The sequence below is a fragment of the Petromyzon marinus genome (assembly GCF_048934315.1).
Source record: "Petromyzon marinus isolate PM22_M1 ecotype Great Lakes invasive population chromosome 68 unlocalized genomic scaffold, UKy_Petmar_22M1.pri1.0 chr68_unloc.1, whole genome shotgun sequence".
Taxonomy (NCBI): domain Eukaryota; kingdom Metazoa; phylum Chordata; class Hyperoartia; order Petromyzontiformes; family Petromyzontidae; genus Petromyzon; species Petromyzon marinus.
Genome location: NW_027422597.1, coordinates 5936977 through 6009065, shown reverse-complemented (window position 1 = coordinate 6009065; position 72089 = coordinate 5936977). Strand labels below are relative to the sequence as shown.

Genomic DNA, 72089 nt, shown 5'->3' with positions numbered 1-72089 from the left:
ACCGGTAAGTGTCTCGGTGTGACAGCAAAGTTTAGACCTTTAGCTAAAACGGATTTCAGACCATCAGAAATGGAACTGTTACTGCGATTAATTACGACTTTGTTGACATCTATCTTTTCGGTGTGTGGATCCGATTTTTTGCTGGAGAGGTGATTGAATTTGTAAATCAAATTGTCCCTACATTTGGTCGACATATTGGCAGCCGAAGAGGTAGTCATATTGTCTACATGTTCCCAATCCGATGTAGACATTGTTTCTGTAAATTTTAAGTGTGATTTGTAGAGTGTCTTGTCTAACTGATCGAGTTCGGTGCGTGTAAGTCTGATTTTTTCGAGATAAGAGCAAAGCTAGTTCTAGCTAGAATTCGTTTTGCATTGAGAGAAGTTGCAACAGCAGAGGTTAGTGTAAATGCGGTTGGTATTACCTTAGAGTCGCGGCATCTCTTCAGAAAGGTGAGAGACTCGATTAGTTGAGCCTTCTTATCCCGGAGTCTGTTGAATGATCTTAAGGATGTGTGGAATCGGATCCAAACACCGAAAAGATAGACGTCAACAAAGTCGTAATTAATCGCAGTAACAGTTCCATTTCTGATGGTCTGAAATCCGTTTTAGCTAAAGGTCTAAACTTTGCTGTCACACCGAGACACTTACCAGTTAATGATATCATTGCCCATGTCGACGTTGCACTCAAGGGCTTGAGTCACATTTCTGCAGACGTAGCAAGATCTGACATCGCTACAACCCTCAAAAACGCTAAGTTGCCACCCAGCAACATCAGCAAAGACGAACGTTTTGAATTATCTCAATTAAAAAAGAGGGATGATAGTGTCATCCTCTCAGCCGACAAGGGCAATGCCACTGTCATCATGGACAAAACAGAATATAACAACAAAATTCAAGAACTACTCAACGATGGCAGCTATACAAAAATAAAAAGAGATCCCACCAACAGCCTGGTCACCAAAACGAACAAAATCATCTCTGATTCAACAGCATTAATTGATGAGATCAAACAGTTCTCGTTGAAACCCTCTGCTGCCAGACCACCAAGATTATATGGCCTTCCAAAGATACACAAAGAAGATACACCCCTTCGTCCCATCGTCTCTACTATCAACTCCCCCACGTACAAACTGGCACGTTTTCTTGCTGATATACTGCGACCTTTCACTGGAAAAGCCACCTCTGCGGTACTAAATTCTACTCACCTGGTATCGACAATCAAAGGCATTTCCCTGTCCCCAGACGACCTGCTTGTCAGTTTTGATGTGGTGTCCTTGTTCACCAAAGTCCCGGTACCTGACACCATCGCTATCATTGAAGACCTGGTTCATCAAGGACTGCATACTGATGTACCCCCCTGGTGAGACATTGCTTAACCAACACATACTTCACCTGGAATGGAACTTTCTACAAACAAACTGAGGGCACCCCAATGGGCTCCCCCCTATCTCCAGTTGTAGCCAACGTATTCATGGAAAATTTTGAAACTGACGCCATCCAGACTGCCACTCTACGCCCGACCTTATGGAAGAGGTACGTTGATGACACCTTTGTCATCTGGCCACATGGCCAGCCTGCTCTAGACCAATTCCGCGACCACATCAATTCCATACACCCAGCCATCAGATTTACCATGGAGGTCGTAAAAGATGGCAAACTACCCTTTTTGGATGTCTTAATTAAAAGGAGACATGATGGTTCAATGAGCCACTCTGTCTACAGGAAAGCTACCCATACAGATGCTTACTTGAAACCAGATTCCCACCACCATCCATCCCAGAAGAACTCCCTCATCAAGACTCTATACCATAGAGCCCAATGCATTTCCGACCAGGAACACATTACCAGCGAACTCAAGCACGTACACCAGGCTCTCAGGGCTAATTGTTACTCCGACTACACAATCCGCAAAGCCATCACTCCAGTCATGAAGAAGGATCCTCTTGTGGAGCCACTCAAAACCATCACCTTACCCTACATTGCAGGGGTCACTAAAAAGATCTCCAAAATCCTGAATAAACACAAGATCCAGGTGCGATTCAACACAGTACATAAAATCCGTGATTTAGTTCCATCTGTAAAAGATGCTGTTCCAGACATACAGTACCCGGGCGTTTACAAACTAAAGTGCCTCTGTGGTAGTAGCTACATTGGAGAAACCAAACTACATATCTCGGACCGCATCCGCGAACATAAAGCAGACTTGAAACACGGTAGGACGAACTCCTCTGCCGTGGCAGATCACTGTTATAATTCAGTGGGCTCACATGACATTGACTTCTCCAAGACGGAGGTTCTTTGCAAACCAACCAGCTACCATGAGAGATTCGTTCATGAGGCCATTCACATATACAAGCACAGAGACAATTTCAACCGAGAAGATGGATTCTGGCTTAGTAACCACTGGAAAGATGTTTTAAACCATTTCTGTTCTTAATTAATTGTATTTTACGATGACCTTCAGACCGCAGCTCTTTCGCCAGCATTGACTCTTAATACCTCTCACACCACGGTTAATGGTATGGTTTACAACATGGAGTATAATAGCGCCTCGCAGCTGTCTCTCTCCCCCTCCTCTGTTCCGACCATGGATGAACTCATCCGTCTGAACGGGGCCCGTAGCTATCCGTGGTGCTAAAGTTGAGGGTAAGAATCCACCCATTTTTTCGCCATATAGCATTGTGATATATAACGACTTATTCTTGGTAGCTTGGCTGATTGGAGAATATAGAGTTTATTGATAACATTAAGGTAATTTATATTTTAGTTTTTTATTGGTTCACTATATAGTACTGTGAATAGCTCAGATGTGTAGGCCTTGACTTCAACATAGTCATTTCTGTGACCAGTCACTAGCTAATCACTCAGTTATTTCAATTCTAAATTCGCCTAGTTATTTCAATGCTAAATTCTCCTGTTTGAATTGTACTAAGTGCCTCGGTGAATGTGTATGCTCTGACTTTAACGTAGCTATTTCTGTGACCAGTTACAAGCTAATCACTCAGCTATTTCAATGCTAAATTCTATGCTAATTCTATTGTCAAGGGGTGCCTCTGCGGATGTGTATGCTTTAACTTAGCTATTTCAATGCTAAATGCTATGCTAATTCCTTTATCAAGGGGTGTCTCTGCGGATGTGTATGCTTTAACTTTTAACATAGCTATTTCTGTGACCAGTCACAAGCTAATCACTCAGCCATTTCAATGCTAAAATATATGCTAATTCCTTTGTTAAGGCGCTTTGTTTCCTCTCACACAGCTTAAAGGTCGTGATCTGAACGTGGCTCTTTCACTCCAGCGCTGTCCTACCAGACAGTCTCGTCCCTTCACCTGATGAAGGCCGCTTGTGTTGTGGCCGAAACGTCGTGAGAAAATTATTGTGTTATTTTATTTTATCAATTTATTATTTTATTCTCATTCTACGTGACTTTACCAAAAGAACCAAAGAAGAGTTGGTGGCTCTCGATATTTTGGGACCTTTTCCTACTACACCACGTGGTAATAAGTACCTTCTAGTAGGGTTTTTTTACGCAGTGGCCTATGGCCTGGGCCCTCCCCAACCAGCAATCATTATTTCTCATTTTACCAATTGCAGTCACTGACTGTACTGTTTTGTTTTTAAATAACTTTGAGATAATTTTTTTTCAAGAAAAGAAAAAAATAGTGAAATACACTTTAAAGTGGGGAGTCATCACGACCAGAGTGAGTGTCACGCCAAGGAAAGTGTCCCGATTATTTTTTACTTCAAAGAAAACCCACGGCGTCTCAAATATTTAGTAAAACATTTTATTAATCTTTTTTTTTACATTTCATAACAATTTCCCACTATTGTTCTCACACTGCAAAACTTTTTTTTAATGAACAAAAATAATCAAGATCCCTGAAAAAATATTTTTATACTAGGGAATTTGGAACCTCCATTGAGGATTTGCTTTGGCCAACTGCTACGAAGAGGCCCCAACACCTCCAATCAGTTACCAGGGTCGATGTTTGTTATCCATCCTTGAGTCTGAGCCCATGTTGCAACCGATTTCAAATGCGGTTATACTGGTTGGAACCTCCTGGTTACACCAGCCCACACGGGACTTTTTTCTGTCCGTCTGTTCATTATTTTGCATCAATTTTCATAACACCCACATATACAACAGAAGGGTGGGGAGGGGCTGCGTGGGGAGGGAGGGGCTGGGTGGGGAGGGGAGGGTGGGGAGGGGCTGGGTGGGGAGAGGAGGGTGGGGAGGGGCTGGGTGGGGCTGGATGGGGGTGGGATGGGTGTGGCTGGGTGGGGAGGGGCTGGGTGGGGAGAGGAGGGTGGGGAGGGGCTGGGTGGGCAGGGTGGGGCTGAGTGGGGAGGGGAGGGTGGGGAGGGGCTGGGTAGGGAGGGTGGGTGGGGCTGGATGGGGGTGGGATGGGTGTGGCTGGGTGGGGAGGGGCTGGTCACCCCGTACTCAACGTTTAATATCTGACTTCTACCCATGAATTGAAAGAAAAAACAGGATTGCTAGTAGACAAGGTGCTTGTCCTTGCATTCAAATCCATCCACTGAACAGATGGCAGGTAAGACCCACTGAGCTTTGTAGCTCTTTTTCATAAGTGACCTTGCTATCAAAAACATATTTTAAAATACTTTTTTTAAAAACACGCTTTAATGAAATGTACTGTCCGAGCTGCCCCTCCCCCTGCCCCCTTCCGCCTTCGCCCCTCCCCCTTCCCCCCTTCCGCCTTCGCCCCTCCCCTCCTTCCAAATCCCCTGCCCCTCGGCGTGGCTCCCCGAGGCTTGCCATAACGTAAGGGACTGTGGTGATTTATAGCCAACGTCAGTTGAGCGTGGACAATTAGTGCAGTAAAAAGGTTGTTTTAAAATATATATTTAAAATTTTTAATGATAGAATATAGTATTGCTATCAGTATGACATACCTATGCCAAGTTTGCCGTCGATACGATATTGGGAATACGGTTGAAATTGAGCTACAAGATTATAGGATACAACACACAGTAAGTTAAATAAAAGCGTGTAAAATGTTACAAAATATGTTTTGGATTTTTAATGATAGAATATAGTCTTGTCATCAGTATGATATAGGTATTTCAAGTTTGCAGTCGATAGCACATTGGGAAGTGGGTAAAAATAGAGTTGGAAGATACTTTTTGGGGGGATACAACAGACAGAGTGAGTTAAATAAAAGCGTGTAATAATAATAAAAATTATAGCTCAACGATCGGTTAATAAAGTGGAAATTTATATCAGTAAACAAATACTGTAAATGCATGGTTTTAAATGTGGAGGGAAAAACCGGAGGACCCAAATAAATATCCACCTGACCATGGCGAGATTATGCAACTCCAAATATACAGGCGTCAGGTTTGGGATTGAACCCATGACCTTGTGTATGCTCGGCGAGGTAGTTAACATTTTGACACCATGTGAGGGAAACCAATTTGTGTGTGTAGTCTGGTTTGGGCCATAAGAAACCAGAATGAGTCTCATCTGCATTTTAAACTGGCGCAGGAGTCTGCCCGTAGCAGGCGATGACTACAGCTGCTGTGTGCAGTCACAATTGAGATAACATCTCGCTGTGGTTGTAGCCATTTTGCTTCTGAAAAAGAGCTACATAGTTCAGTGAGCCTTACCTTGTAAATAAAAAAAAATAGTTCGTACAGTTGCAGATATCTCATCATGTCCTGTAATTCCATTTCCGGTTAATTCCCCCAATGCAACAACTTTCTTAAATGTCATCGTGGCATCTGAGATGGAATTTGTCTGCAGACCTTACCAAGTTAATTAAAAATCGTAAAAATTTGTGGTGTCATTTTTGGAATTTGGAAAATGACACTCGCGCACAATGGGGTATATTCTTGGGAATGATGTCCAAGGATGGTGACCGTCGACTGTGCAATAGACAGCACCCGCAGTCGTGGAACCTCTGAAACAAAGTGGCAAGCACTGTCGCAAGGCCACCTCGCTGCCCCAACACGTGAGTCAATCGATCTTTATTCTACGTGCCAATATCGCCCTCACTAAAGTAGGCATAGGTGCACGTTACACCATGACAGAGATGGTACTGGGCGCATATAAAAACAAGAATTGAAAAAAAACCCATCACGACCTCAGCGGCTATCACCGAATGAGCAAAATAAAGTGAAACCAAACGCAATGAATATATAGCGTGAAAAACATACACTTCGTAAAAAATAGAGAAACCGTTTAGAAAATACAATTGGGTGCAATTGGAGGGCGATTTGTCTTTGTTATAACGACATTTGCTCCCATCATGTAACTTTGTTCTCCTTAATGGGTGTAATTTGATTTGGCACAAGCTGAGCCGACTTGTATTTGTCCCCTATGCAAGTTAACCACGCATTGCACGACCACCGTTTCCAAAGCAGTGAGGGTGGCCCGTGGTAAAAAAATATTCAAAAATCTTACCTGGGAAATGCCCTCCTAGATGGAACCTCTCATTAGCTAAAGGGTGTTGAGGGTGCCGATTGACGCGTGGAAAAAAAAATGAGCATCATGGAGAATACAAAATAAAAAATGCCTTCAAAATGCAACCCATTAACCTGATTGCAAAAAAACACCCCCATACAGAAACAGGTCTCGCCGGTTCTGCCACTCGTACAATCCATGCACAACGCATTCCACACGCTGTTGCCTGAGCGCAAGACTGATCAGGTTCGGTCAGGAAACCACTGGAGCTATGGTACTTTAAAAACATCACAATTTACGAACTAATATCTTTAGAACTGCTTCTGCGTTGTGTTTAATTTGTTGTCCTTCCCCTGCACCTCCAATTAGCGCAGTTGGCTACGTACGATGTGAAAAAAGTTTCAAATAGATGTCTCATTCATATACATTGTGGCAGCAACTCAGGAAATATAGTTTTTTTACCGAATTCGAAAAAGAAAATGGCTCTTGTTATTTTGAACTTGATTTGAAGCTTTCGTGACTGCAGGAATTACTCTTTGGTTATTTTGGTAAAGTCACATATAAAGAAAATAAATAAATAATAGAGTACGACGTTTCGTTTGGATAGTGTGCTGCGCTGCCCCATCAGCCTGGGCACGTTCATCTGCCCCTCCACGCTGAGCTGCGGACACTCGTTCTGCTCCCAGTGTGTGCGTTCCTGTGCCCATGTCATGGTTTTATTTTGATAAATTTTGCCCCCCCCCCCTCGATATCCCCTCAGCTGGAGCTGGGGATGCGAGTTGGGAGTGGAAAGTCCCAGAGAAAAGGAACATGACGGAAATTTGAATCCAACAGAAACTGCCCTTCATAACCCATTGTTTTTTCTTAAGATTGAAATGTTTAGCTTTTTTTTGGGTAGCGTTCTATGTTTAGAACCCTCCCCCTGTAATCTGCACGTGAAAGTATTACGTACCAAGTGTGTATGTAGGTGTTATTTCACGCGGACAACTTTTTTTCTCCCGTGTCACTTTTATTCGAACAGAACTCCTCGCGTTCAACACCACGTGACTCCGTCGCAACTCTCCCGCCTGCGCTGCTCGCCTGCTTCACTCCTCTTGGTTCGCTCACTCCGTGCTCTCTCTCCCAGCCTCTCCACTGCTAGCCTGCTCTCTCTCCCAGCCTCTCCACTGCTAGCCTGCTCTCTCTCCTAGTCGCTCCACTGCTAGCCCACTCTCTCACTCTCCTAGCCTCTCCACTGCTAGCCCACTCTCACCTCTGCTAGCCTCTCCACTGCTAGCCTTGTCTGCCACGCTCCACTTGCACCGCTCTCTATCTCACTCTGCTAGCCTATCACTACACACTCATTGTTTTTTTCGGTAAAGTCACGTATGTAGAAATACAATAAAATTATGTTAAAACAAAAAAACAATCACGACGTTTCGATCACAACGCAAGCGATCTTCATCAGGTGTCAAGAACAAATCACGGAGGTAAATACAACAAAAAGATGAGAGACGAGAATTCAACAAACCTGAAAAAACATTATGTGAAGCACATCCAACCAGGCCAACAACACAGTTAGACACTTCCTGGCGGACCACAAATTTCAGAAGAGTGTTAAATTTCGTGTTCAACCTTTGGATTGCACATACCAGCATAGATAGAATGAAAAATGCGAGGTACACGGTCAGTAGAAATACATATACAAGTCCACCAAGAGGTAAGGAGGGAGGAAAGACGGACAGGGAAGGCAGAGAGAGAGAGGGGGGGGGGGGGCGGAGGCATGAACAGAAGCTTAAATGGGAAATACGGTTGGAGGGGGGGGGGCAGAGCAAGAGCGGCAGCTCAAACACGCACATCTTACATGTACAAAACGGCAGCTCAAAAAAGAACCACCTCTTGTAAATACAAAACGGCAGCTCAAAAAATGACCACCTCTTGTAAATACAAAACGGCAGCTCAAAAAAGGGCACATCTTACATGAAACGTCGTGATTGTTTTTTGTTTTAATATAATTTAATTGTATTTCTACATACGTGACTTGACCGAAAAAACCAATGAGTAATGTTATGCAGTCACGAAAGCTTTAATACTTTATTATCACACTTCTACGGGAAAGTTACCGTTGTAATTATGTGTAAGATGTGCCCTTTTTTGAGCTGCCGTTTTGTATTTACAAGAGGTGGTCATTTTTTGAGCTGCCGTTTTGTATTTACAAGAGGTGGTCCTTTTTTGAGCTGCCGTTTTGTATGTGTAAGATGTGCGTGTTTGAGCTGCCGCTCTCGCTCTGGCCCCTCCCCCCCCACCAACCGTATTCCTATTTAATCTTCTGTTCATCCCCCCGCCCCCCCCCCCTCTCTCTCTCTGCCTCCCTGTTAATCTTTCCTCCCTCCTTACCTCTTGGTGGACTTGTATATGTATTTCTACTGACCGTGTACCTCGTATTTTTCATTCTATCTATGCTGGTATGTGCAATCCAAAGTTTGAACACGACATTTAACACTCTTCTGAAATTCGTGGTCCGCCAGGAAGTGTCTAACTGTGTTGTTGGCCTGACTGGATGTGCTTCACATAATGTTTTTTCACGTTTGTTGAATTCTCTTCTCTCATCTTTTTGTTGTATTTACCTCCGTGATTTGTTCTTGACACCTGATGAAGATTGCTTGCGTTGTGATCGAAACGTCGTGATTGTTTTTTGTTTTAATATAATTTTATTGTATTTCTACATACGTGACTTTACCGAAAAAACCAATGAGTAATTTTATGCAGTCACGAAAGCTTTAATACTTTATTATCACTACACACTCTGGTAGCTTTCCACCGTACACTCTGCTAGCCTATCCCTATACACTCTGCTAGCTTCACTACTAGCCTATCACTATATATTCCACTAGCCTCTCGACTGCTAGTCGTCTACCCTTGCTTCTCCAACCTCGCCCTTGCCTTCAGTGGGGGATCAGCCATCACTGCTGGAGAGGACGAGGTGTGGAGAGCGGGGTCCCGGACTTCTCTTGTCTTCACCCTTCTCTTCGCTCCAACCAACCCAACCCTCTGCCTCGCACGTTTCCTTATGTATCCTCCTCCTCATTAAGTGGCCCCAGATGGCCCTCATTAACCAGCCGCTCAGTCGGCGTCTCCGCCACGCTTATCGCCTCCATCTGCAGACTCCTAGAGCCTACACCTTGTCGTGAATTTGCAGCCAGCCAATCACTACTATGCATCTCAATTGGTCGCCTTTCTCTGGTTGCTCTCATTTTCCGCACCTGTTTGCCCTGACGTGACTTCACTGTCCGCCACTCACACATGCGTGCACACTGTTTGCAAAATCCTGCACGCGTTATTCCACTACATTTAAATGTAACGTGCTTTGGGGACGTCCATAAATGACGTCACGCGATTTTGGGCGATGTATTTACCCCCCCCCCTCGTCACACGGCGTCACAAAAAGTCAGACTTCAAATATGGCGTCACAAAGCTCTGCCCCACTCCCCCAAAACCATATTTACATTTTGAAAAAAAAAAGTGCTTCAAATCACGGTAAACTGTTGTCATTAATCTTGAATTGAAGCTTCCGTGACTGCAGGAATCCATACACTTTGGTTCTTTCGGTAAAGTCACGTAGTTAGAAATAAAATAAAAGAAACCAAGACGTTTCGATTGCAACACAAGCAGTGGTCATCAGGCAAAGGAGTCAGCCTCTAAAGGCAAACTATTTATAAAGGTTTGGGGATGGGCGTAGCCCAAGTGTACCAACAGCACTGGTAGCATGGGCGGTGCACGAGTGCCAATGCAGCAACAATGCCAAAGTAGCAGCAATGGAATGGTACTTTCTACACACGAAATTGAAGTACCCCCATGGGTTTCCCCTTATCACCAGTGATAGCGAATGTTTTCATGGAGAAATGTGAAACATGCCATCCAGACATCCACCCTACGTCTTTCCTTGTGGAAGAGATATTTAGATGACACTTTCGTCATTTGGCCACATGGCCTGCCAGCATTGAACCAATTTCTCAACCACATCAATCCCATCCACCCATCCATCAAATTCACCATGGAAGTGGAGAAGGATGGTGATCTACCATTCCTGGATGCTTTGTTTGAAAAGAGACCTGACGGCTCGTTGGGACACTCTGTCTGCAGGAAAGCCACCCACACAGATTCCTATCTGAAATCTGATTCCCACCACCATCCGGCACAGAAGAATTCCCTCATCAAATCACTACACCATAGAACCCACTGCATTTACGACCAACACCACCTAGCCAGTGAACTGGAACATGTACACCAGGCCCTCAAAATGAATGGGTACTCGGACCGCATTATTCACAAAGCTGTTTCTCCAGCCATGGAGAAACAACCCCCTGAGAAGCCGATCAAAACCATCACGTTACCATACATAGCAGGTGTTACCAAAAATATTTCCAAAATCTAAAACAAACACAAGATCCAGGTCCGATTCAATAAAGTACACAAAATCCGTGATCGAATCCAATCTGTGAAGGATGTCATTCCTGACATGCAATGTCCTGGAGTCTACAAACTGAGTTGTACTTGCGGTAGCAGTTACATTGGGGAAACGAAACGACATGTCTCAGACCGTGTTCACGAACACAAGGCAGATCTTAAACACGGCAAAACCAATACCTCTGCCGTGGCTGACAATTGGCATAATGCTGTGGGTTATCATGATATTGTTTTCTCCGATACCAAGGTACAATGCAAGCCATCTGGATACCACCAAAGATTTGTCCTTGAAGTCATACAGATATACAAACATAGATATAACTTCAACCGAGAAGATGGATTCAAATTGAGCAATCATTGGAAAGATGTGGTTAACCATGTTAAACCTTAACCGATATTCTCCCCCGCTCCGCGTACCCCCCCCCCCCCCCCATCCATGGCTCCGATGTTTTCTAACAGGAGCTTCACCTTCCTGGCTCCACCCATACCCCCCCATGCTGCGCCCATCCTCCCTGGCTCCTTCTCCTCCTCCTCTTACCCTATCATCACAAATAGCTCTCTCTACAGTTATTTTGCTGTGCCTTTTTTACACCTGATGAAGGAAGCTTGTGTTGCCTCCGAAACGTCGTGATTTAATTTAGTTCTTTTCATTTATTTTTATTTTATTTTTACCTACGTGACTTTACCGAAAAAAACAAAGAGTATGAACTCTGATAATGTATGCAGTGTCCTTGAAATTTATTGATCCACACCCGAGACGGCTTTTCTTAGAGCCTAGTCTCACATGGTGTTGGACCAGATGACGCCAAAAGGCGCAGATGACGCCAAAAGGCGTCAATTCTTGTTTTTATATATTCATATGCAAGGAATATATAGCGTGAAATATATATATACTTCGTAAATAAAATAAATAAGTAATGTTAAAAAATACGTTTTTAAAAACACGATTTAATGAAATGTACCGTACTGGTAATGGCAGAACTCCATGACTCCAGGAAGTGGCCCAGAGGCTTGCCACAACGTAAGGGACCGTGGTGATTTACAGCCAACGTCAGTTGAGCGTGGACAATTAGACCCAAGCTGAAACATAACCTTTAAAAAAGATGGTTAAATTTTTTTAACGATAGAATATAGTATTGTCATCAGTATGACATAAGTATTCCAAGTGTTGAGTCGATACCACATTGGGAAGTGGGTTAAAATTGAGTTACAATATTTGAGGACACGACAAGAACAGACAGTGAGTTAATAGAAAGTGTTAAAAGATTTTTTTAACATATATTTTACAAATTTTTATTTAAAGCTTTCGTGACTGCAGTAATTCATATTCTTAGTTTTTTCGGTAAAGTCACGTTAAAGAGAAACAACAAAATAATAAAATATATATAAAACAATAAAAAATTCTCACGACGTTTCGACCATAACTTATGCGAACCAACACACCTGAAGACGACCGTTTGAGTTATGGTCGAAACGTCGTGAGAATTTTTTATTGTTTTATATATATTTTATTATTTTGTTGTTTCTCTTCAACGTGACTTTACCGAAAAAACTAAGAATATATATTTTTCAATTTAAAGCTTTCGTGACTGCAAGGATTCATCTGCTTTGGTTCTTTCGGTAAAGTCACGGAGAATGTGAATAAAATAATAAATTGATAAAATAAAATAACACAATAAAACAATAAAATTCTCACGACGTTTCAGTCACAACACAAGTGGCCTTCATCAGGTGAAGGGACGAGACTGTCTAAAGGACAGCGCTGGAGCGAAAAAGCCATGCTCAGATCGCGACCTTTAAGCTGTGTGAGAAGAAACAAAGCGCCTTGACAAAGGAATTAGCATAGAATTTAGCATTGAAATAGCTGAGTGATTAGCTTGTGACTGGTCACAGAAATGGCTATGCTAAAGTTAAAGCATACACATCCGCAGAGGTACCCCTTGACAAAGGAATTAGCATAGATTTTAGCATTGAAAGAGCTGAGTGATTAGCTTGTGACTGGTCACAGAAATAGCTATGTTAAAGTCAGAGCATACACATTCACAGAGGCACCTAGTACAAATCAAACAGGAGAATTTAGCATTGAAATAACTAGGAGAATTTAGCATTGAAATAACTGAGTGATTAGCTTGTGACTGGTCACAGAAATGGCTATGTTGAAGTAAAAGCCTACACATCTGAGCTATTCACAGTAACCGGTATATACTACAATATATAATGAATACTACATAGTGAACCAATAAAAAACTAAAATATAAATTACCTCAATGTTATCAATAAACTATATATATATTCTCCTATCAGCTAAGCTACCAACAATAAGTCGTTATATATCACAATGCTATATGGCGAAAAAATGGGTGGATTCTTACCCTCAACTTTAGCAACACGGATAGCTACGGGCCCCGTTCAGACGGACGAGTTCATCCATGGTCGGAACAGAGGAGGGGGAGAGAGACAGCTGCGAGGCGCTGTTATACTCCATGTTGTAAACCATACCATTAACCGTGGTGTGAGAGGTATTAAGAGTCAATGCCAGCGAAAGAGCTGCGGTCTGAAGGTCATCGTAAAATACAATTAATTAAGAACGGAAATGGTTTAAAACATCTTTCCAATGGTTACTAAGTCAGAATCCATCTTCTCGGTTGAAATTGTCTCTGTGCTTGTATATGTGAATGGCCTCATGAACGAATCTCTCATGGTAGCCGGTTGGTATGCAAAGAACCTCCGTCTTGGAGAAGTCAATGTCATGTGAGCCCACTGAATTATAACAGTGATCTGCCACGGCAGAGGAGTTCGTTCTACCGTGTTTCAAGTCTGCTTTATGTTTGCGGATGCGGTCCGAGATATGTCGTTTGGTTTCTCCAATGTAGCTACTACCACAGAGGCACTTTAGTTTGTAAACGCCCGGGTACTGTATGTCCGGAACAGCATCTTTTACAGATGGAACTAGATCACGGATTTTATGTACTGTGTTGAATCGGACCTGGATCTTGTGTTTATTCAAGATTTTGGAGATATTTTTAGTGACCCCTGCAATGTAGGGTAAGGTGATGGTTTTGAGTGGCTCCACAAGAGGATCCTTCTTCATGACTGGAGTGATGGCTTTGCGGATTGTGTAGTCGGAGTAACCATTAGCCCTGAGAGCCTGGTGTACGTGCTTGAGTTCACTGGTAATGTGTTCCTGGTCAGAAATGCATTGGGCTCTATGGTATAGAGTCTTGATGAGGGAGTTCTTCTGGGATGGATGGTGGTGGAAATCTGGTTTCAAGTAAGCATCTGTATAGGTAGCTTTCCTGTAGACAGAGTGGCTCATTGAACCATCATGTCTCCTTTTAATTAAGACATCCAAAAAGGGTAGTTTGCCATCTTTTTCGACCTCCATGGTAAATCTGATGGCTGGGTGTATGGAATTGATGTGGTCGCGGAATTGTTCTAGAGCAGGTTGGCCATGTGGCCAGATGACAAAGGTGTCATCCACTTACCTCTTCCATAAGGTCGGGCGTAGAGTGGCAGTCTGGATGGCGTCAGTTTCAAATTTTTCCATGAATACGTTGGCTACAACCAGAGATAGGGGGGAGCCCATTGGGGTGCCCTCAGTTTGTTTGTAGAAAGTTCCATTCCAGGTGAAGTATGTGTTGGTTAAGCAATGTCTCACCAGGGGGGGTACATCAGTATGCAGTCCTTGATGAACCAGGTCTTCAATGATAGCGATGGTGTCAGGTACCGGGACTTTGGTGAACAAGGACACCACATCAAAACTGACAAGCAGGTCGTCTGGGGACAGGGAAATGCCTTTGATTGTCGATACCAGGTGAGTACAATTTAGTACCGCAGAGGTGGTTTTTCCAGTGAAAGGTCGCAGTATATCAGCAAGAAAACGTGCCAGTTTATAGGTGAGGGAGTTGATAGTAGAGACGATGGGACGAAGCGGTGTATCTTCTTTGTGTATCTTTGGAAGGCCATATAATCTTGGTGGTCTGGCAGCAGAGGGTTTCAACGAGAACTGTTTGGTCTGATCAATTAATACCCGGTTACTGTGAATAGCTCAGATGTGTAGGCTTTGACTTCAACATAGCCATTTCTGTGACCAGTCACAAGCTAATCACTCAGTTATTTCAATGATAAATTCTCCTAGTTATTTCAATGCTAAATTCTCCTGTTTGATTTGTACTAGGTGCCTCTGTGAATGTGTATGCTCTGACTTTAACATAGCTATTTCTGTGACCAGTCACAAGCTAATCACTCAGCTATTTCAATGCTAAATTATATGCTAATTCCTTTGTCAAGGCGCTTTGTTTCTTCTCACACAGCTTAAAGGTCGCGATCTGAGCGTGGCTTTTTCGTTCCAGCGCTGTCCTTTAGACAGTCTCGTCTCTTCACCTGATGAAGGCCGCTTGTGTTGTGGCCAAAACATCGTGATAATTTTATTGTTTTATTGTGTTATTTTAATTTATCAATTTATTATTTTATTCTCATTCTCCGTGACTTTACCGAAAGAACCAAAGAAGATATATTTTTCATTTTTTTTACAATATAGTATTGTCATCAGAAAGATGTAACTACAAGAAGTTTGCAGTCGATACCACTTTGGGAAGTGGGTGAAAAGTGAGTTACAAGATTTGAGGATACAACAACAGACAGTGAGTTAAATGAAAGCGTGTAAAAAAGAGAAACCCTTTAGAAAATACAATTGGGTGCGATTGGTGGGCGATTTCTCTTTGTTACAACGACATTTGCTCCCATCATGTAACTTTATGCTCCTTAATGGATGTAATTTTACTTGGCACAAGCTGAGCCAACGTGTTTTTGGCCCCTTTGCAAGTTAACCACGCATTGCACGACCACCGTTTCCAAAGCAGTGAGGGTGGCCCGTGGGAAAAATAATATTCAAATTCTTCACCTGGGAAATGTCCCCCCAGATGGGACCCCTCATTAGCTAAAGGGTGTTCAGGGTGCCGATTGACGCGTGGAATTTATGTAAATGCCTTAAAAATGCAACCCTTTAACCTGATTGCAATAAAACAACCCCCATACAGAAATAGAGATCTCGCCGGTTCTGCAACTCGTACAATCCATGTACAACGCATTCCACACGCTGTTGCCTGAGCGTAAGACTGATCAGGTTTGGTCACGAAGCCACTGGAGCTATGGTACTTTTCAATCATGAAAATTTACAAACGAGTTTCTTTAGAACTGCTTCTGTGTTGTGTTTAATTTGTTGTCTTTCCCCTGCACCGCCAATTAGTGCGGTTGGCTACGTACGATGTGAATGAAGTTCCAAATATTTGTCTCATATTCACAAGCATTGTGGTAGCCACTCTGGAAATATTTTAGTTTTTTTTACCAAATTCGAAAAACAATGGCTCTTGTTATTGTTTTACTTGATTTGAAGCTTTCATGACTGGAGGAGATTCTCTGGTTCTTTCGGTAAAGTGACATATGAAGAAAATACATTAAATAATAAGTACGACGTTTGGATTTCAACACAAGCAACGTCATCAGGTAGAACTAAATTTGTTATTTTGGTCTGCGACCCTTGACCTCAGTAGAGGCACCGCCCGGGTCTCTCGTGGCAAGCAGAGAGTTGGCGAGGGCCTCCAACGACAAAACTTGCCCACAACTGCCAGACGGGTCGCCCTTGAGAAAGAGCTTCCTTAGTTCAATGGGCTCTAGTCAGGGAAGTAAACTTCTATTTATTATTATGAAGTGTGTGTGAGAGAGTGGGCCAGTGGGAGGATGGCTGAATGAGTGAGTGGGTGTGATACGTGGGTGAATGGGTTCGTGTTTGGACAAGTGAGTGTATGAGTGCGAGAGAGTATGATTGGGCCAGTGAGTACGTGTGTACTTATGGAACGCTTTGATGATGTCTCCTGGCAAAGTCACCCTTGAAAAAATAGTTTCTTATCTCAAAGGGCTCTACTCCGGGAAGAAAACTTCTATACTCTTTGGTTCTTTCGGTAAAGTCACGTAGGTATAAAATAAATCACGATATTTCGGGTGCAACACAAGCATCTGTCATCATCACCTGATAACGGACGCTTGTGTTGCGCCTGAAAAGTGATTTATTGTATTCCTACGTGACTTTACCGAAATAATCAAAGAGTATGGATTCCTGCAGTCACGAAAGCTTCAAATAAAGAAAACTTCTAGTTGTTGAGGAGAGGCCGTCAGGCTTTTTTAGCTGCCACGACGCCTGTGCATCACACCACGCTGTGACTCAACACGCCCGAGGAGCAGCGTGGTGTGATGAGCAAAGACTGGAGCACTTGGGGAGGAGAGGGGCTGTGGAAAGATGGATGGAGGACGCGTGTGAATGTGAAACAACGCAGATAAAATACGCAATGGATGCGGCTGCGAACGATTGTAACAGGGATCTGCAGTCTCGGACAAGGTGAAAATGAGAGACAGTGTCATCGCCAGCAGTGGGTGATGGAGGCAGGTAAAGTTGGTGATAGATTCTCACTGCTTGCAAAAGGCTCAAGATTCCAGGATGGGTCACGGGAGGCTACAGATAAATTCCATCTCAGATGCCACAATGCCATTCAAAAACTCGTCACATTGCGGTAATTACCCGAAGATGGAATTACAGGACATCATGAGATATCTACGACACGAACTCTTTAATTTTACCAGGTAAGGCTCACTGTGCTATGTGGCTCTTTGTCAGAAGCGACCTGGCTGTTACAAATGTGAGTGCAATGAAGCGGCATATGTGGAAGTTGACTTCAGCCAAAAACTCTAAACGCGTGATGTTGATTCTAAATGTAGAGGGGATAATCGGAGGACCCAGATACAAATTCACGCTATCAAGGGGAGACAGAGAGACACAAGCTCTAAATATAAAGCAGCCATAAGGCGAGGGAGATAACATCTCCTAGAGACCGTGGCATGTAATCCATTGCTCTGGCTTACCATAGACATCAACTTGTGCGCTAAGCTTTGCAAAGATTACTTTATCTCTCGATACTCATTACATGAATCAGCCATCGCAGCTGAACCTCTACGACTTATATGAACAACTCATTTCTTTTTTTTTTAAAGAGTAAGTTCCGTTGATACATTTTGTTCATATAGCGGTATGTACAGTAGCCGTGTTCACCTTGAGACTGCTGTTTGTGCACCTAGGGGCACGGGTTCACATTCCTGGCAGTGTCTCGTGATGTCAGTGACGACAATGAAAATATTTTAAGTATTTTACTTCCTTCTTCACCGTTGCTATAAGAGAGAGGTCCTGGTCCAGCGTCTCTCTGAGCCACACAACGAGCGACCCCAGCAACGCCATGGGTCATGGCGAGCGGGACTCCCAGTGAGAGTGTGGATAGTGAGCTGTGCTGCTCCATCTGCCTGGACACATTCGTCTGCCCCTCCACGCTGAGCTGCGGACACTCGTTCTGCCTGCGGTGCCTGGAGGCCGCCTGGGAGACAGCGAGCAGCTTCAGCTGCCCACAGTGCCGAGCGACCTTCCCTGTGCGACCCCAGCTGAGGAGGAACGTGGCCCTCGCCAACCTGGCGGAGCAGCTCAGAGTTGGAGACGGGATGGCCGCGGCCGTCGTGTGTGACATCTGTGGTGATGGCCAGACTCCTGCAGTGAAGACCTGCCTGAGATGCGAGATGTCCTACTGTTTTTCTCACCTTAGGCCTCACGTGGAGAATCCCAGGTTGAGCGACCATGCTGTGGTGGATCCCACTGCGAGCTTGGATGAGCGAAGATGCCCTGAACACAAAAGAGAGCTGGAATTCTACTGCACAGTAGACAGCAGCCTGGTCTGCTCATCGTGCACCATCGCAGGTGAACACAAAGGACATGATGTCACCACGCTGAAGGACGAGCACGAGACACGGAAGGTGAGGCCCTCAGAGTGAGACACCACAACACGATCTGACTAATTCTGTAACTGGGCTTTACAACATCTGATGAAAAAACGTAATTGTGTGTTCATTCTTAATTTCAAGCTTTCGTGAGTGCAGGAATCCATACTCTTTGGTTCTTCCGTTAAAGTCACGTAGGTAGACAAAAATAAAAGATCACGACGTTTCGAAACAAACACAGCAGTCCTGCTGTGTTTGTTTCACACCTGATGACGGTTGCTTGTGTTGCGATTGAAACGTCGTGATCTATTATTTTTTCTACCTACGTGACTTTACCTAAAGAACCAAACAGTATGTTCATTCTCTCTCTTTTAAATCTGTCTCTGTCTGTGTTGACATCTCCTGCTTGGCTCACAGGGCTATACCAAAATAAACTGAAATGAACTGAAGGATACAGCCTCAAGGATGTATTTCATGCCAGGCTCTCACTAAACAAAATTCCCGTGTAAAGGAATTAAGTGAATAGAGATGTGAGACTGATATCACAGCCACCACAATCATATTAAATTCATTTTTTTAACTAGACAGCTGTGGGAACATGGGCTCTTGGGTCTGAGTCGGTATGGACACCAAGCCAGCACGGCTCCCACCGGCTGCTGCTACAACGAGGCATCCGCTTGAGGAGATGAGGGCCTTCACTGTGAAGGAGTCGGTGTGAAGGGAAGGGCGGTGTGAGGGGTGGCTCAGGGGGCTGGAGTCTCCCCCTGGTGACGTCTCGTCTCTCACTTCAGACGCACGTTGGGGAGGAGACGCGAACGGTGGAGAAGAAGAGGAAGGAGGCGGAGGAGTCCATGAAGCGGATGGAGGCCGCTCGCAAGGAGGCGCAGGTACCGTGTCCGGGTCTGGCTCTTTGACTCCTGTGAAATCCACTCAGTGTGGAAGTCGTGGAGGTCAAAATTCATCAAGCGAACTTCGTGCAGCTTCATATTTTTTATGCCTCTTACTATAATTATATTAAATTTCAAACTCAACATTAACTACAAGTGGATTGCTCATTTACCAGATTCGATGACCGCATCGGCGAGTCTGCTGCAAGGTCGGGTTACTTGGCTTGACGTCTTCCACCCGTCCGGCAAAAAAAAATGTAGAGAGAGCCACGGATTGTCGGGGTGGAGCTGTGGTGCAGCTGTTACACTGCACTGGAGGTCGTGCACTGGCACGGACGCAGAGCCACAGACACCACTCAGCTGCACCTCACGCCATCCCTAATCACATCCCCTGAGTTTATTGAAACTACAACTATTTTTATTTTACCAGGTAAGGCCCCACTGAGCTGTGTAGATTTTTTCAGAAGTGACCCTGGCTGTCACAAATAATAGCAGCTCATCAAAGTGGCTGACATCATCACGTGAATATATATAGCAGCAGACACATAGAGATACATAGAGACCGCTCGAGATACATAGGGACCCCTAGAGATACATAGGGACACATAGAGATACATAGAGACCCATAGATTAAACTATTTTTTTATTTCACCAGGTAAGGCCCCACTGAGCCATGTAGCTCTTTTGCAGAAGGAACCTGAATATCACAAAGATAGCTCATTAAAATGTCTACTCTAAATACTGCACTCTAAACGCTTGCTTGAACCCGGAGACACTCTTGGGCTCTGCGGGTTGTTCACAGCAGATAATCAATGCCTTTGACTATAAACCCGAGTCGGACTCGTGGGATATAGATACCAGATCCATAGATATATCAAAGACACACATAGAGATACATAGACACCCATATAAATACCAGACCCATATATATATATCAAAGACACACATAGAGATACATAGACACCCATATAGATACCAGACCCATAGAGATATCAAAAACACACATAGAGATACATAGACACCCATATAGATACCAGACCCATAGATATATCAAAGACACACATAGAGATACATATGTAGTGATGGTAGCATCACTACTGTGTACACACGCACAAGCGTGACGTCACTATGCGGGGGAGCGTCATGACCACGCTGGTCTACACACACGCATGACGTCATCCCGGCTGGAGGCGGGAATGACGTCAGGGCCGGTTCTGGGCTCGGGAGGCCACGAGGGTGGTGTGAGGCCGTGGACACGTGACTGGACCCCACTGGGGGCCGGGGGCCTAGGGGGCACCTCGGAGGGCACGTGGACAGCAGGGGGGCTTCGAGAGGGTTCTCGAAGGGAGGCGTGGCCGGGGCGGGGCCCGGGCACGCCGAGGCCCATATAAGCAGCCTCCTCGCGAGGTTCGAGGCTGCCCGTATCAAGAACGAAGATGCATCGTGAAGACGCCAAGAAGAGTCAAGCCTCCAGTCAGCGGACCTGGCAGTAGTCCACCTGGCTGGGTCACGCTAGAGTATTTGAGAAGTATGTGTTAGCTAGAGTAGGTCGGTGGTCACCACCTTATGTGCAGTGTTATATTACTCACCGTTCTAATAAATCAGCGTTGCCTCCCAAGGAGTCGTGTGTGCACCTAATTCGAACCCACTACATTTGGTGTCAGAAATTGCGGAAAAATAAATAACGTTAGGTGTTATCCTAGTCAGTATAATATGTGCACGATTACTACAACTTACCTGCTCGCTTTCACACGACGAGGAGGCGAGACGATCATCTTCGGGGCAGCCCCGGGGTTCTGCAGCCTCGGTGAAGGAGGGCCATGGCGCTGCAGGCGGGGCAGCAGCACGCACATCACGTCGCTGCTTCGCCGCCATCGAGAGAGAGAGCGACGGAGCTGGAGGAGAGAGGACGCCGCCGCTGCTGCTGCTGCGGGTGCCTGGGCGGGAAATTCACGCGCGCATGGTGCACGCGCGGCCGCCATCTTGGCGGGCGGTCGGGACGCGGTTCCCGCCAAAACGCCGTTCCCGCCATTCTCAACGCCTGTGGAGGGAGATCTTGGGCCGTCTTGGTGGCATCCTGTGCTCACCATCCAAGAGTCTTCAAGTTCCACAGTGCAGCCTCCGTTCCTCACAGCCTCTCAGGCGAGTCGTGACACAATGCACCCGGCCCTAAAAACACACTTCACCCATCTTGCGTGCGCCGGGTTGCGATTAGGTGTTTTTTTTACTCGCTGGGTTGCGAAGCGTGTTAGTTGGGTTGGGTGCGTGGCAGATTGACGCGGCGCCCGTGCGTGTGTCTGCTTTGTAACAGTGTTGTTAAGTACGGCGTCGGGATTGTTATCTTAAGGAGCCAGTTAATGATGAATTCGGCTATGTGGGGGGTCTCGGGCTCCGTTAAGATCCAGTGAATTGCCGGGTTAATGATTTGTTGACACTTTGTTTGATTGCCGTTGCGGAGTCGCGATTGTTTTTGGGTATACAGTATGGAGCTTCGCTCGTGAATGTTGTCAATGTGTGACTGTGCGAAACTTTGCTTGTGAGTGTTAACAATGTATGCTTTGTATGGAGCTTTGTTCGTGATTGTTGATATATAGCTTGTGCCACATTTGTTAACGAAGTGTTGATTGTATGGGATTTTTCTCGAGATCACGATGTGTGGACTGTGTACTGTATAGACTGTCTCTCTGCACTGATACGGGTTGTGACATACATTGTTGTGATCCTTGGTACGGATCGTTAAATTGTGATGGTGACATATGGTGCCAGTGATTTGGATTGTGCTGCTGGCTGTGGCTAGTCTTGGCCAAAGATCCTGACCAGAATGCCCCTGTCATTGTTGCGTGTTGACACGAGTGTGGTCCCGTCATGGTGTGGCTGATGGCTTGACCTGGCGGCCCGGAGATCAAGACACTCCGAGGCGCGTCCGAGACAGTGAGCCAGAGGCTCAGGGAGCTTGTGGTGAGTTGCTCTCTCAGCTCGGTTGGTACAGCTAAATGCTGCAATGCGAGGCTTGGAGAGAGGGGTTGGTGTGTCCTCTCAACCCAGTTGGGACAGCTGATTGCTGCAATGCGAGTCCTGGAGAGGGGTGTTCTTGTGTCTTCTCAGCTCGGTCGGAACAGCTATATGCTGCGATGCGAGTCTTGGAGAGAGACTGGGTTATAATTCCCCCGATACGGCCGACACGTGCGCGTCGGAAAGGCGGGGGGTGCTACCGAGTGGCATGAGATGTCTGGGTTGGCCTTCAAGGGAGGGCTTCTGAGTTGTGCGAGCGCGGAAAACGCACGTGGGGCCGCCATTTTGTGTGAGCGCGGGAAACTGCAGGGGATGCGGGTCGTGCATGCGGCCGCCATTTTGTACGTGCATGGGTATTTGTGTGAACCATTTCTGGGCAAGACCAGGCATTTTTTTGAGTCACATCGATTTAACATTTTTTTACAAAAAATGTAGATACTGAGGCAACGCTGAAGTGCGACTTCTTTGCCCAGTACATGGGTCAACCTGGAAGCATGACTTCCTTGACCCGGGATGTTGTACAACATCCAACGGTTGTACCTTTTGGTTGCAGCATACTGGCTCGACCTTGAAGAGTGACTTCCTTGAGCCAGTACATGGGTCGACCCTGAAGTGCGACTTCTTGACCTGGAACGTAGGAGACGTCCGGAATGTTAAGTGGTGTTTGTAGGTGGGTGTTAGACTTTCGGTCTTCGCCCTATTGCCACCTGTGGGGTGGAACGGTAACAGGGCGGTGTGAGACCCTGCCATCTATGGGGTGGTTGTGTGGTTTTGGTTTGATTTACCGGTGTTGGTTGTGCATCCAACGCGTCGGAATCTATGTATTTTTGTTTTTATTTCTTCCGCCGGGCGGAATACGATCATCTCCACTTCCCTGGGCCGGGTGGCTGTCGTGTCCGACGAGCTGAGGCGTGGGCTTGTGGTTCTGTGCCTCAGGAGGTGGTTTCTTCTTGTCACAGGATTCCTGCACCTGCCGCCCTTGGAGTCGCCGGTTGTGCTGACCGGATGTGGACTTGAAGGGGAGAGTGGAGCGCCCGTACGTCACTCCTGCTCATCCTGTTGCCCAACTCCTGGGGAGGGGCCGTGCCCTTTTTGGGCCTTTTTCAAGTTCCCCCAGGACCTCCAGGGAGAGCGTGCTCGCCTCCCCTGGAGGCTCGGCCACGCGAATTCGTTTGAAGACTGGCTGCTGTCCATGACTCTCACACCTTGTTGATTGCTTACACCGTTGTCAAGCAGCCACATTCATATGTCGGTGCATGCGTACAAATTCACACGGATGGGCTGTGCTGAGGGATAAGTGGGTTGACCAGTTCTTTTGGTGTACATGTGGTTGTTGGTTCCCCTCATTCCATACATTCTTCCCTTCCCCCCTCTCGGTGTGTGTACATATGTTTCTCGGGGTGATTATTGTCGGTCGCCGGTTGTTTGTTGACGTTGTTGGAGGCACACTGTTTTTTTTCTGTATTGTCACAGCCGAGATGGCTGTTTTTTTTTTTACATGGGGGAGGGTGATGTAGTGATGGTAGCATCACTACTGTGTACACACGCACAAGCGTGACGTCACTATGCGGGGGAGCGTCATGACCACGCGGGTCTACACACACGCATGACGTCATCCCGGCTGGAGGCGGGAATGACGTCAGGGCCGGTTCTGGGATCGGGAGGCCACGAGGGTGGTGTGAGGCCGTGGCACTCTCTGTGACCCCGGCTGGACACGTGACTGGACCCCAGTGGGGGCCGGGGGCCTAGGGGGCACCTCAGAGGGCACGTGGACAGCAGGGGGGCTTCGAGAGGGTTCTCGAAGGGAGGCGTGGCCGGGGCGGGGCCCGGGCACGCCGAGGCCCATATAAGCAGCCTCCTCACGAGGTTCGAGGCTGCCCGTATCAAGAACGAAGATGCATCGTGAAGACGCCAAGAAGAGTCAAGCCTCCAGTCAGCGGACCTGGCAGTAGCCCACCTGGCTGGGTCACGCTAGAGTATTTGAGAAGTATGTGTTAGCTAGAGTAGGTCGGTGGTCACCACCTTATGTGCTGTGTTTTATTACTTACCATTCTAATAAATCAGCGTTGCCTCCCAAGGAGTCGTGTGTGCACCTAATTCGAACCCACTACACATAGACACCCATTTAGATACCAGACCCATAGATATATCAAAGACACACATAGAGATACATAGACACCCATATAAATACCAGACCCATATATATATCAAAGACACACATAGAGATACATAGACACCCATATAGATACCAGACCCATAGAGATATCAAAAACACACATAGAGATATATAGACACCCATATAGATACCAGACCCATAGATATATCAAAGACACACATAGAGATACATAGACACCCATATAAATACCAGACCCATATATATATCAAAGACACACATAGAGATACATAGGCACCCATATAGATACCAGACCCATAGAGATATCAAAAACACACAGAGATACATAGACACCATAGAGATACATAGACACCCATATAGATACTAGACCACATAGAGATACATAGACACCATAGAGATACAGAGAGACCCCGAGAGAGACCTACATAGAGATATTAGGCCCATAGAGACTCATAGACAGCCATAGAGACCTATAGACTAAACTATTTTTTTTTATTTTACCAGGAAAGGTTCGGGGCCATCCATAAATGACGTCATGCACCTAAGGGAGGAGGGGGGTCAGGCATTTGTGACGATGTGTGACGAAGGGGGAGGGGGGGGGGGTTGGAGAAATGACGTCACATCAAAATTCGCAACTTTAAAATAGAATATGAATTAAATCTCATTGTTAAAACAACACTAATTATTATTAATCTTCATTATTAACTATTGATTATTTAAATTAACTAAGGTCACCTTTTATTTATTCCATGAAGGAGCATTTTGCTTCTCCATGGGAGAATGGAGAAGCATACATTTTGTAAAAATTTTGAATAATTGTTTTTAAACATTTTGATTAAACCAGAGTTTTTCATTCTGTGAAATGAATATGTGACTGTTATAATTGTACTCTCCATTTTGCTTCGTTCTACTACAAAGTTTCACAGAGGTGTTGTTTCTCTGTGTGCCTATGTGTGTGTCTCTCTCTCTGTGTCTCTCTCTGTGTCTCTCTCTCTGATTGTGTGTCTGTCTGTGTCTCTCTCTGTGTCTCTCTGTGTGTCTCTCTCTTTGCTTGTGTGTATGTCTGTGTGTCTCTGTGTGTCTCTCTCTGTGTGTCTCTGTGTGTGTCTCTCTCTGGCTGTGTGTCTGTGTCTCCGTGTCTGTGTTTTGTCTCGCTCTCAAATTTAGCACTCTTTGGAAGAATTAATCAGCCAGTTAGGGTGGTGAATGTTATGTTAGCCGACTCTCTGTGTTGTATTGCATTATACTTCTTAGTTTACGAGGTTTGTTTTTCTCATTCATTCGTACCTGATGATGATTGCTTGTGTTGTAATCGAAACGTCGTATGCTATTATTAAATTTATTTTCTTTCTATGTGACTTAACCGAAAGAACAAACAAGTTTTTTTTGTAGTTATAATTACTTTTGAAATTTTATAATTATAAGAGAATTTCAATATAATATTCTGAACATCTGCAGTTTTAGTAAGACGTTGACTATTTTCAAGTTAATTTTATGCTAAATTCCAGCTTTCCAAAGCCTCCTTTTTAATACATGTTTTCTGGTACAACATCAGAGTGCAGCACCACATTAGATACGCACTACAGTGACAATCGTTTTAGTTTAAAGTGATTTGAAACATGTTTTATTTTCAAAATGGAAATATGGTTTTGGGCGGGGCAGAGCTTTTTGACGTCATATTTGAGGGGGGTCTGACTTTTTGTGACGCCATGGGGGGAGGGAGGGGGTTAAAAATCGGCCAAAATCGCGTGACGTCATTTATGGATGACCCCTTATTTGTCAGAAGCGACATGGCTATTATAAATGATAACTCAACAAAGTGGATGTAATGTTGAAATTGCTAGCAGCCAAATACTCTGAACGCGTAATGTCGATGCTAATTGTGGAGGCAAAAACCGGAGGACCCAGAGAAAAATCCATACGACTACAGAGAGAACAAACTCCAACTAAATGGGCGTCAAGGTCGGGATCGAACCACGACCTGCTGAATACCAGGCGAGGGAGTCAACATCTCCTAGCCACCACGGCGCCCACACGCACACACGGAGTGGCTCATGGCTCAGGGGGGCAACCGTGGTCCTTGCGTCTCCGCAGGAATCAGTGGCCGGGATCAGGGGTCACATCACGGGCAAGTTCGCCCGTCTAAAGAAGGCTCTGGACGAGGACGAGAAGGAGGCTCTCCAACGCGTGGCCGTGAAGGAGCGCGAGCTGCTGTCCCGGATAGACGAGGACATCGCTCGTCACAAGCGGGAGATCGGGGAGCTCCAGGTGGCGGCCGCTCGTCTACGCACCCTGCAGCACGAGAGGGACTCGCTCGCCTTCCTGCAGGTGGGGAGCACCTCTGTGGAGACGCCGTTTGGGTGTCCAGAACAACAGAGTGGGCAGTGGCAGGGGGCTCGTGGTGCAAGGTTAGAGACGTCACTCATGATCCCTGTCTTTCTTTTCCACAGGGGCACCTGGAGGAGACGCGCAGGTACAGATCCTCAATGTCTCACTGTTAAAAACTCACAACACAGTAGATGTGTGTGTTAGACACACGGGCTCTGTGTGTTAGACACACAGGCTTTGTGTTTTAGACACACGGGCTGTATATGTTAGACACAGGGTGTGTTTGTTTGTGTGTTAGACATGCTAGCTGTGAGTGAGACACAGGCTGTGTGTCAGACACGGGCTGTGTGTGAGACACGGGCTGTGTGTGAGACACTGGCTGTGTGTGAGACACGGGCTATGTGTGAGACACGTGCTGTATGTGCTGTGGTTGCTGAGTTTTCCGATGCTGTGGCTAAACGAGGCTGTGTGTGATGCTGTTGGTGGTTGTCCCAGGAGAGAGATCCCAAAGGAATCTGCACCCCCACCTCCCACTTCACTGGACTCCACCACGATCCGCTCCCTTGAAAGGGCCATGCGCAGACTCCTGCCTCTCGTCTGTGAGTCCCTCAGTCTTGCACCCGCGTGCCCCACTCTGTTGCACTGCACTTCTGTGCTCCCCACCTTCATCAACTTTTATTTTACCAGGTAAAGAACTCACTTAACCTTGTCGCTCTTTTGTCGCAAGCGACCAATCACAAATGACAGCTCTTCGAAATAGCTCATCACGTGGATATTTATATCAGCAGCCAAATCCTCTGAATGCAAATTGATTCTAAACGTGGAGGGGAAAACGCGAATACTAACGAATATTAGTATGTGTACACTAATACTAACTAATATTAGTATGTGTACACTAATACTAAATAATATTAGTATGTGTACACTAATACAAACTAATATTATTGTGTGTATACTAATACTAACTAATATTAGTGTGTGTACACTAATACTAACTAATATTAGTGTGTGTACACTAATACTAACTAATATTAGTGTGTGTACACTAATACTAACTAATATTAGTGTGTCTACACGAATACTAACAAATATTAGTATGTGTACACTAATACTAACTAATATTAGTGTTAGTACACTAATACAAACTAATACTAGTATGTGTACACTAATACTAGCTAATATTAGTGTGCGTACACTAATACTAACGAATATTCGTTTGTATACACTAATACTAACGAATATTCGTGTGTGAACACTAATACTAACTAATATTAGTGAGTATACACTCATACTAACTAATTTTAGTGTGTGTACACTAATACTAACTAATATAAGTTTGTGTACACTTACACTAAATAATATTAGCGTGCGTACACTAATACTAACTAGTATCAGTGTGTGTATAATAATACTAACTAATATTATTGTGTGTATACTAATACTAACAAATATTAGTGTGAGTACACTACTTCTAACTATTATTAGTGTGTGGACACTATAGTGTACACTAATACTAACTAATACTATTGTGTGTATTCTAATAGTAACTAATATTAGTGCGTATACACTAATACTAACTAATATTAGTGTGTGTACACTAATACTAACGAATATTAGTTTGTATACACTAACACTAACTAATATTCGTGTGTGTACACTAATACTAACTAATATTATTGCGTACACTAATACCAACTAATATTAGTATGTGTACACTAATATAAACGAATATTAGTTTGTATACACTAATACTAACTAATATTGGTGTGTGTACACTAATACTAACTAATATAAGTTTGTGTACACTAACACTAAATCATATTAGTGTGTGTACACTAATACTAACTAATATTAGTATGTGTACACTAATAAAAACGAATATTAGTATGTGTACACTAATACTAACTAATATTAGTGTGTGTACACTACTACTAACTAATATTAGTGTGTGTAAACCAATGTTAACTAATATTAGCATGTGTACAAAAATACTAACTAATATTAGTATGTGTACAAAAATACTAACTAATATTAGTATGTGTACACTTATACTAACTAATTTTAGTGTGTGTACACTAATACTAACTAATATTAGTGTGTGTACACTAATACTAACTAATATTCGTGTGTGTACACTAATACAAATGAATATTAGTTTGTGTACCCTCATACTAACTAATATTAGTGTGTGGACACAAATACTAATGAATATTACTTTGTATACACTGACACTAACTAATATTAGCGTGTGAACACTAATACTAACTAATATTAGTGTGCACTAATACTAACTAATACTATTGTGTGTATTCTAATAGTAACTAATATTAGTGTGTATACACGAGTACTAACTAATATTAGTGTGTGTACACTAATACTAACGAATATTAGTTTGTATACACTAATACTAACTAATATTCGTGTGTGTACACTAATACTAACTAATATTAGTGTGTACACTAATACAAACTAATATTAGTATGTGTACACTAATACAAACGAATATTAGTTTGTATACACTAATACTAACTAATATTAGTGTGTGTACACTAATACTAACTAATATAAGTTTGTGTACACTAACACTAAATCATATTACTGTGTGTACACTAATACTAACTAATATTTGTATGTGTACACTAATAAAAACTAATTTTATTATGTGTACACTAATACTAACTAATATTAGTGTGTGTACACTACTACTAACTAATATTAGTGTGTGTAAACTAATGCTAACTAATATTAGTATGTGTAGAATAATACTAACTAATATTAGTATGTGTACACTTATACTAACTAATATTGGTGTGTGTACATTAATACTAACTAATATTAATGTGTGTACACTAATATTAACTAATATTAGTGTGTATAAACTAATACAAACGAATATTAGTGTGTGGACACGAATACTAATGAACATTATTTTGTATACACTTACACTAAATAATATAAGTATGTATACACTAATACTAACTAATATTAGTGTGAGTACACTAATACTAACTAATATTTGTTTTTGTACACTAATACTAACTAATATTAGTACGTGTACACTAATACTGAATAATATTAGTATGTGTACACTAATACTAACTAATATTAATATGTGTACACTAATACTAACCAATATTAGTATGTGTACACTAATAAAAACTAATATTAGTATGTGAACACTAATATTAACTACAATTAGTATGTGTACACTAATACTAACTAATATTAGTATGTGGACACTAATATTAACAAATATGAGGATGTGTACACTAACACTAACTAATATTAGTATGTGTAAACTAATACTAAATAATATTAGTACGTGTACACTAACACTAACTAATATTAGTGTGTACACAGATTCTAACTAATATTAGTGTGTGTACAGTAATACTAACTAATGTTAGTTTGTGTACACTAATACTAACTAATATGAGTGTGTACACTAATACTAACTAATATTAGTATGTGTACACTAATACTAACTAATATTAGTATGTGTACACTTATATTAACTAATATTAGTGTGTGTACACTAATACTAAATAATAGTTTTGTGTATACACTAATACTAACTAATATTAGTGTGTGACACTGCTACTAACTAATATTAGTGTGTGTACACTAATACTAACTAATATAAGTGTGTGTACACTAATACAAATGAATATTAGTTTGTATACACTAACACTAACTAATTTTTGCGTGTGTACACTAATACTAACTAATATTAGTGTACACTAATACTAACTAATATAAGTGTGTGTACACTAATACAAATGAATATTAGTTTGTATACACTAACACTAACTAATTTTTGCGTGTGTACACTAATACTAACGAATATTAGTTTGTAAACACTAATACTAACTAATATTCGTGTGTATACACTAATACTAACTAATATTAGTGTTTACACTAATACAAACTAATATTAGTATGTGTACACTAATACAAACGAATATTAGTTTGTATACACTAATACTATCTAATATTAGTGTGTGTACACTAATACTAACTAATATAAGTTTGTGTACACCAACACTAAATCATATTAGTGTGTGTACACTAATACTAACTAATAGTAGTGTGTATACACTAATACTAACTAATATTAGTGTGTGTACACTACTACTAACTAATATTAGTGTGTGTAAACTAATGATAACTAATATTAGTATGTTTACAATAATACTAACTAATATTAGTATGTGTACAATTATACTAACTAATATTGGTGTGTGTACATTAATACTAACTAATATTAATACTAACTAATATTGGTATGTGGAAACTTATATTAATAAATATGAGTATGTGTACACTAACACTAAATCATATAGTGTGTTTACACTAATAGTAACTAATAGTAGTGTGTATACACTAATAATAATTAATATTAGTGTGTATACTAATACTAACTAAACAAGTATGTGTACACTAATACTAACTAATATTAGTATGTGTTCACTAATACTAACTAATATTAGTATGTGTACACTAATATCAACTATTATTAGTGTGTGTACACTAATAACTAATTTTTGTGTGTGTACACTCATACTTACTAATATTAGTGTCTGGACACTAATTCTAACGAATAATTAGTTTGTATACACTAATACTAACTAATAATAGTGTGTGTACAGTAAAACTAACTAATATTAGTGTTTGTACACTAATACAAACTAATATTATTGTGTGTATACTATTACTAACTAATATTAGTGTGTGTACACTAATACTAACTAATATTAGTGTGTTTACACTAATACTAACTAAGATTAGTATGTGTACACTAATAACAACTCATATTATTATGTATACACTAATACTAACTAATATTGTTGTGTGTACATTAATACTAACTAATATTAGTGTGTGCACACTAATAATAACTAATATTAGTGTGTGTACACTAATACTAACTAATGTAAGTTTGTGTACACTAACTCTAAATAATATAATTGTGTGTACACTAATAATAACTAATATTATTAACTAATATTAGTATGTGTACACTAATAATAACTAACATTAGTATGTGTACTCTAACACTAACTAATATTAGTATGTGTATACTAATACTAACTAATATTAGTGTTTGTACACAAATAATAACTAATATTAGTAAGTGTACACTAATACTAACTAATATTCGTGTGTGTACATAAATACTAACTAATATTAGTGTGTGCACACTAATACTTAATAATATTAGTATGTGTACACTCATACCAACTAATAGTAGTGTGTGGACACTAATGCTAACGAATATTAGTTTGTATACACTAATACTAACTAAAATTAGTTCTTTGTACACTAATACTAACTAATATACGTTTGTGTACACTAACACTAAATCATATTAGTGTGTGTACACTAATACTAACATAGTAGTGTGTATACACTAATACTAACTAATATTAGTGTGTGTACACTAATACTAACTAATATTACTATGTGTACACTAATAAAAACTAATATTAGTATGTGTACACTAACACTAACTAATATTAGTATGTGTACACTAATACTAACTAATATTAGTATGTGTAAACTAATACTAAATAATATTAGTATGTGTACACTCACACTAACTAATATTAGTGTGTACACTGATCCTAACTAATATTAGTGTGTACATTAATACTAACTAATGTTAGTTTGTGTACACTAATAATAACTAATATTAGTGTGTGTACCTTATAATAATAACTAATATTAGTGTGTGTACACTAATACTATCTAATACTATTGTGTGTATACTAATACTAACTAATATTAGTGTGTGTACACTATTCCTAACTAATATTATTATGTGTACAATAATTTTAACTAATATTAGTATGTGTACACTAATTCGAACTAATTTTAGTGTGTGCACACTAATACTTAATAATATTAGTATGTGTACACTCATACTAACTAATATTTAGTGTGTGAACACTAATACTAACGAATATTAGTTTGTGTACACTAATACTAACTAATATTCGTGTGTGTACACTAATACTAACTAATATTAGTGTGTACACTAATACAAACTAATATTAGTATGTGTACACTAATACAAACGAATATTAGTTTGTATACACTAATACTAACTAATATTAGTGTGTACACTAATACTAACTAATATAAGTTTGTGTACACTAACACTAAATCATATTACTGTGTGTACACTAATACTAACTAATATTTGTATGTGTACACTAATAAAAACTAATTTTATTATGTGTACACTAATACTAACTAATATTAGTGTGTGTACACTACTACTAACTAATATTAGTGTGTGTAAACTAATGCTAACTAATATTAGTATGTGTAGAATAATACTAACTAATATTAGTATGTGTACACTTATACTAACTAATATTGGCGTGTGTACATTAATACTAACTAATATTAATGTGTGTACACTAATATTAACTAATATTAGTGTGTATAAACTAATACAAACGAATATTAGTTTGTGTACACTCAAACTAACTAATATTAGTGTGTGGACACGAATACTAATGAACATTATTTTGTATACACTTACACTAAATAATATAAGTATGTATACACTAATACTAACTAATATTAGTGTGAGTACACTAATACTAACTAATATTTGTTTTTGTACACTAATACTAACTAATATTAGTACGTGTACACTAATACTGAATAATATTAGTATGTGTACACTAATACTAACTAATATTAATGTGTACACTAATACTAACTAATATTAGTATGTGTACACTAATAAAAACTAATATTAGTATTAGTACTAATATTAGTGTGTGGACACGAATACTAATGAACATTATTTTGTATACACTTACACTAAATAATATAAGTATGTATACACTAATACTAACTAATATTAGTGTGAGTACACTAATACTAACTAATATTTGTTTTTGTACACTAATACTAACTAATATTAGTACGTGTACACTAATACTGAATAATATTAGTATGTGTACACTAATACTAACTAATATTAATGTGTACACTAATACTAACTAATATTAGTATGTGTACACTAATAAAAACTAATATTAGTATGTGAACACTAATTTTAACTACAATTAGTATGTGTACACTAATACTAACTAATATTAGTATGTGGACACTAATATTAACAAATATGAGGATGTGTACACTAACACTAACTAATATTAGTATGTGTAAACTAATACTAAATAATATTAGTATGTGTACACTAACACTAACTAATATTAGTGTGTACACAGATTCTAACTAATATTAGTGTGTGTACAGTAATACTAACTAATGTTAGTTTGTGTACACTAATACTAACTAATATGAGTGTGTACACTAATACTAACTAATATTAGTATGTGTACACTAATACTAACTAATATTAGTATGTGTACACTTATATTAACTAATATTAGTGTGTGTACACTAATACTAAATAATAGTTTTGTGTATACACTAATACTAACTAATATTAGTGTGTGACACTGCTACTAACTAATATTAGTGTGTGTAAACTTATGCTAACTAATATTAGTATGTGTACAAACTATACTAACTAATATTAGTATGTGTACACTTATTCTAACTAATTTTAGTGTGTGTACACTAATACTAACTAATATTAGTGTGTAGACACTAATACTAACTAATATAAGTGTGTGTACACTAATACAAATGAATATTAGTTTGTATACACTAACACTAACTAATTTTTGCGTGTGTACACTAATACTAACTAATATTAGTGTACACTAATACTAACTAATATAAGTGTGTGTACACTAATACAAATGAATATTAGTTTGTATACACTAACACTAACTAATTTTTGCGTGTGTACACTAATACTAACGAATATTAGTTTGTAAACACTAATACTAACTAATATTCGTGTGTATACACTAATACTAACTAATATTAGTGTTTACACTAATACAAACTAATATTAGTATGTGTACACTAATACAAACGAATATTAGTTTGTATACACTAATACTAACTAATATTAGTGTGTGTACACTAATACTAACTAATATTAGTTTGTGTACACCAACACTAAATCATATTAGTGTGTGTACACTAATACTAACTAATAGTAGTGTGTATACACTAATACTAACTAATATTAGTGTGTGTACACTACTACTAACTAATATTAGTGTGTGTAAACTAATGATAACTAATATTAGTATGTTTACAATAATACTAACTAATATTAGTATGTGTACACTTATACTAACTAATATTGGTGTGTGTACATTAATACTAACTAATATTAATACTAACTAATATTGGTATGTGGAAATTTATATTAATAAATATGAGTATGTGTACACTAACACTAATATTAGTATGTGTAAACTAATACTAAATAATATTAGTAAGTGTACACTAACTAATATTAGTGTGTACACTGATCCTAACTAATATTAGTGTGTGTACAGTAATACTAACTAATGTTAGATTGTGTACACTAATACTAACTAATCTTAGTGTGTGTACAGTAATAATAACTAATATTATTGTATGTACACTAATACTCTCTAATACTATCGTGTGTATACTAATACTAACTAATATTAGTGTGTGTACACTAATACTAACTAATATTATTATGCGTACAATAATACTAACTAATATTATTATGTGTACACTAATACTAGCTAATATTAGTATGTGTACACTAACACTAAATCATATAGTGTGTTTACACTAATAGTAACTAATAGTAGTGTGTATACACTAATAATAATTAATATTAGTGTGTATACTAATACTAACTAAACAAGTATGTGTACACTAATACTAACTAATATTAGTATGTGTTCACTAATACTAACTAATATTAGTATGTGTACACTAATATCAACTATTATTAGTGTGTGTACACTAATAACTAATTTTTGTGTGTGTACACTCATACTTACTAATATTAGTGTCTGGACACTAATTCTAACGAATAATTAGTTTGTATACACTAATACTAACTAATAATAGTGTGTGTACAGTAAAACTAACTAATATTAGTGTTTGTACACTAATACAAACTAATATTATTGTGTGTATACTATTACTAACTAATATTAGTGTGTGTACACTAATACTAACTAATATTAGTGTGTTTACACTAATACTAACTAATATTAGTATGTGTACACTAATAACAACTAATATTATTATGTATACACTAATACTAACTAATATTGTTGTGTGTACATTAATACTAACTAATATTAGTGTGTGCACACTAATAATAACTAATATTAGTGTGTGTACACTAATACTAACTAATGTAAGTTTGTGTACACTAACTCTAAATAATATAATTGTGTGTACACTAATAATAACTAATATTATTAACTAATATTAGTATGTGTACACTAATAATAACTAACATTAGTATGTGTACTCTAACACTAACTAATATTAGTATGTGTATACTAATACTAACTAATATTAGTGTTTGTACACAAATAATAACTAATATTAGTAAGTGTACACTAATACTAACTAATATTCGTGTGTGTACATAAATACTAACTAATATTAGTGTGTGCACACTAATACTTAATAATATTAGTATGTGTACACTCATACCAACTAATAGTAGTGTGTGGACACTAATGCTAACGAATATTAGTTTGTATACACTAATACTAACTAAAATTAGTTCTTTGTACACTAATACTAACTAATATACGTTTGTGTACACTAACACTAAATCATATTAGTGTGTGTACACTAATACTAACATAGTAGTGTCAGTTTAACAGTTACAGGCTTAGTGCGGCCTGGAAGCGTATTATTAAATAATACACATTACATTTTGATTTAAAGAATTACTAATCTACAACTCATTAATAATCATAACCAATGACTGATTACTAATCGATTATATAATTGCAATACCCCCCCCCTCCGCCTCTAATCACTGCACCAGATATGAGTTAAGTGATGACGTCACCCTGCTGCTCTATATAAGACCGGGAGCAAGCGAGGGCTTTACCATTCTGGCGAATTGCCCGATGATGCTGGATGTATTTACCAGCGAAACGTCGTACTCAAACTGTAAATGTGGATTCACTCTTCAACACACCGGTGGGCTAAAGTAGTGAATTATTTGTCTTTTGTCAACCTGACACTTTTTTTTTGCTGATTGGCCGTGTCGGGTGGTGGAGGGTTACGACACATTTATAAATAACGCGATCTAACCCAAAAACCTTTATTATGAATTATAGTAGTGTGTATACACTAATACTAACTAATATTAGTGTGTGTACACTAATACTAACTAATATTAGTGTGTGTACACTAATCTAACTAATATGAGTTTGTGTACACTAATACTAACTAATATTAGAGTGTGTACACTCATACTAACTAATATTAGTGTGTGTACACTAATACTAACTAATATTAGTGTGTCTACACGAATAATATCTAATATTAGTATGTGTACACTCATACTAACTAATATTAGTGTTTGTACACTAATACAAACTAATACTAGTATGTGTACACTAATACTAGCTAATATGAGTGTGTGTAAACTAATACTAAGGAATATTAGTTTGTATACACTAATACTAACGAATATTCGTGTGTCTACACTAATACTAACTAATATTAGTATGTGTACACTAATACAAACTAATTTTAGTGTGTGTACACTAATACTAACTAATATAAGTTTGTGTACACTAACACTAAATAAAATTAACGTGCGTACACATACTAACTAATATCAGTGTGTGTATAATAATACTAACTAATGCTATTGTATGTATACTAATACTAACTAATATTGGTGTGTGTACACTACTTCTAACTAATATTAGTTGTGTGTACACTAGCGCTAAATAATATTAGTATGTGTACAATAATACTAACTAAAATTAGTGTGTTTACTAATACTAACAAATATTAGTGTGTGTACACTAATACTAACTAATATTAGTGTGTGTAAACTCATACTAACTAATATTAGTGTGTGGACACAAATACTAATGAATATTAGTTTGTATACACTAACACTAACTAATATTAGTGTGTGTACAGTAAAACTAAATAATGTTTGTGTGTGTACACTAATACAAACTAATATTATTGTTTGTATACTAATACTAACTAATATTAGTGTGTGTACACTAATACTAACTAATATTAGTGTGTGTACACTAATACTAACTAATATTAGTGTGTCTACACGAATAATAACTAATATTAGTATGTGTACACTAATACTAACTAATATTAGTGTTTGTACACTAATACAAACTAATACTAGTGTGTGTACACTAATACTAGCTGATATTAGTGTGTGCACAGTAATATTAACGAATATTAGTTTGTATACACTAATACTAACGAATATTCGTGTGTGTACACTAATACTAACTAATATTAGTATGTGTACACTAATACAAACTAATTTTAGTGTGTGTACACTAATACTAACTAATATAAGTTTGTGTACACTTACACTAAATAATATTAACGTGCGTACACTAATACTAACTGATATCAGTGTGTGTATAATAATACTAACTAATACTATTGTGTTTATACTAATACTAACTAATATTGGTGTGTGTACACTACTTCTAAATAATAGTAGTTGTGTGTACACTAATGCTAACTAATATTAGTGTGTGGACACTAATCCTAATGAATATTAGTTTGTATACACTAACTAATTTTAGAGTGTGTACACTAATACTAACTAATATTAGTGTACACTAATACTAACGAATACTATTGTGTGTATTCTATTAGTAAGTAATATTAGTGTGTGTACATTAATACTAACTACTGTTAGTGTGTGTACACTAATACAAACGAATATTCGTTTGTGTACACTCATACAAACTAATATTAGTGTGTAGACACTAATACAAATGAATTTTGGTTTCATACTCTTTGGTTCTATTGGGTAAAGTCACGTAGGTGAAAATAAAATAAAAAATCACGACGTTTCGGCCACAACACAAGCGGCCTTCATCAGGTGAAGGGACGAGACTGTCTGGAGGACAGCACTGGAGTGGAATAAGGCACGCTTAGATCACGACCTTTAAGCTGTGTGAGAAGAAAAAGACCAAGCGACTTGACAAAGGAATTAACATATAATTTAGCATTGAAATGGCTCATTGAAATAGCTAAGTTAAAGTATACACATCCGCAGAGGTACCCCTTGACAAAGGAATTAGCGCTGGAGTGGAAGAAGCCACGCTTAGATCACGACCTTTAAGCTGTGTGAGAAGAAAAAGACCAAGCGTCTTGACAAAGGAATTAGCATATAATTTAGCATTGAAATGGCTCATTGAAATAGCTAAGTTAAAGTTTACACATCCGCAGAGGTACCCCTTGACAAAGGAATTAGCATCGAATTTAGCATTGAAATAGCTGAGTGAGTAGCTTGTAACTGGTCACAGAAATAGCTATGTTAAAGTTAGAGCATATACATTCACCGAGGCACCTAGTACTCATCAAACAGGAGAATTTAGCGAAACACAACCACGCTCAGACATCGGACCTGTGTGCGAGCAAACAAGGTGTTCTGACAAAGAAATTAGCATAAAAATTAGCATTTGATTGGCGGATTTTAGGAAAGAGGTGGTGTACGTGCTGGTGGACTTGCAGTTTGGCGCGGTGGGGGGGGGGGGGGGGGAAGGGGGGAGGGGCAGTTTACCTATTGATGGTGTGAAAAGGGGGGATTTATAAGAGCTGCAAAAGTTTGGGGTACCACTACTTGAAAAATATACTGTACCATTGAAATTAGTTTAATGTTTAGTTCGTATTAGAACATCTTTCCAATGTTTGCTTAATTTGAAACCATCCTCTCGGTTGAAATTGTGTCTGTGTTTGTAGATCTGAATTGCTTCATGAACAAATCTCTGATAAAAGCCCGTGGGTTTGCAAAGAACCTTGGTATCGGAGAAAATTATATCGTGATCCCCCACAGCGTTGTAACAGTGATCAGCCACGGCAGAAGAATTCGTTTTGCCGTGTTTCAAATCTGATTTCTGCTCGCGAATTCGGTCAGAGACCTGTCGCTTTGTCTCACCGATGTAGCAATCACCGCAGGTACAACTCAATTTGTAAACCCCGGGGTACTGTAAATCAGGAATGACATCCTTCACGGATGGGATCAGATCACGAATTTTGTGTACTGTGTTGAACCGGACCTGGATCTTGTGTTTGTTTAGAATTTTGGAAATCTTTTTAGTAACGCCTGCTATATATGGAAGTGTGATGGTTTTGACCGGAGTATCAAGTGGTTGTTTCTGTATAGAGGGAGAGACAGCTTGGCGGATGGTATGGTCAGAGTAACCATTCCTTTTGAGGGCCAGGTGTACATGTTTTAATTCACTGGTCAGGTGGTGTTGGTCCGAAATGCAATGAGCCCTATGGTATAAAGTTTTGATGAGATCATTCGTTTGGGCTGGGTGGTGGTGGGAATCAGGTTTCAAGTAGGTATCTGTGTGGGTGGGTTTCCTGTAGACAGAATGCCCCAATGAGCCATGAGGTCTCCTCTCAAACAGAACATCTAAGAATGGTAGCTTGCCATCTTTCTCCACTTCCATGGTGAATTTGATGGCGGGATGTCTGGAATTGATGTGGTGTAGGAAAAGGTTCAGAGCTGGGAGGCCATGTGGCCAAATGACGAAAGTGTCATCCACATATCTCTTCCACAGGGAAGGTTTGAGGGTGGAAGTCTGGATGGCGTCTGATTCAAATTTCTCCATGAAAATATTGGCTATCACTGGTGATAAGGGGGATCCCATGGGGGTACCCTCCTTTTGTTTGTAGAAGGAGCCATTCCAAGTAAAGTAGGTATTGTTGAGGCAGTGCCTAACCAGTGCAGGTGTGTCGGGGTCTAGTCCATGTTGGACCAAATTTTCAATTATTTCAATGGTATCAGGTACTGGGACCTTGGTGAACAAAGAGACCACATCGAAGCTGACAAGGATATCGTCAGGGGACAGTACAACGTCTTTGACCATAGAGACCAATTGGGCAGAGTTAAGTACTGCTGAGGCGGTCTTGCCAGTGAAAGGCAGCAAGGTATCTGGCAGAAAACCGGCTAGTCTATAGGTAGGGGAGTTGATTGTGGATATGATGGGTCGAAGTGGGGTGCCTTATTTATGAATCTTGGGAAGACCATATAATTTAGGGGGTCTTGCAGCAGAAGGTTTTAGGGAGGGACGTTTAGTTGGGTCGATTAGGGAGGTCGAACTTGTGATTGTTGGTTTTTATCGCTAGGCTATTAGTTGGAACTTAACATTAAACTAATTTCAATGGTACAGTATATTTTTCAAGTAGTGGTACCCCAAACTTTCGCAGCTCTTATAAATCCCCCCTTTTCACACCATCAATAGGTAAACTGCCCCTCCCCCCTTTCCCCCCCCCCCCCCCACCGCGCCAAACTGCAAGTCCACCAGCACGTACACCACCTCTTTCCTAAAATCCGCCAATCAAATGCTAATTTTTATGCTAATTTCTTTGTCAGAACACCTTGTTTGCTCGCACACAGGTCCGATGTCTGAGCGTGGTTGTGTTTCGCTAAATTCTCCTGTTTGATGAGTACTAGGTGCCTCGGTGAATGTATATGCTCTAACTTTAACATAGCTATTTCTGTGACCAGTTATAAGCTAATCACTCAGCTATTTCAATGCTAAATTCGATGCTAATTCCTTTGTCAAGGGGTACCTCTGCGGATGTGCATACTTTAACTTAGCTATTTCAATAAGCCATTTCAATGCTAAATCATATGCTAATTCCTTTGTCAAGGCGCTTGGTCTTTTTTCTTCTCACACAGCTTAAAGGTCGTGATTTAAGCGTGGCTTCTTCCACTCCAGCGCTAATTCCTTTGTCAAGGGGTACCTCTGCGGATGTGTATACTTTAACTTAGCTATTTCAATGAGCCATTTCAATGCTAAATTATATGCTAATACCTTTGTCAAGTCGCTTGGTCTTTTTCTTCTCACACAGCTTAAAGGTCGTGATCTAAGCGTGGCTTCTTCCACTCCAGCGCTGTCCTCCAGACAGTATCGTCCCTTCACCTGATGAAGGCCGCTTGTGTTGTGGCTGAAACGTCGTGATTTTTTGTTATTTTATTTTCACCTACGTGACTTTACCCAATAGAACCAAAGAGTATGGATCCTAGCAGTCACGAAAGCTTTAAATCTAGAATTGAATATTAGTTTGTATACACTAACACTAACTAATATTAGTGTGTGTACACTAATACTAACTAATATAAGTTTGTGTACACTAACACTAAATAATATTAGTGTGTGTCCACTAATACTAACTGATGCTATTGTGTAGACTAATATTAACGAATATGAGTGTGTATATTCTAATGCTAACTAATATTAGTGTGTGTACACTGATACTAACTAATATTAGTATGTGTACACTGATACTAACTAATATTAGTATCTGTACACTAATACTAACTATTTGTGTTTGCACAGTAATACTAACTAATATTAGTATATGTACACTAATACTAACTAATATTAGTATGTGTACACTAATACTAACTAATATTAGTATGTGTACTCTAATACTAACTAATTTTAGGATGTGAACACTAATATTAACTAAAATTAGTATGTGTACAGTAATACTAGCTAATATTAGTATGTGGACACGAATATTAACTAATATGTGTATGTGTACACTAACACTAACTAATATTAGTATGTGTAAACTAATACTAACTAATATTGGTATGTGTACACTAATACTAACTAATAGTAGTGTGTCCACTGATCCTAACTAATATTAGTGTGTGTAAGTAATACTAACTCATGTTAGTTTGTGTACACTAATACTAACTTTTATTAGTGTGTGTACACTAACAATAACTAATATTAGTTTGTATGCACTTACACTAACTAATATTAGTGTGTGTACACTAATACTAACTAATGCTATTGTGTATACTAATACTAACGAATATTAGTGTATATACTAATATTAACTAATATTAGTATGTGTACATTAATACCAACTAATATTAGTATGTGTACACTAATACTAATTAATATTAGTGTGTGTACAGTAATACTAACTAATGTTAGTTTGTGTACACTAATACTAACTAATATTAGTGTGTGTACACTAATACTAACTAATATTAGTATGTGAACACTAATATTAACTAATATTAGTATGTGTACACTAATACTAACTAATATTGGTATGTGAACACTAATATTAACTAATATTAGTATGTGTACATTAATACTAATTAATATTAGTATGTGTATACTAATACTAACTAATATTAGTATGTGAGCACTAATATTAACTAATATTAGTATGTGTACACTAATACTAACTAATTTTAGTATGTGTACACTAATCTTAACTAATATTTGTGTGTGTACAGTAATACTAACTATATTAACTAATATTAGTATGTGTACACTAATATTAACTAATATTAGTATGTGTACACTAATACTAACTAATATTGGTATGTGAACACTAATATTAACTAATATTAGTGTGTGTACAGTAATACTAACTAATATTAGTTTGTGTACACTAAAACTAACTAATATTAGAGTGTGTACACTAATATCAACTAATATTAGTTTGTGTACACTAATACTAACTAATTTTAGTGTATGTACACTAATACTAACTAATATTAGTATGTGTACACTAATACTAACTAATATTAGTGTGTGTACACTAATGCTAACTAATTTTAGTATGTGTACACGAATACTCACCACAGATGGACGCTCACCGACTCTGGACACAAACTCATCGCACGACCGCCTCCAGATTTCCTCGGATCTCAGGACGGTGACGCAGAGCGGTGTCCCCCAGGGTCGCCCCCATCACCCACACCGCTTTGCGTGCTGGCCACAAGCGCTGTGCTCTGAGAGCTTCTCGTCCGGTCAGCACTACTGGGAGGTGGACGTGGGGAGCACGAGGCAGTGTCAGGTTGGAGTCGCATACGGGACGATCCCACGGAGAGGGCGTGGTGCTGAGTGCCACCTGGGACTGAGTGACGTCTCCTGGTGTCTACAGAAAGATGACGACATCTTCTCAGTGCTGCATGGCGGGGTAGTGACGGCACTGTCGGTGCCGCAGCCTCCGCGGAGAGTCGGGGTCCACCTGGACTGGGATGCGGGGCTGCTGTCGTTTTACAGCGCCGACTCCATGGCGCCATTGCACTCGTTTCACCAAACATTCACTCAGCCCCTTCACCCTGGGCTGTGGGTGGGGGACTCAGTGAGGATTATGGATCTGAGTGGTGCTTCTTCAGAGAGGTGAACGTGAACAGCGCAGAGGGCAGACGCCACGACGCACGGCGCTCGCCACCCTCGTCAGTAAAGTCGTGAAGAAAAAAAAGATAAAAAAAGAGAAAAATGTAATAATAAACATTAAATTCAAATTTAAAGCTAAAAACCGCAAACTCATGACGTTTTGATCGCAACGTAAGTGGTCGTCATCAGTCAAGAAAAGTTTTAAGTCAAAACAATAATATTATTTTTTTAAATGTATAAATGTACTCGTACGACAGTGGCATTGTAACGCTTGTATCGTCAATTCTACAATAAAAATAGAGAACTCAAACAACAACAACAAAAATGTATTTTTCGATGTAAAGCTTTCGTGACGGAAGGGATTCATTTTCTGGGTTCTTTCGGTAAAGTCACGTAGAATGGGAATAAAATAATAAAAATAATAATAACAGAATAAAATTTTCACGACGTTTCGGAGGCAACACAAGCTTCCGTCTTCAGGTGGAACAGACACAGCAAAAAAATTAGCTGTATCTTTAAGTGAACATCTCTGGAATACCCTAGATTATATACAGGTTAAGGGGGGGGGGGGAGTACCTATCACACGACGGTCAATAGTATAGTTTATAGCATTTGTATAATAATAAATAGTATAACAGTGTAATGTTTAACATAATTAATAAGGCAATATATAGTACCGTAATTGTATAGTGAATATATAGCAGTGTGGTATACAGTAGGGTTCATAGAATAATACATAGTGTAATACTACAACCCCCTGCAGCAACAAGGGTGTTGTACTTGCTTTCCTGCAGTGGACCACCGTTCCCCCTGAACCCCATGCAGTATAACAAAAGGCGGCTTAACTTAGCCATCCCCCTCCATACCCACGTCCCTTCCTGGCTCCTCCTCCCCTTAACCTGTATATAATCTCGGGTATTCCAGAGTTGTTCACTTAAAGATACAGCGATTTGTTTTGCTGTGTCTGTTCCACCTGAAGACGGAAGCTTGTGTTGCCTCCGAAACGTCGTGAGAATTTTGTTCTGTTATTATTATTTTTATTATTTTATTCCCATTCTACGTGACTTTACCTAAAGAACCCAGAAGAATAATCCCTGCAGTCACGAAAGCTTCAAATCGAAATTTAACCGCCTCTACGGGGAGGGATTCCACACAACCTTGAGATTCTTCAACAAACTCCGGGATAAGGCTCAGCTAATCGAGTCTCTCACCTTTCTAAAGAGATGCCGAGACTCTAAGGTAATACCAACCGGATTTACACTAACCTCTGCTGCTGTAACTTCTTCTAATGCAAAACGAATTCTATTTAGGACTAGCTTAGCTCTTATCTCAGAAAAAATCAGACTTACGCGCACCAAACTAGATCAGTTAGACAAGACACTCTACAAATCACACTTATCATTGACGGCAACAATGTCCACATCGGATTGTGAACATGTAGACAATATGACTGCCTCTTCAGCTGCCACTGTCGACCAAATGTAAGAACAACTTGATTTCCAAATTCAACCGCCTCTCCAACAAGAAATCGGACCCACACACCGAAAAGCTAGACGTTAACAAAGTCGTTATTAATCGCAGTAACAGTTCTATTTCTGATGGTCTGAAAACCGTTTTACCTAAAGGACTAAACTTTGCAGTCACACCTAGACACATACCAGTTAAGGATATCATTGCCCATGTCAACGTGGCACTCAAGGGCCTGGGCCACATCGCTGCAGACGTAGCAAGATCTGAAATCGCTGAAACCCTCAAAAACGCTAAGATGCCAGCTAGCAGCATCAGCAAAGTTGAACGCTTTGAATTATCTCAATTAAAAAAAGAGGGATGACATTGTCTGAGCTGACAAGGGCAATGCCACTGTCATCATGGAGAAAACATAATATAACAACAAAATTCAGGAACTACTCAACGATGGCAGCTACACAAAAATAAGAGTTAGACCCCACCAACAGCCTCGTTACTAAAACCAACAAAATCATTTATGATTCAACACCATTAATTGATCAAACCAAACAGTTCTCATTGAAACCTTCCGGGGCCAGGCCACCAAGATTATATGGCCTTCCAAAGATACATAAAGAAGACACACCTCTTCGTCCCATCGTCTCTACTATCAACTCCCCCACTTACAAACTGGCTCGTTTTCTGTCTGAAATCCTGCGGCCTTTTACTGGAAAAAACATCTCTGGTGTTCTAAACTCTACTCACCTGGTTTCGACAATCAAGGGTATTTCCCTGTCCCCAGATGACCTGCTTGTCAGTTTTGATGTGGTTTCCCTATTCAACAAAGTTCCTGTACCTGACACCATCGCAGTCATTGAAGACTTGGTTCATCAACGACTGCATATTGATGTACCCCCCCTGGTGAGACACTTCTTAACCAACACATACTTCACCTGGAAAGGAACTTTCTACAAACAAACTGAGGGCACCCCAATGGGCCCCCCTATCGCCGGTTGTAGCCAACGTTTTCATGGAAAAATTTGAGACTGACGCCATCCAGACTGCCACTCTACGCCCGACCTTATGGAAGAGGTACGTGGATGACACTTTTGTCATCTGGCCACATGGCCGGCCTGCTCTAGACCAATACCTCGACCACATGAATTCCATACACCCAGCCATAAGATTTACCATGGAAGTCGAAAAAGATGGCAAGCTACCATTTTTTGAATGTCCTAATTAAATGTAAACCTGATGGTTCAATGAGCCACTCTGTATACAGGAAAGCTTCCCATACGGATGCTTACTTAAAACCGAATTCCCACCACCATCCATCCCAGAAGAATTCCCTCATCAAGACTCTATACCATAGAGCCTAGTGCATTTTCGACCAGGAACACATTGCTAGTGAACTCAAGCACGTACACCAAGCTCTCAAGGTTAATGGTTACTCCGACTACACAATCCGCAAAGCCATCACTCCAACCATGAAGAAGAATCCTCTTGAGGAGCCATTCAAAACCATCACCTTACCCTACATTGCGGGGGTCACAAAAAATATCTCCAAAATCCTGAATAAACACAAGATCCAGGTCCGATTCAACACAGTACATAAAATCCGTGATCTGGTTCCGTCTGCAAAAATATGTGGTTCCAGACATACATTACCCGGGCGTCTACAAGCTAAGTTGCCTTTGTAGCAGCAGCTGCATTGGAGAAACCAAACGAAATATCTCGGACCGCATCCGTGAACATAAAGCAGACTTGAAACACAGTAGGACGAACACCTCAGCCGTGGCAGATCACTGTTATAATTCAGTGGGCCAACATGACATTGACTTCTCCAAGGCAGAGGTTCTTTGCAAGCCATCCGGATACCATGAGAGATTCGTTCATGAGGCTATCCACATATACAAACACAGGGACAATTTCAACCGAGAAGATGGATTATGGCTTAGTAACCATTGGAAAGACGTTACAAACCATTTCGGTTCTTGATTGATTGTATTTTACGGTGACTTTCAGACCGAAGTCCATTCGCTGGCACTGCCTATTAGTACCTATCACACGACGGTCAATAGTATAGTTTATAGCGTTTGCATAATAATAAATATTATAACAGTGTAATGTTTAACATAATTCATAAGGCAATATGTAGTACCGTAATTGTATAGTGAACATAAAGCAGTGTGGTATACGGTAGGGTTAATATAATAATACATAGTGTAATACTACAACCCCCTGCAGCAAAAAGGGTGTTGTACTCGCTTTTTTGCAGTGCACCACCTCTCCGCCCGAACCCCCTGTAGCATAACAAAAGGTGGTTTTAACCGCTTTCTTGCAGTCCACCACCGCTCCCCCCGAACCCCATGCAGCATAACAAATGGCGTCTTAACTTAGCCATCCCCCTCCCCACCCACGTCCATACCTGGCTCCTCCCCCCCTTTAACCTGTATATAATCTCGGGTATTCCAGAGTTGTTCACTTAAAAATACAGCGAATATTTTGCTGTGTCTGTTCCACCTGAAGACGGAAGCTTGTGTTGCCTCCGAAACGTCATGAGAATTTTATTTTGTTATAAGTCTTATTTTATTCCCATTCTACGTGACTTTACTGAAATAACCCAGAAGATGAATCCCTGCAGTCACGAAAGCTTTAAAAAAATACATTATTTTAGAATCGACGATACAAGCGTTACGTGATGCAAAAACCAGTCGGCCAACAACACGTATTTTTTTCTTAGGTTTGTTGAATTCTCGTCTCTCATCTTGTTGTATTTACATCCGTGCTGTTTAACGCTCTCTATGTGTTGCGTTGATGTCACCCTATGTGCTCCCTCGCTATATATTTTTTACACCTGATGAAGATCGCTTGTGTTGCGGTCGAAACGTCGTGATTTATTTTAATATAATTTTATTGTATTTCTACATACGTGACTTTACCGAAAAAACCAATGAGTCATTTTATGCAGTCACGAAAGCTTTAATTCTTTATTAACAACAACCACCACAACAATCACCACCACCACAACTACTATCACAACAACCACCACAATAACCACAACAACCACAACAACCACCACAACAATCACAACAACCACTATCACAACCAGCACCACAACCAGCACCACAACAACCACCACGACAACGACCACAACAGCCACCACAACCACCACCATCACAACCAGCACCACAACAACCACAACAACTACAACCACCACAACAACCACAACCACTACGACAATCACACCCACAACCGCCACAACAACCACCACAACCACCACCACAACAACCACCACAACAACCACCGCAACCACCTCCACAATCACCACCACAGCAACCACCACCACACCCACAACCAACACCACAACCACCACAACCACCACAACAACCACCACAACCACCACAACAACCAGCACCACCAGCACAACCGCCACTACAACAACGACCACAACCACCCTAAAATCCAACCACAACAACCACCACAAAAACAACAACCACAACAACAACCACACCCACCACAACAATCACACCACAACCACCATCACAACCAGCACCACAACAACCACTACAACAACCACAAAAACCAGAACAACCACTACAACCGCCACCACAACCACCACAGCAACAACAACCACCACAACAACCACCACTACAACCACCACGACAAACACCACAACAACCACCACAACCACCACCACAACCACCACCACAACCAGCACCACAACAACCACAGCAACCACCACAACCAGCACCACAACAACCACAACAACAATCGCAACAACAACAACCACATACGCCACAACAACCACCACAAAAATCACAACAACCACCACAACCACCACCACAACAACCACCACAACAATCACCACCACAACTACCACAATAACAACCACCACAATCACAACAACAACAACCACCACATATTCTTAGCTCTTTCGCTAAAGTCACGTTGAAGGGAAACAATAAAATAATAATAATATATAAAACAATAAAAATTCTCACGACGTTTCGACCATAACACAAACGGTCGTCATCAGGTGTCAGTTCGCATTAATTTATTTATTTTAAAATGGTGTATTTATTTATTTGTAAAAAAACGTCAGTGCCACGCACAGCGATTTGGCAGTTTATTTAGAAGGACTAGTCCATCTATGTTCTGAAAAGAGGAGGGGGGAGACGAAAAATTAATGTATGCTGTCTGAAAGCCACTGTAAGCGTGAACAATCAATTAAGACCTGAAATGGTTAATCAAATCTTTCCAATGATTGCTAAGCCAGAATCCATCTTCTCGGTTGAAATTGTCTCTGTGCTTGTATATGTGGATAGCCTCATGAACGAATCTCTCATGGTAGCCAGATGGCTTACAAATAACCTCTGTCTTGGAAAAGTCAATGTCACGTGAGCTTACTGAATTATAACAATGATCTGCCACGGCCGAGGTGTTGGTCCTACCATGTTTAAGGTCTGCTTTGTGTTCACGAATGCGGTCCGATACATGGCGTTTGGTTTCTCCAATGTAACTACTACCACAGAGGCAACTTAGTTTGTAGACACCAGGGTACAGTATGTCCGGAATCACATCTCTTACAGATGGAACCAGATCACGGATTTTATGTAATGTGTTGAAACGGACCTGGATCTTGTGTTTATTCAAGATTTTGGAGATCTTTTTTGTGATCCCCGCAATGTAGGGTAAAGTGATGGTTTTGAAAGGCTCCTAAAGAGGGTCCTTTCTCATGGTTTGAGTGATAGCTTTGAGGATTGTATAGTCGGAGTAACCATTAGCCTTAAGAGCTTGGTGTACGTGCTTGAGTTCACTGCTTATGTGTTCCTGGTCGGATATGCATTGCGCTCTAGTCTTGATCAGAGAATTCTTCTGTGATGGATGGTGGTGGGAATCCGGTTTCAGATAAGCTTCCGTATGGGTAGCTTTCCTGTAGACAGAGTGGCTCATTGAACCATCAGGTCTCTTTTTTATTAGGACATCCAAAAAAGGTAGCTTGCCATCTTTTTCGACTTCCATGGTAAATCTCATGGCTGGGTGTATGGAATTGATGTGGTCGAAGAATTGGTCTAGAGCAGGGCGGCCATGTGGCCAGATGACAAAAGTGTCATCCACGTACCTCTTCCATAAGGTTGGGCGCAGAGTGGCAGTCTGGATGGCGTCAGTCTCAAATTTCTCCATGAAAATGGTAGCTATAACCGGAGATAGGGGGGAGCCCATTGGGGTGCCCTCAGTTTGTTTGTAGAAAGTTCCATTCCAAGTGAAGTATGCATTGGTTAAACAGTGTCTCACCAAGGGGGGTACCTCAGTGTTTAGTCCTTGATGAACCAAGTCTTCAATGATTGCGATAGTTTCAGGTACAGTAACCTTGGTGAATAAGGAAACTACATCAAAACTGACAAGCAGGTCGTCTGGGGACAGGGAAATTCCCTTGATTGTCGATTCCAGGTGAGTAGAATTTTGTACCGCAGAGGTGGTTTTTCCAGTGAAAGGACGCAAGATTTCAGACAAAAAACGAGCCAGTTTGTAGGTGGGGGAGTTTATAGTAGAGACGATGGGACGAAGGGGTGTATCTACTTTATGTATTTTTGGTAAGCCGTATAATCTTGGTGGCCTGGCAGCAGAAGGTTTGAACGAAAACTGTTTAGATTGATCAATTAATGCGGTTGAATCAGAAATTATTTTGTTGGTTTGTATGACGAGGCTGTTGGTGGGATCTCTTTTTATTTTTGTATAACTACCATCGTCGAGTAATTCTTTAATTTTGTTGTCGTATTCTATTTTATCCATGATGACAGTAGCATTGCCCTTGTCAGTTGAGAGGAGTACAATTTCATCCCTCTTTTGAAATTCATATAATTCAAAACGCTCATCTTTGCCGAGGTTGCTAGCTGGCATCTTAGCGTTTTTGAGGGTTGCAGCGATTTAATATCTTGCTACGTCTGCAGCGATGTGACCCAGGCCCCTGAGAGCAACGTCTACTTGGGCAATTATATCATTAACTGGTATGTGTTTAGGTGTGACTGCAAAGTTTAGACCTTTAGCTAAAACGGATTTCAGACCATCGGAAATAGAACTGTTACTGCGATTAATTACGACTTTGTTAACGTCTAACTTTTTGGTGTGTGGGTCTGGTCTTTTGTTGAAGAGGAGGTTAAATTTGGAAATCAGGTTGTCCTTACATTTGGTTGACATAGTAGCAGCTGAAGAGGCAGTCATATTGTCTACATGTTCCCAATCCGATGTGGACATTGTTGCCGTCAATGATAAGTGTGATTTGTAGATTGTCTTGTCTAACTGATCTAGTTGGGTGGGTATAAGTCTGATTTTTTCTGAGATAAGAGCTAAGCTAGTTTTGAAAATAATTCGTTTCGCATTAGAAGAAATTACAGCAGCAGAGGTCAGTGTAAATGCGATTGGTATTACCCCAAAGTCGCGACATCTCTTCAGAAAGGTGAGAGACTCGATCAGCTGAGCCTTCTTATCCCGGAGTTTGTTGAAGGATCTTAAAGTGATGTGGAAACGCTCCCCATAGAGGCGGTTAAGTTATGATTTAAAGCTCAGCTGCAGTCATGAAAGCTTTAAATAAAAATTTAACAACCACCACAACAACCACCGCAACCACCTCCACAATCACACCATAGCAACCACCACCACAACCACAACAATACCACAACCACCACCAAAACCACCACCACAACCACAACCACAACAACCACCACAACCACCACAACAACCAGCACAACCACCATAACCTCCACCACAACAACCACCACAATAACCACAACAACCACAACCACCACAACAATCACCACCACCACAACCACCATCGCAACCAGCAACACAACAATCACCACAACAACCACAACAACCACCACCACAACCACCACAACCACCACGACAACCACCACAACAACCACCAAAACCACCACCGCAACCAGCACCACAACAACCACAACAACCACCACAACAATCACAACCACAACCGCCGCAACAACCACCACAACCACCACCACAACTACCACCACAATCATCACAACAACAACCACTGCAACAACCACCGCAACCACCTCCACAATCACCACCACAGCAACCACAACCACAACCAACACCAGAACCACCACCAAAACCACCACCGCAACCACCACCACAAACACCACAACACTACAACAACCAGCACCACCACCACAACCGCCACCACAACAACCACCACAACAATCACCACCCTATCAACCACCACAACAACCACCACAACCACCAAAATCACCACCACAACAACCACAAAATCCACAACCAAAACCACCACCGCAACAACCACCACTACAACAACCACCACTACAACAACCACCACTACCACCACCACAACCAACACCACCACCACAATCACCACAACAACAATCACTGCAACAACCACCGCAACCACCTCCACAATCACCACCACAGCAACCACAACCAACACCAGAACCCCCACCAAAACCACCACTGCAACCACCACCACAACCACCACAACACTACAACAACCAGCACCACCACCACAACCGCCACCACAACAACCACCACAACAATCACCACCCTATCAACCACCACAACAACCACCACAACCACCAAAATCACCACAACAACCACAAAATCCACAACCAAAACCACCACCGCAACAACCACCACTACAACAACCACCACTTCAACCACCACTACCACCACCACAACCAACACCACCACCACCACAATCACCACAACCACCACCAGCACCACCACAACAACATCACCACAACAACCACCACCACCACAACCAACACCACAATCACAACAACCACCACCACGTGTGAACTTCACACAGTGACAGGGACTGGGAACTAACAATAAAAGTCGTCCCCAGGCTTTGTGCCAACACGACTCACGCAAATTCCGGATAAGGGCAACAATTATTAATATATTTACACACTCATACATTTTATAATTGTACATATTCACTGTATATTATGTTTTTTAGATGCTTATATTAACATTTAAATATTTATTTATAAAAAATATATTGCGAAATACATATGTATAGTTTCATATGTTGATATTTCGTCATATATTAATATAATTACATATCATTTTATATAGATGCGTATTGTTATATATGTGGGTGTGTGAAAATTGATGAAAATAATGAAAATTAAATGAAATTCGAAATTTGCATAATTAATCCGAAATTTTGTTAATTCGTGTAATTAATTCGAGAGGTAATCGTATTAATTTATACGAGTGGGTATGGTTATGTTAATGTTAGCCTTCATGATAATCAGGCCCCGTCTCGTTGACGAGGTGATGTTATCAATCAGGATAACGCAATCAATCGTGTGCAGTCATGCTAGTCAATTCGGCCTCGTTGTCTGACTTCGTATTTTCGATCAGTATCATACAATAATTCTCGCTTTAACATCCCGGAGTGTTCATATTTTAGGTCCCAAGTTCATATCATTCGCTTTAACGTTCAATGAGTGTGGGTTGGTGTGTTTATAGTTTAGGTTCCCGGTTCATATCACTCTCGCTTTAACATTTTACTTGAGTATGGATTAATGTGTTTGTGTTAAGTCCCCGAGTTCATATCCCATCGCAGGATACAGATCTTATGCAAAAATATCAGGAAAGAATCACACGACCACTTCTGTATTCATCAATTTATTTTCTAATTAAACTTTAACTATAATATGTATGTGAACTCTCAATCTCGGAACTTCAACACGGTATCCACACGGTATCAACACAGTATCATCAACGACTGTACGATTTCACCTTAATAACACATGGGCCCCGCATAAAGCGATTGTTGTTAGTGAGAGAGAGAGTCATAAAACATGCCAATGTTATGCTAAACAAAAACCTTAACTTTATATTAAATGATTATACTTGAATTGTTCACAGTACCGCACTCGTTATTGATCATATGCAACCCTTATCACGTTGTTAGCACATTTGGGTCACGGAACAGTTAAGTATTCTGCAGAGTATGCGAGTATGTGCGGTGATTGTGAACGAAAGGTACTTTAAAGATTATACGGTGATTAAGAAAAACAATCAAAAACAGTTATTCTTTTTGATTGTTAGCAGATACATCGGCAGATTATCTGACTACAGAATGGCTTGGAGTAAGGGCATGCGATGGTATGCTCTTTTTCCCCGAAGATTTTTACCTGATACCAAGTTTTAATTAATTGTGGACCAGATCGCCTGATAAGGATCTGGTGGGACACACCATTCCCCACGTGAGCGTGGCTCTGCGGAAGAAGGTGTCAATAATCAATTCGTATTGATGGATCTGTCGGGAATTTATGCGATTAAGAGTACCGCCCACTAAATATTAAAGAGGAAAATTATGAATATACTTAAAAACGATGGATGGTTATTGCTCGGTTTCGTGGTGTCTTCTTTGGTTCTTTCGGTAAAGTCACGTAGAATGGGAATAAAATAATAAATTGATAAAATAAAAGAACACAATAAAATTCTCACAACGTTTCGGCCACAACACAAGCGGCCTTCATCAGGTGAAGGGACGAGACTGTCTGGAGGACAGTGCTGGAGCGAACACAGCCAAGCTCAGACCGCGACCTTTAAGCTGTGTGAGAAGAAACAGAGCGCCTTGACAACGGAATTAGCATAGAATTTAGCATTCAAATAGCTGAGTGATTAGCTTGTGACTGGTCACAGAAATGGCTATGTTAAAGTCAAAGCATACACATCCACAGAGGCACCCCTTGACAAAGGAATTAGCATTGAATTTAGCATTGAAATAGCTGAGTGATTAGCTTGTGACTGGTCACAGAAATGGCTATGTTAAAGTCAAAGCATACACATTCACAGAGGCACCTAGTACAAATCAAACAGGAGAATTTAGCATTGAAATAACTGAGGGATTAGCTTGTGACTGGTCATAGAAATAGTTATGTTAAAGTCAAAGCCTACACATCTACAGAGGCACCTAGTACAAATAAAACAGGAGAATTTAGCATTGAAATAGCTGAGTGATTAGCTTGTGACTGGTCACAGAAATGGCTATGTTAAAGTCATGTGTGTCATGAATTGTTTTGAATCGTCAGTGTTCGGAGTCGATTCTTATGTCAAACAGATGCCTGGTTGTCGTGTGGTGAGGGGGCGGTGCGCATCATACGTATCAGTCGATTCAGCGGTCATCGTGGTGAACGGGTTCGGATGACTTTGAGACAGCTGCAGTTCATAACGCGGTCGGTAAATGGCGCCCACAGCTCGCTCACAGGGTGCACGGTGGCAAAGGGCTGACCCGGGTGCGCACTCGGCTGGCAACGCACCGTGTGCACGTAGCCTCGTCGCCAAACAGCGCCCTCACCACCCCGGCGGCAGCAGAGACCTCCGCGTCGGCAGAGGCTGACCCACACAGGGGCGAGTTGAGCTGTTAAGCGGGTCTTGCCTGCCTGCAGATGAGATGGGGAGCCACTCCGATGAGTCGAGCCCCCGATGGCCGGCTCTGGTAAGCCGACCGAACTCAGCTGAGTTCCAGACGAACAGCGGATGAGTCGAGCCGACCCGCTGGTCGCAGCTCGCTCCTGAGTTGACTCCCTGGTCGAACTGAGGTTTCAATGCGCTGGATCCTCTTTTTCTGCCCAAAAATCCCTTCACTCGGATCCTGCCCACAAGGCGGGGTTTCTTGCGATTTTTGCTGTGTCAGGATTTGTCCGTATGTATCTGCGTCCATGTGTGTGTCCGTATGTGTGTCAGTGTGTGCCCTTGTGTGCATCACCCACGGTATATTCCGTTGTCATACTCCTTTCATAAAACACCAAGAAGTAAAACAAACAGATGTTATAAATTGTCTCGAAGGGGCCTCTCTGCCTGGGTGCACAACCTGCAGGGAGGGGCGATATTCCCTCCGACTTTCACCGACGCACAAAGAAATGGTTAAGGGTTTTAAAGTTAACATTTATCCCTCACAGTTTCACAGTTATGATTCTGTAGGTAACCCAAGGTCTGGATTAGCTTCCGTGGTGGTATTTGACTTTATGTCAAAGGAAGGTTTTCCCGAGCGTATACACACTCCTACCCCGTGCTTCGGGGATACAAAGACGGCCGGGATCTCCCTTTATCTCCGACCCTGGATTTAACATCACCCAAGTCATTATGTAGTTTATGTTCTGTGTAAGCCTAGTATAGTTCACAATGAATGGTGCCAACACGAATGTTATGTAGGAAATAATGCTCTGTGAATTTTTATTAAGCCTGGTGTTTTCGCGGACATGCGCTGACACTCCAAGCCTCCGTCTTTATTCCTGCTTGCTCTATACACTGTTTGGCCCTCACTCTCTCTAGCGCGTGGTGGCCGCTGTTTTCGCTGACGCCGCCAACTCAAGGCCTCATTAATTTCCGTCACTCCGTGTAGGTGAGGGCGGGTTAGCCTTGGAGTCAGTTCTGGTTTTCGTCTGCCTCTCAGCACTTGGTCTGTGACCTCTGACCCTGGGAGTGATTCTTTATTTAATTTGATGGCCTGTCTAAGCCCTGGCTCGCTGTTGCTAGGTTGGTTGATTGTTCCCGGCTTTTTTCCTACGTTTGCAGTTTGCTGCGCTTGTTTTTTTTCTTTCCTCTCCAACCTTATATCAACTCTGCTCATTATTCGCTCATGTCTGGGTTAGAGCATTCATGTTGACTTATAAAAATCTTATTGTTATAGGCTTTGGGTCAAGTTGTATAGAAATTGTTAAAATTTGGAAATGCATTTAATATTAAATTAATAGACAGGTGATGGTTACATTGACGTAACTTGTGGCAGGGTTCAATTGAAGTGGGTGTGAAGATCAATAACTTTAGCCTACCCTGTCGTTAAATTCCGACTTCCAGTTACTTTAATAGTAATGCAGAACCAATTAGCTTTTTGACTTAACTATATCTAGGCTAACGCAAACTCTCAGTGACCCTGGCTTGGTGTTTACGTCAGCCCTTTGCAATCCGCTGTGCTCTGTTCTCTATCTGCTCCCTCAGACCCTGGGAGTGCCCTGAATGTCAAAATCGTGTTAGTGGGTCATGGTAAAGATAACCTCCACATGCCATGCGGAGGCCTGGTTTGGTGTTTTTATTCATTATTAAAAAAAAAAACCAATAGAAATATGTATCTATATGTATCGGAAAATTACTTGTTAATATTAAGATGGAAAAGGGGCCTAGTTACAACTCCCCCTCTTAATCAGAAAAAATTCTGGCTCCCATGTATCTTTTATACAGGTAACGAGCTGAGATTAGGAGCACTCTTATAGGGAGTGCTCCTAATCTCAGCTTGTTAACTGCATTAAAAGACACCTGTCCACAGAAGCAATCAATCAATCAGATTAAAAACTCTCCACCATGGCCAAGACAAAAGAGCTCTCCAAGGATGTCAGGGACAATATTGTAGACCTACAAAAGGCTCGAATGGGCTACAAGATCAATGCCAAGCAGCTTGGTGAGAAGGTAAGAAAAGCCACCTCGGGTGTGGACCAATCAAATTCAAGAACAGAACATATCAATATCATTATCAGTTGTCTCTTTTTTGTTTGCATTTTGACTGCTTGTCTTGTGGTTATTGCAAACATGATTCCTTGTATAAAGGTGTCAATTTTTGTGCCAGATAAAAGGGTAAAAACCTCTTACTATTACTATAAGGTGAAAACAGTTGGAGCGATTATTCGCAAATGGAAAAAAAAACACGAAAGAACTGTCAATCTCCCTCGGCCTGGGGCTCCATGCAAGATCTCACCTCGTGGAGTTGCAATGATCATGAGACCGGTGAGGAATTAGCCCAGAACTACACGGGAGGATATTGTCAATGATCTCAAGGCAGCTGGGACCATAGTCACCAAGAAAACAATTGCTAACACTCTACGCCTTGAAGGACTGAAATTCTGCAGCGCCCGCAAGGTCCCCCTTCTCAAAAAAGCACATATACATGCCCGTCTGAAGTTTGCCAATGAACATCTGAATGATTGAGAGGACAACTGGGTGAAAGTGTTGTGGTCAGATGAGACAAAAATTGAGCTCTTTGGCATCAACTCAACTCTCCTTGTTTGTAGGAGAAGGAATGCTGGCTATGACACCAAGAACACCATCCCCACCGTCAAACATGGGGGTGGAAACATTATGCTTTGGGGGCGTTTTTCTGCTAAGGGGACAGGACATCTTTCACCGCATCAAAGGGACGATGGACGGGGCCATGTACCGTTAAATCTTGGCTGAGAACCTCCTTCCCTCAGCCAGGGCATTGAAAATGGGTCGTGGATGGGTATTCCAGCATGACAATGACCCAAAACACACGGCCATTGCAACAAAGGAGTGGCTCAAAAAGAAGCAGATTAATGTCCTGGAGTGGCCTAGCCAGTCTCCAGACCTTAATCTCATAGAAAATCTGTGGAGGGAGCTGAAGGTTCGAGTTGCCAAACGTCAGCCTCGAAACCTTAATGACTTGGAGAAGATCTGCAAAGAGGAGTGGGACAAAATCCCTCCTGAGATGTGTGCAAACCTGGTGGCCAACTAAAAGAAACGTCTCACTTCTGTGATTGCCAACAAGGGTTTTGCCACCAAGTACTAAGTCATGTTTTGCAGAGGGGTCAAATACTTATTTCCCTCGTTAAAATGCAAATCAATTTATAACATTTTTGACATGCGTTTTTCTGGATTTTTTTGTTGTTATTCTGTCTCTCCCTGTTCAAATACACCTACCATTAAAATTATAGACTGATCATTTCTTTGTCCGTGGGCAAACGTACAAAATCAGCAGGGGATCAAATACTTTTTTGTCCTTCTCGTGGTCGCGTGGATTTTTATCTGGGTCCTCCAATTTCTACTTCCACATTTAGAATAAACATTCGTTAACAGTATTTGGCTGCTATTAATGTCTGCGTGATAATATACTTCGATGAGCTATCATGTGGCCAGGTCACTTCTGAAAAAAAGCTTGACAGCTCAGTAGGCTTTAACTGGTAAAATGTAATTTACATGTTATCTTCAGGATTGAGCAAATCTGGTGGTGATGAATAACCTCAGCTTGTAAATTGCGCAAGAAGAGATGTAAATGTAGGATACTGAAAAACTATAAGAAGAAGTGGTCCTATCAGAGGTGGAAACATGTTGCGTTAATTTATTTACCATTTAAAACAATTAAAACCATTCTAAACTTGTATCTGAAAAACAGTAATATTTTTTAAAAGTACTGTTCTGACTCTGATGTACATGATATGAGCGTATCCATTTAGACTGTAAACCTTGGCTCATAAATCCAGTCGAAACGTAGGGCCATCATCCGGTATTCTACACATTTATTGGGCGCGATCTTCACCACAGTGGCGTTGTGAAGGATCTATCACAGGGTAAAATGTATAAAACTAACAAAATACAACAGTCATTAGCTGACTGGACAAAAAACAAAACTGCTATAATAAACAAGCACATATTATTGGTTCTTTCGGTAAAGTCACGTAGAAGAGAAACAATAAAATAATAACAAATATAAAATAATAAAATTCTCACGGCGTTTCGACTGCAACACAGGAAATCATCATCAGGTGTGAAAACCACAGCAAGAAAATTTGAAAAAAGTGGCGTTTTTTTTTACGTTAGCACCACGTAGAGCGATTTGACACTTTGTTCAGATGGACGAGTTCATCTATGTTCGGAAAAAATGAAGAAAAAAACCGCCACTTTTTTCAAATTTTCTTGCTGTGGGTTTCACACCTGATGATAATTGCTTGTGTTTCAGTCGAAACGTTGTGAGGATTTTATTGTTTCATATTTTAATTATTTTATTCTAGATTTGAAGCTTTCGTGACTGCAAGGATCCATATACTCTTTGGTTCTATTCGGTAAAGTCACGTAGGTAAAAAAAAATCACGACGTTTCGGCCACAACACAAGTGGCCTTCATCAGGTGAAGGGACCAGACTGCCCAGAGGACAGCGTTGGAGTGAAGACAGCCAAGCCCAGGTCGCCTCCTTTAAGCTGTGAGGGGGTAAACAGAAAACGCCTTGACAATGGAATTAGCATAAAATGTACTACTGTTGATGTACTACTCTGAAAATTTGGGATGCCACTACTTGAATAAATATACTGTACCATTGAAAATTAGTTTAATGTTTGGTTTTGATTTAGAACATCTTTCCAATGATTGCTTAATTTGAAACCATCCTCTCGGTTAAAATTGTCTGTGTTTGTAAATCTGAATTGCCTCGTGGACACATCTCTGATAAAAACCCGTGGATTTGCAGAGAACCTTGGTATTGGAGAAAACTATATCGTGATCACCAACAGCGTTGTAAAGTGATCAGCTATGGCAGAAGAATTCGTTCTGCCGTGTTTCAAATCTGATTTGTGCTCGCAAATTCGGTCAGAGACATGTCGTTTCGTCTCCCCGATATGTCACCACAGGTGCAGATCAATTTGTAAACCCCGGGGTACTGTAAGCCAGGAATGACATCCTTCACGGAAGGGATCAGGTCACGGATTTTGTGTATTGTATTGGACCGGACCAGGATTTTGTGTTTGTTTAGAATTTTGAAGATATTTTTAATAACGCCTGCTATATATGGTAGTGTAATGGTTTTGATCGGAGTATCAAGTGGTTGTTTCTGTATGGAGGGAGAAACAGCTTGGCAGAAAAAAATAAAACAACAATAATCACGAAGTTTTGGCCACAACACAAGTGGCCTTCATCAGGTGAAGGGACCAGGGAAACAACGCTGTCCAGAGGACTGCGTTGTTTCCCTTCTACGTGACTTTACCGAAAGAACCAAGAATATGAATCCCTGCAGTCACAACAGCTTTAAATCAAACGGTACACTTATCTTAAGCACGCTCCAGCCAAACTTCACCACTGTATCTAGTGTACAGTAAAGACTGAGCTAATTATCACTGCCCATGCGTTATAACAAAGGGCTTATGATAGAGGCAGACTTTATTGTCCTCGCTCCAGAGAGCCTTGGACTCATCCTCAAAGATAATGAAAGGGAATTATTTCACACACGTTTGACATCAGTCTTCAATTTTTTAATTAGCCGGTCATTACATGGAATTTACAAGTACACTTATGTCATCTTCACCAGTAATAGCAATTATTTACAACTATTGTGTCTTCAGGGCTACAATTTGACTCGATAAATACTTAAGTTCGTTCATAGCTTAAAAAAGTTTCGACTACCTCATCAAAAAGCTGGGCCCCTCACTCTGCCTAGTTATGTTACTGTGGACACTCAACCTGAATAGAAAATTCAAACCCGCTTGACTGTGCAAACTCTTGTAAATGACCATGTCTGTTATACCTGTGATTTCTAATCAACAGAACTGTGACTTTTATGTTTTGTAATTTACTAATATTCAATTTCTCTTGTTTTTGGATCAAGAAAGGAGGGATCTTACTGAAGGTAAGTTCTGTACAAAACTATTTTCTTCAAGAGCATTAAAATGTCATCACTCATTTATAAATCTTGGAACTGGGAGGGTGAAACGTTTTTCGTGACTCAATCAGAGGCTCCTTTAGCAATGCTTGCTGTGCAACATTTCCATTTTTACATATTTTAAAAGTATAAATATTAATATAGTAGGTGTTCGGTAACTTGAATATTTCAATGTATGATTACATTTCAATGACACATTAAATCAACATTGAAATTAAACTACTCTCTGCTAACAATTAAAAACGCTCAATGTTTTAGATTTTTATTTGGTTATAGGGTTTTCAATTGAATTTCAAACAGTAGGAGCTGACTGTTTTGATGAACGAAGCCACGCTTCGATCGTTGTTACAATGTTACAATACCCGATGTAAGAATAGGGTCCTTATTCAGTCACGTCGGCTGGCTATTGTTCTTCATTGTGATGGATTTGCGGTCAATTTTTGTGAAAAAAAAGTAAGAAACATCGTGCATGCGAATGAATTCCATAACAAATTGTAACACGTATTCGTCCTCAGAAGTTTTTTTCCCCCCAAATAAATGTTTAAATGGCTCCGGCTTAGATCATAAATGTGGATATCAAATAAATTGGAGCAAAACCTAGAACGTTGATAAAGAATCATTGCTTTGTGCATCTGTAGAGGTGTTAACTACGCGCTGTTGCGTAACCTGCGTTGCCACCAGGGCAGTGCAGCATTACCCCTGGGTACAACGGTTGGGGTCAGTCGAGGTGAAACGGATCGTGGCTAGGGTTTGGTGCGAACCAATCAGACGGTTCCACGTGGGAATGTGTGATTGGTTCTACCTGGCCACGAAGGGGTATAAGACGAGTGACCCAACGGACCTCGAGGAGTTCTCTCCCGGCACGAAGACAGAAGACTGGGCTGAAGCCTAGCTAGGACCCTGGACCAGCCTTTCAGCCCTTCTAAGGGCTAAGGCTCGGCATACCCAGTGGTCAGGACCCACCGGGCCAGCGGTGGGTCAGATAGCCTCCCCTAGGTCCTAGCCGGAGGACTAGGATAGCGGTAGACGTGTGAGTCCCGCCAAGTCCGGAGGTTGTACCTCCTTAGGTATCAAGGAGGTTAGCGGTAGACGTGTGAGTCCCGCCAAGTCTGGAGGCTGTACCTCCCTAGGGTATCGGGTGAGGGGACCGAATATCCCTCTGTGTGTGTTAAGCGATGTATAAGGAAATAATACAATAAACAGAGTGTGCCTCCTAAAGAAGTCTGCTCGTCCTTACAACACTACAACTGGAGTCAGAAGTGGTTGGAAATGGAAACCAGAAGTTCAGCCCACGCGCGGAGCCAGAACGAAGAAAACGCTGTCTCACCTGCATGCACCCCCAGCTCCGCTGAAAACGCTGCCGCGTTGACGGCCGCCCAGCCACCAGTTGAGCAGCCGGTTGCTCCCCCTGCCATGGGGGACGGACTCAGGGCAGCACACGGCCGTCTCGCTCAACTCCTACATGCCGCGGCCTCAATTCTCGAAGAGATCAACTTGGAGGTTGCGGGCAGGCCGAGTCAACCGCCGGCAGACGTTCCCGCCACCGGCCAGGGCAGACATTTTGATTTTCCCGCCGGGGAACCACGTGATTCCGCCGGAAGAGGAAGCCAGGGGCATCCTGGGAACGCGGGGGGCCCATCACAACCCGCAACGTCATCAGCACGCGACGCTGCGAATTCAACTTTCTCAGCGGACGCCGCGTCATCACTGTACCGACACGGTACAGTAGACTCTATCGGCCGGGAAATCGCCGATCTCCGGCTTGAGACGGTACAAGCTGAGGGGGAGACGACGTCCGCCCTCCAACAACGCCTGCCCATCTTCCGAGAATTCACATCTGAAGGGGGCGACTGGGCGGCATTCCAGCGTCGCTTCCTGAGCCACCAAGAGATGGTGGGCTGGTCGGACGCACAGGCGCTCCGAGCACTACCGGCCACTTTGGATGACGACGCTCTCGCCTCGCTCCTCACCATCCCCAGGCAACAAAGGGCGACTCTTCAATCGGCCCTCCGACGGATGTCCGACGTGTACGGGCCTCCATCCGACGTCCGCAGCCGATTTTACGACAGGCGACGCCGCCCTAAAGAGTCTCCGTTGGCATTCCGGACCGCTCTACTGGCGATGGCAAGAGCGGGTTACCCTCGCATGGACGACGAGGCCATCGATGCCATCGTTCTCCAGAAAATGCTGGAGCTGGCGCGCGAGCTGCGCATCGTCATCCAAGCGGTGGACGACGACAGTATGTGCTCGCTACGAGCCGCTCGGTGCATCCACGCACATCTGCTGCTCCACACGGAATCGACCATCGCCGCCTCGGCTTCGACGTCGGAGCCTTCCAGCAGGGATGCCGAGTTCTCCCCCGACCGGGCCTTCATGGCGACCAGGTCAACGGGCCGGCGATCGTCCGACCACGCTGGTCGCCGCAACGACCAGCAGCGGGGACGGCCTGCTCCACGCGGCGACGTGACGTGCTTCAACTGTGGCCGACGAGGCCACATCTCCTCTGACTGCCGTGCGCCTCGACGACGCCCCTCCGCATCCCGGGGCCAGGACTACAGGACGTCCACGGCATCGCGGCAAAACCAGGCAAGTCGCGACGCCTCTCACGCTCGGCCCTCATTCACACCATACACACTGCAGCGCACCATAAGAAGGGCTCGCGATTCGGCGTGTGATGGGGGGTATTCTGGCGTTTGTTCGCGGCCACTCGGACCTGGGCAGTGGTCTGAGTTGGCCCATAGGGTAGTCGCGGCGACGGCAGGTTCATCCGTGGTTATCGGATCAATCGAGGGTGTGGAATTTCGCGTGTTGGTCGATACTGGTGCGTCGGCTACGATCATTTCGGATCTGATTTACAATATACTGCCCGTACGATGCCGCCCCTTGGAACGGGTTTCTATCCCGTGTTTCGCCGCTAATGGCAGTTCACTTGGCATTATTGGGCAAATTCGGGCGCAAATTTCGATTGGAGACATTAAATTGGCAGGGCCTATTTTGGTCTCTTCTTCCCTCGCCGTGCCGTGTTTGTTAGGCACTGATTTTCTCGCGAAAATGCCTATTAAGATCCTTGTAGATCAAGGCTGCATCGAACTCCCGTCGGGTCGACGGATGGCGTTCTTGCCCACACCCTCACATCCGCGCATGGCTAGTGCCTCGGTGCAGGCGTTTGTTGCGAGCACAGTCCGCATTCCGCCAGGGACACAAATGCTCGTGCCCTTGCAACTTAAAAAACCACTAGCCCCGGAGGCCTCGGCACATGGCATTTTGCTGGGGCCTTCAAACGCAGCTGCTAAGGGGTTAGATTTGGTGGCTGCACAGACCCTCGTAGCAGCCGACAGGGAGCCGTTCTTGCAGGTTTTGAATGTCGGATTGTCCACAACCGTCATTCCGCAAGGAACTGTGCTCGCTCACGCGACCCCGGTGCCGTTGGGGACCGGAGTCGCGGGACACGTGCGTGACACGCCGCAGGTCCCACCTCCTTCCGAATCGGATGAGAGATGGTTGGACGCGCTCTGCACAGACACGGGTGATCTGTCTCATTCGCAGCGAATTAAATTGCGCGCTCTTCTGCGATAATTTTCCGATGTCTTTAGTAAATCTAAATTTGATATTGGCTGCACCAAGCTGCTGCGTCACCACATTGATACTGGTGACGCTGCCCCGATTCGACAAAACCCGTTTCGGCTTAGCCCGGCGGAGAAACAGCATGTTAAATCGGCTGTGGATGACATGCTGAAGGCCGATATAATTTCTCCCTCCACTAGTCCCTGGGGTGCTCCAATAGTGCTGGTCAAAAAGCACGATGGCAGTCTCCGTTTTTGCATTGATTTTCGGCGCCTAAATAAAATCTCGGTAGCGGACGCCTACCCTCTCCCTCGTATGGACGAGTCATTGGATGCCCTGGCAGGGGCGCACTATTTCTCCACCTTGGACCTTCTGTCGGGGTTTTGGCAACTCCCCCTCGACGAATCGTCAAAACCTAAGACTGCTTTTCGGACACCACAGGGTCTTTTCGAGTTTAATAGATTGCCCATGGGTCTCCACTCGGCCCCAGCGACGTTCCAGAGGCTCATGGAGCTGGTCCTCGCTGGGCTCCAGTGGGACTCATGTCTCATTTATCTTGACGACGTCATTGTCTTTAGCCGCACGTTCGGCGAACACATCGAACGGTTGCGTGCTGTCTTCTTGAAAATGCGGGCCGCTAACTTGAAATTCAAGCCGCAGAAGTGTCACCTTCTGCGTGAGTCTGTGCGCTATCTGGGCCACATAGTTAGCCGCTCAGGCATCTCTACCGACCCTGAAAAAACCAAATGTGTTCAACATTGGCCGACCCCTACATCTGCGGGCGATGTTCGTAGTTTTATTGGTTTTGCGTCGTACTACCGCCGGTTTGTTGCTGGCTTCGCGACGATTGCCAAGCCGCTCCACGCCCTTACGTCGAAAGGGGTGGTGTTTCATTGGGGGGACGCAGAACAGGCTGCGTTCGACTCCTTGCGGAACGCGCTCGTGACGGCACCGTCCCTTGCGTACCCCGATTTTTCCGTGCCATTCGTGTTGGACACCGACGCTAGCAATACGGGGATTGGGGGTGTTCTGTCACAAAAAGTTGATGGCATTGAAAGGGTTGTTGCCTATGGTAGCAGAGTCTTGTCTCTTGCTGAACAAAGATACTGTGTGACCAGACGTGAGCTGCTGGCCATTGTTTTTTTTATTCAGCAATACAGGCCGTACCTGTATGGTCAGCATTTTACCGTGCGATCTGATCATTCGGCTTTACAGTACGCTCTGCGGGTTGACCAACCGTCCGGGCAGCTTTCTCGGTGGCTCGAAGTCCTTCAGGACTACGATTTCAATGTCACTTACCGTAGGGGTGCACAACACACGAATGCCGATGCGTTGTCTCGCCTTCCGCCGGCTCAAAAATGTGCGTTTTTTGGGCTCGGGCCGTTGTAAGCCGCCACCGCCTGCGCAGGTCGCGCCTCTCACAACGGTGTCAGCCGCACTTCCCACCGCCTCAGCGCCGATGTTGGATCATGCAGATCCAATGGCCAGTGACGATTTGCTGGGGCTAACTTTGGCCGAATGGGGTCGGCACCAGGGCGAGGACATGTCATTATTGAGGTTGCGTCGCCACGCGAATAATGCGGTTCCAAGACAGGGCAAATTTAATTCATTTGTCATGAAGCGCGGCTTGTTGATGCATTGGGATGTTGACTCGTGTCAACATAGAATCGTCGTGCCATCCGCCTTGCGATGCAAGGCCGTATGGGCGGCGCATGAGCGTTTATTGCACCTGGGTGTTCATAAGACCATTGGGTTGTTGCGGTTGCAATTTTTCTGGCCGGGCATGCTGCGCGACGTCACTGACATTTTGCTGGGATGCACCCATTGTGCGCAACGTAAACCACCGGCTAAACCGGCATGCCCACCCCTGCAACCCATTTCGGTCTCTCGTATAAATGAGTTGGTGGCTCTCGATATTTTGGGCCCTTTTCCTACTACGCCACGGGGTAATAAGTACCTTCTGGTTGGGGTAGAGTATTTTACACGGTGGCCTATGGCCTGGGCCCTCCCCAACCAGTCGGCGGCGGCCGTTGTGGACGCCTTTGTTCAAGGCTACGTCCTGGACAAGGGCGCACCAGAACGGTTGCTGACCGATCAGGGAAGAAATTTTTCGGGAGCCTTGCTGACTGATGTGTGCCGCCTGTTGGGCACTAAGAAAGTGCGCACTTCGCCCTACCATCCCCAGACCGACGGCATGGTGGAGCGCCTTCATAGAACTCTCACCGCTATGTTATGCCATCAGGTCGATGAATCCCACCTCGATTGGGACTTGCAGGTTCCGGGGGTCCTCGCCGCATATCGTATGGCACCTCACGCGGCGACGGGATTTTCCCCGTTCTTTCTAATGTACGGCAGGGATGCCTTTCCTCCCGCCGACGTTCGGCTGGAAATCGAACAGCCACCGCAAAAGTCAAAGCTCGTTGACCACTTGCGATTCAACCTCCGTAAGTTGGCCGAGGCACGGGAGGCCGCCATTGAAAATTCGGCTTCCCGCCAACGGGCGAATTTGCGACTGCGGGACCCTCGGTCGTACACGCATCGGTGGGCACCGGGAGACAGGGCATGGCTCCACTGCCCCCAGGTGCCGGTGTCCACGTCGGCCAAACTCCTCAGACCATGGCGAGGCCCGGTTGAGGTAGTGGAAGTCCTGCGTCCCCAATGTGTTAAAATTCGCTGGGGACGGCGTCGCTGGTGCGTTCACCCCTCTCGGTTAAAACCCTTCGTCACGCCACGCGTCCCTCCACAACACACACGACATGGGGGCCGAGTGTGCGACGCGTCCGACGAGCCAGATGTTGCCCCGTTGGTGCCTAACCCACAGCGCAGGCGTGTCATTCCTCCTGCAGATGACGCGGGAGTGACGGCTCCATGCAGGCCACGTTCGGCCTCAATGGACCGTGGAGCAGCAGGTGTCCCCGTGGAGATGCCTAAAGGCCCACCGGATGCTCTGGCTCATCCTCCTCCTTCCCTTGTGCCGCCAACAAAGCCTGCCATCCCCTACAATGGTCCTGCGAAACGCACGCGCGCGAAATCTCGCCGGTTGTTATAATGTTTTTTTTTGGCATGTCTAGTGCCTTGTACATACGTTATGTTGTTAAGGGGGGTATTTATAGGTGTTTAATTGTTCTTGTTGTTCGTGAGGCACACTCACAATTCTTCTACCGTTGGTAATTTCGGAGTTCCCATTGTTGCAGCCGGGACGGCTGGAGCTTCCGAAGGAGGGGGTGATGTAGAGGTGTTAACTACGCGCTGTTGCGTAACCTGCGTTGCCACCAGGGCAGTGCAGCATTACCCCTGGGTACAACGGTTGGGGTCAGTCGAGGTGAAACGGATCGTGGCCAGGGTTTGGTGCGAACCAATCAGACGGTTCCACGTGGGAATGTGTGATTGGTTCTACCTGGCCACGAAGGGGTATAAGACGAGTGACCCAACGGACCTCGAGGAGTTCTCTCCCGGCACGAAGACAGAAGACTGGGCTGAAGCCTAGCTAGGACCCTGGACCAGCCTTTCAGCCCTTCTAAGGGCTAAGGCTCGGCATACCCAGTGGTCAGGACCCACCGGGCCAGCGGTGGGTCAGATAGCCTCCCCTAGGTCCTAGCCGGAGGACTAGGATAGCGGTAGACGTGTGAGTCCCGCCAAGTCCGGAGGTTGTACCTCCTTAGGTATCAAGGAGGTTAGCGGTAGACGTGTGAGTCCCGCCAAGTCTGGAGGCTGTACCTCCCTAGGGTATCGGGTGAGGGGACCGAATATCCCTCTGTGTGTGTTAAGCGATGTATAAGGAAATAATACAATAAACAGAGTGTGCCTCCTAAAGAAGTCTGCTCGTCCTTACAACACTACACATCTTTGGAGTTACATTGAAAGACATAGAAACGTGTAGATTAGAGGGCATACGCAGTTGGAAGACGCCTCCCTGACTAAGACAGGTAAGTGACGTCAAGCAGACTCGTCACGAGAAGGGATCATGACCAATTGTATTATGAGATGTTTGATTTAATGGCAGCCAGAGGAGAGAACGCACCCAAGAGGACGACCTCCGTGGCGAAGGAGTGGTAGAAGCAGCCTCTGTGAAGGACACGAGAGAGATGGCAGTGGCTGCAGGAGGACTTGCCCGTAAACAGGATCCCGTGGGTTCGATCCCGACCATGACGCCTGTATATTTGTAGTTTACATGTTCTCTCTGTGGTCGCGTGGATTTTTTACTGGGTCCTCCAATTTCTCCCTCCACATTTAGAATCAACATTCGTATACAGTATTTGTCTGCAATAAATGTCCTCTTGATAGATACTTCGTTGAGCTATCATGTGGCCAGGTCACGTCTGAAAAAAGATTAATAGCTCAGTAGGCTTTAACAGTTTAACTGGTAAAATAAAAATAAAAATTCTATTAATAGGAATGATCATGGCTGGTGGTGATTAAAAACCTCAGCATGTAAATTGTGCAGGAAGAGATGTAGATGTAGGATACTGAAAAACTATACGAATAAGTGATCCTATCAGAGCAAGACACATGTTGCGTTAATTTATTTACCTTTCAAACAAAACTCTCCGAAACTTGTGTCTGAAAAACAGGAATATTGTTAACAAGTACTGTTCTGACTATAATGTATCTGATCTGAGCGCATACATTCAGACTGTGAACCTCGCTCATAAATCCAGCCGAAACCTAGCGCAATCATCTGGAAATATACCTATTTATTGGGCGCGATCTTCATCACAGTGAAGTTGTGAAGGATCCACCGCTGGGTACAATGTATCATACTCTCCAAAATTAAGTAGTCAGCTGACTGGACATATAACAAATCTGCTATAATAAACAGGTACACTATTCTGAAGCACGCTCTAGACAAAATTCAGCACTGTAGCTATTGTACAGTAAAGACTGAGCTGAAATATCACTGCCCAAACGTTATAACAAAGGGCTTATGAGAGAGGCAGACTTCAACTTCCTCGCTCCAGAGAGCCCTGGACTCATTCTCAAAGATTCGTTTCCCACCAGACTTCAAATTTAAATTAGCTGGTCATTGCATAGAATTAACAAATACACTCATGTCAACTACATAAGTAAGTTTAATTACTCACAACTATTGTGTCTCCAGGGCTACAAGTTGACTGCATCAATACTTAAGTTCAGAAATTAAAAACGTTCCTTCGACCTCATCAAAAAGATGGGCCCCTCACTCTGCTGAGTTATGTTACTGGGGACACTCAACCTGAATAGAAAATTCAAACCCGCTTGACTGTGAAAACTCTTGTAAATGACCGTGTCTGTAATACCTTCATGGGCATTAACATTCATCGCTCATTTATAATTCTTGAAATTGTGAGGGTGAAACTTTTTTGTCACTCAGAGGACCGTTTAGCAATGCTTGTTGTACATGGACAGTGCCTTAACTTTTAAATGCGACATTTATATTTTAAAATATTTTAACAATATATAATACGCATGAAGTAACTGCGTAGTAACTAGATATTTTCAATATATGATTACATTTCAAGGAGAAATTAAATCAACACTGAAATTAAACTACTCTCTGTTAACAATATAAATTCTCTATTTCCTATATTTTTTTATTTATACATTTTTTTTATTGTAGTTTAAACAGTAGGCGTTGCCCGTTTTGATTAAAGAAGCCACGCATCGATATTTGTTACATTGTTACAGTGTCCGATTTAAGATTAGTGTCCGTATTCAGTCACGTCTGCTGGCTATTGTGTTCCGTTGTGATGGATGTGCGGTCAATTTTGAGAAAAAAAGGAAGAAACATCGTGCATGCGCATGAATTCCACAACAATTTGTAACACGTATCTGTTTTCAGAAGTATGTTATTCTCCAAATTAATGTATCTAACTGGCTACGACTTAGATCAGAAATGCGAACGATATAACGCACAGAAGCATTGTTTCACTCTGTCCCATGCGTGTCTCTCTCTGTGTGTCTCTATGCTGGCTCTCTCTGCTTGGATGTCTATATATGTTTCTGTGATCTGTACTCTATCACTCTTAACCTATATTTTAGTAATCTTTGAAATAACGTCATCAGCCAGACCATGCGTTAATTGTGTTTTGACCGACCCTCTGTGCTGCATGATATTGTTTCCAAATTTTACTAAATCTTGTTCAATTTCAAATGCTTCTCCATTTCTCTGTGTTTTCTCTCTCTCTTAAATGTAGCTCTGTCCCATGTGTATGTCTCTCTCTGTGTCTCTGTGCTGGCTCTCTCTGCTTGGATGTCTGTATATGTGTCTGTGATCTGTACTCTATCACTCTTAACCTATAATTTAGCAATCTTTGAAATAACTTAATCAG

The 72089-nt window shown here is 42.1% G+C and overlaps 2 protein-coding genes across 2 annotated transcripts; both read left to right on the top strand.

The window, feature by feature from the left end:
* The first annotated feature begins 14455 nt into the window (after nt 1-14455).
* LOC116957999 (E3 ubiquitin-protein ligase TRIM11-like) lies at nt 14456-44877 on the top strand. The gene is made up of 6 exons (XM_076058183.1): nt 14456-18720; nt 19476-19571; nt 26812-27045; nt 27168-27190; nt 27541-27644; nt 43802-44877. Exons 1-6 carry the CDS (start codon nt 18163-18165, stop codon nt 44344-44346), a joined length of 1560 nt encoding a protein of 519 aa, XP_075914298.1. The 5' UTR covers nt 14456-18162; the 3' UTR covers nt 44347-44877.
* Nucleotides 44878-62651: 17774 nt separating this feature from the next.
* LOC142908039 (uncharacterized) lies at nt 62652-66661 on the top strand. Its single transcript, XM_076058182.1, has one exon. It carries the CDS (start codon nt 63487-63489, stop codon nt 65791-65793), a length of 2307 nt encoding a protein of 768 aa, XP_075914297.1. The 5' UTR covers nt 62652-63486; the 3' UTR covers nt 65794-66661.
* The last annotated feature ends 5428 nt before the right edge of the window (nt 66662-72089 follow it).

What these genes read in the sequence shown, in the direction of transcription:
- LOC142908039 (XM_076058182.1), top strand. Translation starts at nt 63,487, where the DNA reads ATGGAAACCAGAAGTTCAGCCCACGCGCGGAGCCAGAACGAAGAAAAC.
- LOC116957999 (XM_076058183.1), top strand. Translation starts at nt 18,163, where the DNA reads ATGGCGAGCGGGACTCCCAGTGAGAGTGTGGATAGTGAGCTGTGCTGC. An exon ending in ACGAGCACGAGACACGGAAG is followed by an intron (nt 18,721 to 19,475) that starts GTGAGGCCCTCA and finishes CTCTCACTTCAG; the next exon opens with ACGCACGTTGGGGAGGAGAC. An exon ending in ACTCGCTCGCCTTCCTGCAG is followed by an intron (nt 27,046 to 27,167) that starts GTGGGGAGCACC and finishes TCTTTTCCACAG; the next exon opens with GGGCACCTGGAGGAGACGCG.